At 35.2% G+C, this 60948-nt stretch overlaps 5 protein-coding genes across 6 annotated transcripts; 2 read left to right on the top strand and 3 right to left on the bottom strand.

Moving 5' to 3' along the window:
• Positions 1–11066: 11066 nt before the first annotated feature.
• Positions 11067–11978, bottom strand: LOC120775768. The gene is made up of 2 exons (XM_040106101.1): positions 11420–11978; positions 11067–11357 (listed from the first exon to the last, which is right to left on the bottom strand). Exons 1-2 carry the CDS (start codon positions 11826–11828, stop codon positions 11350–11352), a joined length of 417 nt encoding a protein of 138 aa, XP_039962035.1. The 5' UTR covers positions 11829–11978; the 3' UTR covers positions 11067–11349.
• Positions 11979–19146: 7168 nt separating this feature from the next.
• Positions 19147–19902, top strand: LOC120774617 (tigger transposable element-derived protein 6-like). Its single transcript, XM_040104343.1, has one exon. The coding sequence runs from the start codon at positions 19147–19149 to the stop codon at positions 19900–19902; it is 756 nt and encodes a 251-aa protein (XP_039960277.1).
• Positions 19903–32512: 12610 nt separating this feature from the next.
• Positions 32513–36724, bottom strand: LOC120774724. The gene is made up of 2 exons (XM_040104475.1): positions 34972–36724; positions 32513–34419 (listed from the first exon to the last, which is right to left on the bottom strand). The coding sequence occupies exon 2, from the start codon at positions 33602–33604 to the stop codon at positions 32939–32941; it is 666 nt and encodes a 221-aa protein (XP_039960409.1). The 5' UTR covers positions 33605–34419; positions 34972–36724; the 3' UTR covers positions 32513–32938.
• A 366-nt stretch (positions 36725–37090) lies between these two features.
• LOC120774725 lies at positions 37091–38147 on the bottom strand. The gene has a single exon (XM_040104476.1). It carries the CDS (start codon positions 37991–37993, stop codon positions 37508–37510), a length of 486 nt encoding a protein of 161 aa, XP_039960410.1. The 5' UTR covers positions 37994–38147; the 3' UTR covers positions 37091–37507.
• A 6610-nt stretch (positions 38148–44757) lies between these two features.
• On the top strand, positions 44758–51042 carry LOC120775981. Of its 2 annotated transcripts, XM_040106404.1 has the most exons (4): positions 44758–44918; positions 48579–48666; positions 48726–50386; positions 50538–51042. In XM_040106404.1, exons 3-4 carry the CDS (start codon positions 48970–48972, stop codon positions 50600–50602), a joined length of 1482 nt encoding a protein of 493 aa, XP_039962338.1. In that variant the 5' UTR covers positions 44758–44918; positions 48579–48666; positions 48726–48969; the 3' UTR covers positions 50603–51042. The 2 variants fall into 2 exon arrangements, with proteins under 2 accessions (XP_039962338.1, XP_039962337.1); XM_040106403.1 differs by having other exon boundaries at positions 48579–50386.
• Positions 51043–60948: the final 9906 nt, after the last annotated feature.

The raw sequence follows: 60948 nt of genomic DNA, 5'->3' as shown, positions 1-60948 counted from the left end.
ATGAAAAGGCTTTCTATAAAAAAAAAGTTCAAAGTCCATACTGAAGCTCAAGGCACTTCATTCCAAATGTTCGGTTTGTTTGTCCCGCTGATCATTTATAAATTTTCTTCGGGATGTTGCAAACTTCATGGCAAATTGAATATACCCTGTTCTTCAAGCCAGTGCTACAAGCTTCGAAAAAATTGTTCAGATCGGGTAACTATGGGATATAGCTGTCCTACAAACTGTCCGATTGAACTCAAACCACGAAATTTGGCATAGATTGTTATCTAAGGTTTGAGCATACTGTTCAGATCGGACCACTATGGCATATAGCTGTCAGATCGATCAAACTCAAGATAATGATTCTTTTCTACCCTTTTATGCCATAAAAATAACCCTCAAAGGTATTAAACTTCAGTGCAGCTTACTATTAACGTTTCATCTTGTTTTAATATGATAAATCCAAGGAATTTTCATTGAGGCAACTGAATAGTTTGTTTCGCAGGGTGACATTGTGTATCGTCTTTTTGAAATCGGTGAGTATCAAGATTGTCTGACCAATTCCTGGTAAGTACATATATTAAGCCAAAACCAAGTGAAAACTCATGGACATATATTTTTATCAACTCTTTCGGCCTGTTCGAGAATTATGTTATTGGGGGTATAATCGGACCTGTAACTGCTGTCATAAAAGGTGTTTCAAGGATCTTAAATGGAATTAATTGGTTCGTCAAATCTTCTTCTTTACTGGCGTAGACACCGCTTACGCGGTTATAGCCGAGTTAACAACAGCGCGCCGGTCGTTTTCGCAGTGTGACGCCAATTGGAGATTCCAAGCAAAGCCAGGTCTTCCTCTTCCTTTGCTTCCCCCGCCGAGCACTACTTCGAAAACAATCAGAGCTAGAGTGACTTAGCCAGCGTAACCGCTGTCTTTTAATTCGCTAACATCTTATATAGCTCACCGTTCCATTGAATGCGATTCTCGCCACTGCCAATGCTCCAAAGACTATAAATCTTCCGCAGAACCTTTCTCTGGTAACGTCGACTCATCAGATTTTGTTATAGTCCATGACTTTCGGCAATATTCACCAAAACTTACACACTGTAGCAAGAACTTCAATGTATTGTTAGTCCGTCCGACAGGAAACTTTTCGCCGCAAAACAAAAAACAAAAGAAAACCGAAAGAGTGGAATGTTTGTCAAGCTTCGAACAAAAGCACAAATGGACCAAACTTAAGCGAATGGCACACGGATCACTACAATTGCAACTCCAACACAGAGTCGTAGCCGAAGTAAAACTGCAGCTGTGGTTATAACTGCAACTGTGCGAATTGACGGTTGACTCGAGGTACCGATATATGCGAGTACTGCGATAGCGACTGCAGCAAGAGACCCGTAGCAGCACTTGCGGGTAGCAGCTCTATATTGAAGGTATATGTATTTGTATAGATGTATATATATATATATATATGTAGGGTATATACAATTGCGCTTGTGGGTAGGTGTGTTCAACAAAAAAGTTGTGCATTAACAATTCGCAAAATAAAAGCAAACGAAGCGCTGTGAAACCAACGCGAGAACAACTGAACATTGCATTGGTGGCAAGCTTATGGTACACCAAGCGAAGCCACTTTGCTCCGCGTTGCGGTATATTGACACTGTAAGCTGATTGTGTGGCGGCAGTGTCAGTTGTGTTGGAAGTTCGAAAGTTTTCCACTGACATGCAGTAGCGTTACGACTTCTCGCCGTCGACATACATTGCTATAAATAAGACGCAGTGCGGGTTTGAAAGCTTAATATCTACTGCAACAAAAATACATGCATAGTAGGAGGTATCTTTCAGAAAATCTAAAATTCTACGACAACTTCGATCGAAGAAATTTCTTATCAAATTACGGTGTTTCGGAAGAATGATAATTTCTATTAATCAAATTTATTATACTCTTAGAAGGATGTGTGCGAAATTTCAGATCGATATCTTAAAAACTGAGGGACTAGTTCGATATATCAATAGATGGACAGACAAACAGACAGACAGACAAACAGACGAATATGGTTAGGATGGCATGTGACAGCATAAAAAGCGTCGAGATTTTCGCTAAATAAGGTCCTCCAATGCTGCAGTAACTCCGACTTTCTATGTGGATGAAGCCTAAACTAGAATATATTCTCCGCATAATGACCTGTGATCAGAAAAGTAATCAAAAACTGACAAAATGGAGACGTTTTTGAACAAAACATTTGAATTTCATCGTATTCGGCTTGCCAAGCTTCAAGTTTGGATCAGATAAAAAAACTCATAGGTTATCGTATATGGAATTATATACCGAACAGGCAGAAAAAGTTCATGATGATCAGACCATTTGTTATTTTGTCATTTTTAAAGGTATAAGCTATTGATTTTTCCAGTCTTCGAAGCTCTTTTCATAAGCACTTTTTGGAAATACTTTCAGCTCCTTCAGCTGAATTCAGCAGTTCATGAGCAGCAATTTCAGTTTGGGGAACAAACAAAAATCACACTGAGCCAAATCTGGTGGATAAGATGGTTGATCGATGGAATTCATTGTGCTTTCGGCTTTAAATTCGGTCACGATCGTACTACTTTTGAAAAAAAAAAATCAGCTTTAACGAGACGAGTCGAGCAAGAACGCGTTTCATACCCAAAATATTCACCAAAATCATCAAGCTCTCTTGCCACCTTTCTAGCACATGCCTGATGATTCTCAAACACCATATTCTTCACTTTTTTAATATTTTTTCATCAGTTGAAGAAGTCCAAGGTCGTCCAGAACGAGACATATCTTCAACGATCTCTCGACCGTCTTTGAAGCTTTGTACCAGTTGTAGAATTTTGTTTTTAATCACTGTTAGCCTGTTTTAATATTCGTGGCAATTGTTAGCTCTTCGAGGCTTTAAATTAATTCACACTTCCAACATATTCTAACTTCATACATTTCTTATAATTTTATAAAAGACATTATTTAATTTTTTTCTCAGTGTGTTCACTCTTTATATCCTCAGGCATGCATGTGCACGTCGTTTTGCACCACTCTTCTGCCTGAAAGTATGCAATAACTCAGCAAGTTGACCGCTGTCTCTCTTACATATACATATAAATATATAAACAACTAATTTACATATAATTTATTTAACAAAAATATATAATTTGCTTGTAAATAACCATTAAAATATTATATAAATTATAAAACTAAATTTCTGGTCATCGTTGTCTAATTATACAGTAAATAACTTCTTATATTTTGATAATAAATTGATCACGTCAGTTTAATTTAAGTTAATCGCCCGTATGACGCTACACCCGCATATATTTATTGTATTTTTAAAATAAGGAAATGTATTTCTTAGCAGTTTAATGTGAGACTTTTGTAAATTCAAATCAACGTGGAGAATCTGCACTCCCTGCTAATTTAAGATCGTTTGATCGTCGAATGTTTCTTTCGCACAGTAAAAAAAAACTTCCAGCTATATCAGCTTTCTTGTCAACTATAGTTCTAGTTTCAAGATTATTGTAAAAAAGTGACTGTATTTATTCCATTCATGAACGGTATAAAGTCTATGCAGTGCTTTGTGTCTCTATTTTTTGAAGTAAGTCTTCAACGATCTCTCGACTGCCTTTGCAGGCTTTTTACCACTCGTGTATAAATACAAAATATTAGATAAATTATAGTATGTTTAATATTTTTATCCATTATAAAAATCGCAACGCATTACTGAGGTACCGGGTACCATTTTGTCTCAATGTATAAGAAATTTCGTCCAATATTGATGGAAATCGATCCATATTTTTGCTTAACCGATTATAAAGATTCGAAGTACGAGTGATTACGATTTCCACCGTATACCTCAACAAATATCTGAGACACCTTCATAAAATCATTTGAGCTTACCTAAATTAGCTTATTGATTTGGTACTAAAAATCGGTTGAGAGTTTTCCATAGTCTAACCACCTTATTTCTTTCAATTAGCAAATACTATTCCAGCTATTATTTTAAATATTTTGATTGATTCTAGTGATCAAAATAAAATCTAGTTTACGATAACTGTGTCAAATTCACAGAACCACTAACTTTTTTTCACGTAATTTTCGTCGAAAATTTTTTATATATATATATATGCATATATCTCTATGTATTTGCATATATAATATATGTATGTATATACTTCTATGTTTATATGTACGTGCCAAAGAAAATAACTCAATTAAATTATTTTAGCAGATAGGGGATAATTCGTATGTAAACAAAAATACTTACGTTTATACACTTAAATAAATCCAACTACTTTCTATTATTGGCTGATAGCAATTGGTGCTTTACTTATGCTTATGTACTCGTATATATGGTAAGTGTGTTTGTCTAATCATTGCTCAATTATTTTGTGTTTGGCGATAACCTTTTCGCGTCGCTGACAGTAAATGAGAACAAGTGTCGAGATGTTTCAGTAAATAAAATATTATACAAATTATACATTCTTACAATATGTATATACGACTTAATACACTTATATATGTATTTATGTACGATTTTATATAGGTTTGTTTTTAATATTTTGTAGTTCCTCTTCAACATACAATGTACGTTTTAATTACAAATAATATAAGATAATCGATTTTCAAGCAAAACCCTTAAGAAATAATTAACTTTTTTGCTTACAATAATTTGAGTTTGACAAAAATTTTAATTTCAATCCAATTAAATACCTTCAGAATGTAACGCTAGAATGGGTAAATTAATTGGGAGTTATAGCACAACGGTGTGAAAGTGATAATGAAAATGGCTGTTAATTTTTATACACGGGTGCACTTACTCTCATTGGGTATTATAATATAATTATATGCATATATTGTATGTATATATGTATATATGTCGATATGACAATTACATAAAATGCGTACCAAATACATTGCTTTATTATACCGGGTTTTCGAGTAAGGCCCCTAAGAAGTTGTGATTTAACAGCATTAGATCACTTTTTGTGGGGTTATTAGGAGTCATTGTTCTTTGGCAATAAACCATACTCACTTTATAAAAAACATTTGAAGTTCCTTCACAATTGGTGTGTTGTTTTTCAAAGAAAATCATATTACTCTTATTGGAAAACCATGCATTATTTTATTGTTCCATTTCTATAGTGTTAAGTGTATTTTAACACTCAGCTGAGAAATCATTGTTATACAAGAGTTCGTCGTCTAATTCTAATTCCGATATTTTTACAAAAATTTTGCATATAAGGTTAAAAACAAAAATATCTTGCGAAATTAATATAATTTTCTCTTGTAGCGAAATAATGTTGCTTTCAAATATATAATTTTTTAATAGGAGAACCACCATCAAATATTTGTATTCCGACGAGAGCATTTTTGTAAATATATCATTGCATTAATCAATCGCTATTCTCTTTCCAAATATGATACTCTATTCGGATTATGCTAGTTGTGTCTTCGTTTTGTCAAATGAATGCTGGTTTTTAATATACTACTATATCATGCAAATAAATTTGTAGAGTAAAAAAATAATAATAATAGATAATGTCCGTTCGGCACCGCAGCTGCATGGAGTTTTATGATTTAATTTTGCGAATAAAATCACTTATACATATGTGCAACGCATATGAAATCTATAATAATAATAATAGTAATTTAAAATATCAGATTAATTTTTGTAATAAACAGTATTTGTATTTTGAACTATAATCATTTTGTTCGCAGATGCACAGTTATTTTGTATACCCTGAACAGGCATGAAATTAGTAATTCCCAGAAAAGATAATGTTGTAGACTCTATCAAAAAATGAATAGAATGACGAGCTGACTCGCTTTAGCCATGACCGTCTGTATGTCTGTAATACACGAACTAGTACCTCAGTTCTTCAGATATCAATCGGAAATTGTACACCTTCCTTTTCTCCCAAAGAAGCTGCTTATTTGGCGGAACATAGTCCAGTCACTTAAGCTTAAATTAGGTAAGAATCTCGGAATTCGATATATGGGGTGTCAATATACAAGAATTTACAGACATATAAATAGGTATATCGAATTCCGAGGTGAACTTACTATAATGACTGGACTAACAGCCGATATCTGACCATTACAGGATACATATAGCTGTCATACAAAGCAAGCGATCAAAATTCAGCCCTTGTTTAGATTTTCTTTTATTTTTGGCAAGACACGACATTTAGCTTGGCTTATTGTTCAAAGCAATGGTGCTATCTTCGAAGAAATTGTTGACTTTGCATCACTGCAGCATATAGCTGCCATATAAATTGACCGATCAAATTCAAGTTCTTGTTTGGAATCTTTTGTATTTGTGAAAGGGCTTAACAGCTTCGGTGCAACTGCAGTCAAGGTTTTTTCTAGTTTTTTTATACATTTGTATATGCTTATAAATATGTCTACATTCATGTGTCGTCAATACCAAGCTCCAGCTGCGCGAATTAAACGTCATGACTGACTGATCTTGAAGTGCCAATTGCTATAATAAACACTAATTAATTTTTTCGAGATCATATTTTGCGTGTATGAGCAATTTGCGCTGTAGAATAATGATTACAGCTTATTTTTTACCTTTGTATCAGATCAAAATGTCAAAAGATAGTCATAAATTATACTGGAGCAAAAATACTGCTTGACAGTCTGACTCACAACTTTGTTGGAATTGCTTACCGCGGTCATAAGTAGAGCATATCTAGTTAAGGAACATACAGATGTGGCTACTGCTCATACATACTTAATTAGTAATGACAGTATGCGCTTTCCTAGAAATATTAAATTTGTATATATGCATGAGAGTATATTTATATTTATGTGCAAACGTGTCTAATGCACAAAACACAAATTGTTTATTTATTATTTTCCCGTAAAAAATTGCTGTAGACCACATTAAAAAGAAAGTCGTTTATTTCTGGCAATCGGTCATAATCATCTAGCGAAGATAACTTCCCGATTCGATGTAAAATTAGAAGATATTATTGTTGGAAGAAAACAGCATTAACATATTTACTATCACCGCAAAAAATGGGCTGCTATTAAGCAGGTGAATGAGGAAAACGGTATAATTTATAGTAATCCGACCCCGAAAATGTATGCGGATGCTATAAATTAAAAATGTTTTCTAATGTTTTTCTTTTGCTTTCTGCAGACCTTTACACACTGAAATACTAGACTGTGATGATAATACATTTTATATAAAAAAATCTGCTTTAACAATGTCAAATAAAGAGAATAATGTTATTTAAAGGGTTACATGGGTTTACCGGTTTCGATTTATTATTGTCTTAAGTTGATCTGAGTAATAGTTTCGGAGATACAGCCTAGAGAACTTGTGCACTCGAGGCTAGCTTGGCAAAGAGTGCCGTCTTTAAACGCGTTTACCTCGAAACTGTGTTTTTGAAGTTGGTTGGCAATATTTCTCAGGAACTTCTCAACCGATCTTCATGAAATTTTAGACAGGTCTTTGAGATATAATTCTTAAAGACTTCGACGAAATATTTTTTTTTATTACAACTACATATTTGAAAAAAAAAAATTTGCCGAAATTTTCATTTTTTGTAAAAATTTCAGTTTTTTCCTTCGTCCAAGTTATAAGTTAAGATTTTAACTAAAACACGTATTTTTTCACTTTGGATGATCCTGTAAGGAGTTGTCCAGCAATGGTATAGTTTAAACATTTTTTTCCACAAACATCTCAGAATTTCTTTGTTAATAGGTATTTTTAACCTTAAAAAATTCTAATAAAATATTTAATTTTTTATATGAAAAAAAATTGTTGAAAAAATACTGTTTTTTACCAAAGGAAACCCATGCAACCCCTTAACGCATTCACACCTCTTTCCACTTACTGAAAGTATGTATAATTATAATTTCAACAATTTCCAATTGTGTTACCATCACAATTAGAGAACGATAATAGCCTTTTATGACCTGCAAATTGCGCCAAATTCATTGTTGCACTCAAACAAAGCTGGGAATTATCTCTAAAATATTTGCGCAAAAAATGAGTCGCACAATGAAATTAGAATTAAGATTGTATTTTAAATATCTCAATTAGGGGTTGGTGTGCCTTTTTGTACATTCAATAAATAAAGGTGTCACGTACAATAAAAAAAAAATAATAATATTTCAAGTAAATTTAAATTTAAGGGTACACCTGGTGTGCCCTCCTAAACAGGTGATTGCTGGAGATTTGTTTAGAGAAATCTACTGCATGAACATTCCGGCGATGTATTTATAACTACATAATTAGTATGTACACATCAAAAAATTAAAAAAAAAATAAGTTATAGTTTAAAAAATTCCGTTATTTTTTTAAACACACTTCTTATGTACTAACATAGTGCCTCCGGACAAAAACTTCGAGGTGAACTTACCCTGTTCATCAAAATCGTATCAAAGCATGAAAAAATTACGAAATATCACTCTAGCCTTCACTCTAGCCCCTTCATGAAAATAACTTAAATCCAATTCAAAATACGAATAAAATAATAAGTTTCCCGAAATTTCACACTAGCCTTAACGGACCCTGTTTAATTATAAATAAACTAAAATTGTCAAGAAATGTCAAAGAAACCAACTGGCAAACTGAAGCCTTTCTTCTCAACTATTTTACTTCTTAATTTATAATGTACCTTTACATCGATTCATAACAGTTAAACTTAAAGCGCCATTTGTTGAATTATTGAACTAGAAGGCTTATAAAAAACTATCGTAAACAACAAAACTTGTATTTTTACGGGAGCAATTTTAAGTGACCGCAGATGTTGTTTCACGCGATCAATGTCAGCACTCCCATATGTACATACATTTGTATTACATATACATACATATATACTTGAAAGTGTTCATACAAACATACATTTAAATTTACGAAAGCGCATTTGCAGTCAATTTAGATGCGTGATCTCAGAGTGTATGTAGTAATTACACAGGCAAGAATATGCGAATAAGTCATAAATTATTAATACACACATACTGTAGTATATAATACAATATGTTAATATTTTAATTGTAAGAGTCAAGAAAACTTAAAAACTCTTCATAGCAGTCCACCTCCATTAACAAATATAATTTTTAAATTTCTTCAGAACACTATGTTTCTATCCTCAAAATTGACTTTTCTTCTATCTGTTTCATAAATTATATATGAAAAAGAGATCTAACTATGGGTTAAATAAAGTTTCCCGGTCTTAACTTTATTGAACCCATAGTTAGAGTTCTCTTTCATATATAATATATGTACATACAAAGCCCATAAAAGGTTCCAATACAATTTTTGACGAATTTTAAATATGTTTTTTTCAATTTTAACACTAAAAAGTTTATATTTCAGATGAAATGAACAATATTTCGGGAAAAATTAATAAAATAATCTATTAAGTGTACCAGCGTCATACCGCAACACCGACAATAAAATACGCGACTGAAATATCGGAAATGGTAGTAGAACTAACAGATAGTTTATACGATATTTAATCGACTTTTATCGTGGTATAGCCAGAGAAGAGTAGAATTTCTTTAAACTTTAAAAATAAATATTGTGGACGAAATCCCAGCTATTTGAGGATAACGATTTATTTTGAAACGAGGAAGAATATTATGTTTGCCACGATGTTTATAACAACCAAAAGGAAACGTCCGGGACCCCATAAGGTATACTTGTATATTTAAATGCTCAGCTTGGGGTGCTGAGCCGATTTTGTTATATCCATCTGTCTGGAAGCATATATCTGTTATACTAACTGAGCGATCTAACTGAAGTCCCTGTATGAGAAAATTGTTTATTTGAAAATGTGTTCTCGCGAAATTTGGCTTATATAAAGAGATTACATGGATTTACGGGTTTCAAAAAATCGAATTTTATATTAAGTTATTAAATTCTACAATATAATCCTCTAGAATATTGTCCTAAATTTTCAAGTTGATAAGAGTAATAGTTTCGGAGATACATCTTCGAGAAATTGTGCGCTCGAGGCTAGCTAGGTTAAGTGCGCCGTTTTTCTCGAAACTGTGTTTTTGAAGTCGGTTGGCAAGATTTCTCAAGAACTACTTAGCTGATTTTAATGAAATTTTACACAGGTCTTTAAGTTACAATGCTTACAAATTTGGACTAAAGAGTTTTTTCGATTAAAACTATTTGAAAAAAAAAATGTCGTGAAATTTTCACTGAATTTTTTTTTGAAAGTTTTTTTTTGTCCAAGTTCCAATTAAGGTTTTAACTAAAAGATGTGTTTTTCACTTTAGATGATCCTGTAAGAAAGTGTTCTGCCAACGCGGGCGCATCTTTTTTCTGAGGGGTCACCGGAAAAAGCGTCGGAATTGGCCGAGCTTAACATATTTTTTCCAAAAATTTCAAAATTTTTTTGCTCATAGTGTATGTTTGTAACAATAAAATATTCTAATGAAATAATTAATTGTTTATATGAGAAAAAATTATTGAAAAAGGCTGCTTTTAACCCGAAACCCATTCAACCCCTTAATATCCACGGCATCGCTACAATATCCGTATATATGTAGTGCTTCAATCGGACCACTATAGAATATAGCTGCCATCTTAATTGAGCGATCAAAATCAGATCTCTTTATAGCCTTTAATGCCATGCAAAAAGCACCAGTGAAGGGTATTATAGCTTCTGTGCAGCTGAAGTTAACGTTTTGTTCTTGTTTTTTACTTTGTTTGCAACAGTAAAAAGTCTTTGTAATTTGAATGTTCCCTCGATAGTTATTAGCGTCGATTATATGATCGTACATATTTAAGTAGTTTCCGAATAAGAGGTAACGGGTTGAATTTTAAACATACTCAATGCTAATTTCACCAATAGCGAAGACAACTGATCTAGCCTCTAGCCTAGTGCATTGAATGCGTGACTCCCATCTTAGTTGATTCGATATTTGATTTGTTTTTAACAAAAGTCGTCTCTCAAATACTAGAGTATTTTGTCCTCGAAGATACGACTCTAAACGCGCAGCACACTGAAAATACCATCTAGACAAGTTCAAATTAAAGCTAAAAAATCAATGTAAATCTGTAAACCCACTGACAATGAAACGAATTATTTTGTTAAGTTGTTAAATGTATTATGTATGTGTATGTGTAATTAAATAATTGTGATTTGTTCAAAGGCTTTAAAATTTCACAGATACTTTTAGACGATTACGTTATTAATTAGTTTGCCAATTATTGAATTATTCTTTATGAGTCAACATAAGTTATGCTCTAATTTGAATTTATCAACCTGTGTTACCAAGATCCACCACACTGCAGAGCATTCAGAGACGAGTAAATTTTGTAATACATTAAACATTCGGACGACATTGACGCAGGTGATCAAGTGCTTGACCTCTAGGGCATTCATGAGTCTGAAAGAGGAAACGATCGTCAATACTTAATGGCTTTGTAGGAATAGTGTCGGCCTGTTCACCTTTGCCAGCTGCAGGTACTGGTGCAGCTAAAGCGGGATTGTTAGACGATGCGGCTGCTTCACCACTCAACGGTGCCAAAGGCACCTTCTCAGTTGGCGCATTTGCCACAGGGAAGGGAGTCGATGGGCCGTTTGCATTGTTGTCATCTGTCAATTTGTGCTTCAACTCATCGTACTTTTGCGCCACTGTATTGCCGAACTCCTTAGCTTGAGTACCGATCTTTTCTGCCCATGGTTTGGCGTTCTCCTGCAAGTTTTCGGCACCCTTTTGTATTTTGCAGCCCAAATTCTTGAAGAACTGTTTAACTTCGCCGTCTTCATTGCTCTGTGCAGAATCATCACAGTCTGCATGCACATGGGCGAAGCAGAGCGTGAATGCCAATATTGCGACCAAAGTTACTGACTTCATATTAATGTTGTAATTTGTGTTGTTTTTTTTTGGTTTTATGAAATTGTTTGTATACTTTTTATTTCGTTACGTTTGACAAGTAAAATATTGCTTAGTTTTCTTTAACACGAATCGATGTGAGCGATAGTCGCGGAACAACTGAATCTCGGCTTTGCAAGTAATAACTGTTCATAGCCGAAAGAATTATAGCGTGAGCTTTTGAGCTAAGCTGTTCAGGGAAGGGGCAGTGGAGTGTGAAACAATAAGTTGTCAAACTAGTTTCTTTTATCATTCACAATAATGGGTAGCATATAACGCTTCGAAACACAGCGCCTAAAGTTATGCAATTTTTTTTCTAACACGATTTTTTTTGATGATTTTGTAGTTTTGTTGGAAATTGAGTTAAACATTTTATCTTAAAAATTCAACCTCATTACTCTTCTATTCTTTAGATATCCCGTAAATTATTTTTCCTTTATTTTTTGTGTCTGTTTTTTTACAAGGGACTTTATCTCACTGTGATATTCTACGACCAGCGAAGACGACACGGAAGAGATTGACGACGCCAGCCAATTGCTAGGGATGTGGCAATAACAGTACAGCAAGTCGACAAAAAAACTATCAGAACAACTTAGTTGCGTGCAGATAAATCTGGAGCACTCAAAAAGTGTTACAGCCAATCTGACAACCCTCCTATATGAGAGGGGGAACGACTTCAGTTTGTTCCAAGAGTAAAACCACAACCACCTGCAAATATAACTGACCAATCCAAACTCATAGTAAGTAAGAAAAAGATTATACATATGTATATGTATGATATAACGCGGCGCCCCCGGATGCAATTAGCTAAAAGGAACAAATAGTTGCAAGGATTGAAAAGATATTTAAGGCAAGCATCCAATTTTCTTCCATACCTAGAAGCTGGAAAAGAGTCAAAGTAATGTTCCTCCCAAAAACCTTGTAGAAAAACACAATAACGCAAAAGACTTTAGACCATTGAGCTTCACCTCTTTCGTGCTAAAAGTTTTAGAAAGTCTAATTGATATACACTTAAGAGAAATTCTAGGAGAATGCAATTCTATCAAATGCGCAACATGTTTACATAAAGAGTCGATGAAACGAAACTGTCCTACACGAAGTGATTAATGTAATTGAAAAATCAGTATATCACAAATAATACAAAATTGCTACTTTTCTTGAAATAGAAGGAGCTTTCAACAATATTCAAATAAGCATTATTATCGATTCTTTGTCATCTGGCGGTATAGCTTGCGGATGGATCTTCCATGCTTATGAACAGAATGATTATAGCATCAAAAGGCACAGAAGCTATGTAAGCTGAGGGAGGTGTTCTTTCGCCATTACTAAGGATGATGGCGCTGAATGGAATCGCCTTATGGAGGAAGAGTAAAATGTCGAGTAAAACAATAAAAATCTTTCATTCACTAGTAAAATAATTTCTCTCTCGTCCACGGCTAAATTCCTAGAGGCTGAAATCAATACCAAAATTAAAAGCAAAATTGACATTGAAAAACGAATAAACAAAGCGTATATAGCTTACTACTCTTTGAAAATAAATACTTAGCAGGAACTGGGGCCTTAAGGGGTTATATACCTTTTTTAATTTAAAAAAATCGAATCTTGTTTATTGCTTTATCTTAAAGAACAACTCCTTGAGAACATTTTCTCAAATTTTCATAGAGATTCGAGATGTAGAAAAAAGTTATAGCACTTCTAAACGCGCGCCTCGTCGCGGCCCCAAACCCGAGCGGCCAGCATCACGTGCGAATATCCCGAAATGGTGTTTTTTGAAAAATTACTTTGCGGTGACATGGATTGGTGGAAAACTACTTAACCGATTTTCTTTAAATTTTTTTTATATGTTCATAATGAAATTTTTCTGTGCTTGAACGATCGACTTTTTACGCATAAACTTTTTTTTCGCCGAAATTAATTTTTTAGTTAAATTTCTAGTGGCCATAAAGTTCATTTTTTGCATAAAACGTTCCCGTGTGCACAAAAAAAAAATCATAAAAACGATTGTTCAAACACAAGGAATTACACTAATCTAATGAAATTTGTTTACTTTTATGGTTTCAGTTGACTTGTTCAACTTGGGGAATTTTCACCGCAAGGCTCTGCCAAAAAAGACCTCTAAGGGAAAAAGCCACCCCTTAAAAACTATTTGATATTTTTCCACGCAATTTCGCAAAAACATTGTTAATAAAGTGTACTATCAAAAAATATCGGGTGATTTTTTAAGAGCTTGATAACTTTTTTTTAAAAAAAAACGCATAAAATTTGCAAAATCTCATCGGTTCTTTATTTGAAACGTTAGATTGGTTCATGACATTTACTTTTTGAAGATAATTTCATTTAGATGTTGACCGCGGCTGCGTCTTAGGTGGTCCATTCGGAAAGTCCAATTTTGGGCAACTTTTTCGAGCATTTCGGCCGGAATAGCCCGAATTTCTTCGGAAATGTTGTCTTCCAAAGCTGGAATAGTTGCTGGCTTATTTCTGTGACTTTAGACTTGACGTAGCCCCACAAAAAATAATCTAAAGGCGTTAAATCGCATGATCTTGGTGGCCAACTTGCGGGTCCATTTCTTGAGATGAATTGTTCTCCGAAGTTTTCCCTCAAAATGGCCATAGAATCGCGAGCTGTGTGGCATGTAGCGCCATCTTGTTGAAACCACATGTCAACCAAGTTCAGTTCTTCCATTTTTGGCAACAAAAAGTTTGTTAGATTCAACAAGATGGCGCTACATGCCACACAGCTCGCGATTCTATGGCCATTTTGAGGGAAAACTTCGGAGAACAATTCATCTCAAGAAATGGACCCGTAAGTTGGCCACCAAGATCATGCGATTTAACGCCTTTAGACTATTTTTTGTGGGGCTACGTCAAGTCTAAAGTCTACAGAAATAAGCCAGCAACTATTCCAGCTTTGGAAGACAACATGTCCGAAGAAATTCGGGCTATTCCGGCCGAAATGCTCGAAAAAGTTGCCCAAAATTGGACTTTCCGAATGGACCACCTAAGACGCAGCCGCGGTCAACATCTAAATGAAATTATCTTCAAAAAGTAAATGCCATGAACCAATCTAACGTTTCAAATAAAGAACCGATGAGATTTTGCAAATTTTATGCGTTTTTTTTTTAAAAAAAGTTATCAAGCTCTTAAAAAATCACCCGATAGAAACATTCGTGTAATGAAATAATTGCTACATACCTAAAAAAAAATCCAAACTTTCCTTTTTTTCATCGACAAAGAAGGCATATAACCCTTTAGAACAAATATGGTTCTTTGAATGTATACGGACGTCATTTGACCAATTCTAAGCTTTAGTGCACTGGTTATGGGACCACCATTAAAGAAGCAATATAATACCAGAAAACCAAATAGAATATAAAGAATAGTATATGTAGGGGTTACCGGAGTCATGTCCCACAGAGTCGCTTAATGTATTCCTGCATCAACTAGGTAAATCAGACTATATCCTCCAAAGGTTAGATATCAATAGAGACTGTGAGAATACCTTCTAGATGTGTATGGATAAGAGGGTTAGTAGAGGGAAGATACAGCCTCTATCTATACCGATGGATCCGAAATAGACTGTGGAGTAGGAGCAGGAGTATACTCTAGTGCAGGCCCGTCCAACATAATTTTGCGAAGGGCCAGGTTTAGCATTTTCATAACCGTAGCGGGCCAAAAAAAAAATAAAATGACCTTCAGTTTTGGTATATTTATTTATTTATAAAAAGCAACATCACATAAATCTTAATATATTATTATTAATGTAACTATGGTCTTAGCATATAAAGATATTCTTATTCTTAAAATCTAATTAATGAGGTGTCTGAAATTTTTTCTGTTTGCACAGCGCGTCTATGTGAGCTGGAGTTTTAGAAGTGGCTATGCGCAAAATGCCTTTAAGATGGCTATCTAATAAAGATGATCTGGTTTTTGATTTGTTAAATTTCATGCGAGAAAACAGCTGCTCGCAAACATATGTACTACCAAATAAAGAAATGTGTTGAATAGCCAGCTTAGTAAGGTTTGGGTATTGACTGGGTGTAATATACTTTTTGTAAAATTCAATTAAGTTTGGAAGACAATTATTATATGCTGTTTTTAGATGCGAGCTGCTTTGCAATTCTATTAACTCCAGCTGTAAACTCTGCGCAGCGCTTTCAATTTCAACATCAAATGGATTTTAAAATACTTTTATGCAGGGAGTTTGTGATTTGAAATCTGCGAATCTGTCGTCAAACTCGTTGCTTAATCTTTGTAACATCAACACGTACTTGTCAAAATCCAGGGTATCTTGCTTTTTTGTAGATAAGGTCTCCCAATGAATCAACTGCTTTTGTTCCAGCTGCTTTTCCAACAATAAAAGTTTTTTTGTGAAAGCTAGAACGTGTTCGTATAACTGTGTGCATAGTTGGTCTTTCCCTTGTAGTTTTAAGTTAAGATCAGAAAGATATTTAGTTATATCAACCAGGAAAGCCAGATCAGCCAACCACTCCTCATCAGTAAGGAAAGTAATTTCTTGGTCTTTGTTGCCAAGAAAAATCTTTAAGTCGTCCAGCAGGGAATGGAATCGTTTTAGTGTGGCTGCTCTGCTGAGCCAGCGAACGCGACTGAAGTATACAATGTCTTCGTGATCTGAACCGACATCAGCCAGAAAAGCCTAGAACTGTCTGTGGTTAAGCCCTCTTGCGCGTATAAAATTAACTGTCTGCACTACTTTATCCATCACGTGTTTCAGGCCTATACAACTGGGATGCCCAAAGACTATAAGAGGTGGCGGGCCGGATGGTGGCCCGGGGGCCGTATGTTGGACAGGCCTGCTCTAGTGATCTTGACATCTCTATTTCTATCTGTATACCGAAATCAGCCAGCATTTTCCAAGCGGAAGTACTAGATATAGAGAAGGCCTGTATATTTCTATTGAACAAATGGGCCTTAAATATGACAATATTTGTCGCAGCTGCAAGCAAGAAGGGAAGAAGGAAACGGCTTTCCACTTTCTCTATGAATGCCTAGCACTATCACGAACTCGATATAAAAAACTAGAAACCCATCATGCACCAAACCCTGAATGGTTGCCCACAAAAAGCATAACGGACATACTATATGTAGTTTCATCGAGATAGCAAAAGTATAAGGACCCACGATAGTGCATCAAATATCGACAACATTTTTCTATTCTACAAGGCCAAGAGAACATAATTGCTATTAAATATTAGAAAGATAGAACGTGTTTTTTATCAATATTGCATAAAGCAATTATTATTTTATTTAAACAAATTGTGTTTAAATGAACACCTGTATATATAAGATATTAACGTAAACATAGAAAATGTAATGATTATTATCACATTTGAAAAACCCAAATAATAGTAGAAAATCAATGACAATTTAGACTATAATGACCAAAGCGGTAAGCATCAATATTTTATGTATATAATATAAACTAAGCTGATGATCTGCCTGTAATTCCTCTGTGTAAATTAGATGTTCCGGTAAACATTCAATTGAAAGTAACGTGGTGCCTTGTACTTCTATCTAATCATCATAAGTTTTTATACGCCTAATTATATACCTACATAAATCTATGTACATAGTACTTTAAATATGTATGTGAAATTGTGTTTAAGGCGTACAATTAGCTAAAGCAATCAATTAGTGGCTCATATACTAATTTACTTAAAATAATTTGTATTTGATAGATAAACAAATATTAGCTGACCTATCACTGACTTATTTCTACTATTAAAAACGGGTTTTCAATAGAGGCGCTACAAAAGTGGACTGATGTGGACAGCAACCGACGGCATATTTTTTCCCGTTCTTTTGACAGGGTTGCTATTTATTCCTGTAAAGATATACGATCCAAAAACGATAAGAAATTATAAACTTACTACCGAAATTTGGAGTCAGTGGACTCAACCTAAGGAGCGCTACATCCAATTTATGGTCGTCATAATCGTTTTGTCGGATCAAAAATTAAGCGTCGAGTAAACAAATTTGAATCCACAGGCACAGTACAAAATATTTCCGTGCCAGTGAGACAAAGAAATGCCTGTTGTGTCAAGAATATTGCTGCCGCTAGCAAAATGAATTGAGGAAGAATAGGTCTCACACAGGTCGTTCTCAAGCATTGGGCATCTCTGTCATCTCTGTCATCTCTTTGCGGCGAATTTTACGAAAATATCTTGTAAGGATATACGAGATCAAGTGGACGCAAGAACTGAAGGTGCTTGACGTATGGTGTATACCAACTAGCCAGCGACTGTTGATGAACTTCGTACGAATATCGAACTTAAAGTTGCAGAAGTATCGCCCAATTTATGCTTGAAAACCTACGATAATTGGGTTCAGCGTCTGGATTTTTGTAAGCGTGCCCGCGGTGCAAAAATGTACTTTAACAGGAATAAATAATTGATATCCTAAACTATTTTAGTTTTATTAAACAGAAAATTTTTGTAGTGCTTGTTTTAGTTGTTGAAAATATAGTTAACATCAATTTAGTTTTTCTTTTTATAAGAGCTCAAAAAAAGGTTTAGTCTTGAGAATTTATTCTAGAAGTAGAAAAAGATATCGAGTTTTTTGCTTTAAAAATTTTTAATCAGAGTGGAGAGGACAAAACCTATTACACGAATATTGGAGTAGCCTTTTTCAAGTGGGTCACATCGAAAGTGTGATCTTAAGAACTCCTGTTCCGCGAAACCAAATAAAAGGCCAGGCCTTAATCCATATAAGGATTGCACAGTCTTTTAGCTTTATATTATATATTTCTTCGTGTGTTACTTGTAATACCTATAAACTACATACGAAGTCAAACGTAAGCAAATACAGTATTTTTGTGGTCACATTAAAAACATAGGCGTAAGAGTTATAGTATAATTTCAATGAAATACGTTCTCATTGCCTATTTTTCTCTGAAAAATACTTGTCGGTCAAAGCAGCAGGTGCCCGAAAAACTGTGAAAAACTGAACAAAGGTTACGTACAATCAATTTGTCATGACTGCGTTCCATGTCAAGCTATTTCACCATCAAACGAAAAGTTTACAAAATACACATACAGTCGAACTTCCATAACTCGAACTTCTTTAACTCGAATTTTCTCTAACTCAAACTAAATGGATTGGCAGTAGCATTAAGAGAGTAATTAACATATAAATTTCCTTCCGTAACTCGAACTTCCATAACTCGAAGTTCTCCATAACTCGAACGAAAATACATAATTATGACTTCTATAACTCGAAGTAATGTGCTTTTCTCTCATTTTACAACTCGCAGTATCCTGGCCTACAACTCCAATGCCTGGATGACTGGCCAAATTTTTGAAGAATGGGTTCTAAATTTGGATAAGCGTTTTCAAAGTACTGGCCGAAAAATTTTATTGTTTATTGATAATTGCCCAGCACATCCAAAAGACGTAGAAAGCAAACTGAAAGCCATTGAACTGGCATTTTTTCCACCGAATAAGACCTCTAAATTACAGCCGCTGGATCAGGGAGTAATTCAAAACTTGAAAATTCTTTATCGTACCAGAATAGTAAAAGAAGCACTAAAGCGTATAGAGGCAAACGAAAAACAAGATATTACACTTATGGATTGCATCAATCATGAAACAAAAGCTTGGGATATTGACGTCAAAAATCAAACCATAGCGAATTGCTTCAAAAAAGCTAGATTTGGTCAATACTCTGAATGGGAAGAGGAAGATGACATACCTCTGAGTTTTTTAAGTACTACTGATGAATATCAAAATGTAATTGAAGCTTATTACGAAGCATGGTTAAAAGCAAACAAAATAACTTGCAGTGCTACTCTTCAGGATTATATTTCAGTAGATAATGACCTTTGCACAACTGGCTTTCCAACAGATGCCGATATTGTTGAGAATTACTGCCCTGAATTAGATGATCCAATATTAAGCGGAACGGAGAGTGACGGCGAGGGATCGGTAGAAGAAACTATTCACCAGCCTCCAAATGCTTTCCGAACATTGAGTTTATATTTGCAAACAAATGACACTACAACTGATGAGCACTATACGGCTTTAAACAAATTAGAGTAATTTTTTACTGTAAAAACAAAAAAAAAGAAAATTTTCAGTCACTAATTTCTGAATACTTCACTTCACTGGAACTTATTACAGTTTTCTGTAATGTGTGTTTTAAACAAAAAATACATATTCATCATTTAATATACTCTAAAGTAGCAATTGAGTTTTTTTTTTAACAAAAAATTTATAACTCGAAGTCTCCGTAAGTCGAAGTTTTTTTTGGGAAAATAGTGATTCGAGTAATGGAAGTTCGACTGTATATGTAAAGTCTTCTGCAATTACCAAAGTAATACGGTATAGTAGTAGAACCCTGTGAAATGTTTGCCCTTTTTCGGGTGGTCAATCTAGATAATACATTGTGAATCCCAGTAAACGGTGCGCCTTCCACCTCCGTCCAATAAAACTATATTGGCCTATTATACCCTTTTTCATAAAATTCGACTACCTTCCTTACGCGTTCGAAATAAAATTACGAATCCGATTCAGCTGAAGGAGGGCTTGAGGTGGCCGTCGACGTGAATGTACCAGATGATTTGAAATTATTGACTCTATCTCCCATGCGACTATTGGTCAAGTATTTATTGGCGATGTCTTGGAAGTTGCCCATATATTGTATTGTGGGGATACTGATTTCGCAATGTACTTCTAGTACTAAATTTCTAAGTGTGTACCCACTTGAACTTACTGACTTTAAGGAATTAATTTTATACCATGTACTGTATTGTGTAATAAAATAAAATAATTTATCTAAGTAAAATTAAAGCATTGCGAAATAGCAATAGTAAAAATTGACCCGCTGTGCAACGCGATGTGGTTCTAGCTGCATGAATTTATTGTATGTAAGGTTATTTGAAGCAATGAACAAACCACCTAAGATTCATCGTGGGGTACTTACCCTTGCGATCTCACCTTCATTAACTTCTTTATGAATGTCTGGATCTCAATATGTTGAGATATCTCATTCAATTCCACTGTTTCAATTTAATAGAAATTCTGAAAAAGACAAAAAATGTTTACTAATTTCATAGAATCCACTGACTTGTTGAATAATGCTTAACTAACACTGTACTAGGATTACAATGAGCCTAATGATGGTAAAATCAATTTATGTACGATAAAATTAAAGAAATTGAATATTAATTGAACCATTACTATTTAATTCTAAAGGATTATCCATTATGAGGTTTCCTACTTTTTTAAACAAAAAACACAGAAATTTTAAATTTGATGGGGGATGTTTTTATCATTCGTAAGAACATTGTTTGACACTTTTGAAGACTATCTTTTTCGAATCTTGGTTACGTCTCAGATGGTCCATTCGTTGAGTCCACTTTTCGATGACTCGTTCGAGCATTTCCACTGGTAACTGGCGAATGACATGCGTGATGTTTTGCTTCAAGAACTGAATCGAAGGGGGATTGTGCGCCTATATTTAAGACTTTACATATCTCCACAAACAAGTGTAACAATGTGATATCACACTATCTTGGTGGTCAATCAACAGGCCCAAAACGCGAAATTATCTGCTCACCGAAGAGTTCTCTCAATAAATCTATTAATTGATGCGATGTGTGGTAAGTGGTGCCGTCTTGTGGAAACCAAGTATCGCCGAGATCACAAGCTTCAACTTCAGACATCAAATAGTCGGTTATCAGTCGATGATTCCACAGGACCACAAGCCACATCAAACAGTTTTTTTCTGGATGAAATGGCAACTCTTGAATCGCTGCTCTTCATCCCAGATGTGGCAATTTTACTGAACAAAATTTGGCTCAAAAACGTCAGAACTTCTTGGGACATTTCATATAATAGATTACTTTTCTTAAGTTGAACTTTTTTGTAAACGTTGTTCAAGCATAAGACTTTCCATGATGAAATGCCAAATAATACTGAACAACAATAACATGATAGCTTAAGACGACTCACGCGTTATCTGTTAAAAAAGGCTATTGAAAAGAGTACCTCTACTTGCATCGCCCGTTCTAATTACTAATGTACGTACCAATAAGATCCCCATGACCAATTGGCGATTTCGAGCGCAATTGTTACTCGATGCAATTCGCTGGTTCTTTTCTGAATGTGGTAGTTTTGAAGTTCTGAATACTTTCCTATCAAACTAGGTACGTTGGGTACTAACATGTTTCACCAGGTTATCTAACATTGTGAAACGAAATTATTTCGCTACTATTTTCCTTTTTTGTAAAATAATACGGGTATATGACAATTACACAATTTTAATGATGTCAAAAGGTGACAAATAAATAATAAAATTTAAAAAATAAAAGAAGTTTTTTATCTTTTGGATCAGTCAAACTATAATTTTTATTTTCATGTTAACAATAATACTTATTGCTTAAACAAACATATTAAGTACATAACTTTCAATTAGAATCTTTGTTTTTTTAATTTGCATGTTGTATTGGAAAAGGCAATTCCACACAATAATTACTCACAGATCTGTAAATATTATATTTAATTAAGTATTCCATTAACAAAAAGTTAGCTAATACTAAAATAGTTTATAATACTTCATATAATATTTTTTTGATTTAATATTGTATTAAAATGCCGCGGATTGACGTTTTATCACAAATAACACAAACAAATCACATTTTATAAATATATAGTATATATGTATATAAAAGTAAATATATATGATATTCATATTTTTCTATTATTAACCGGTTATCTATCAGTTTTTCTTCGCTGGTCGTATCGGTATTGCCGGACGCCGTGTATTGTTTTCGCTCGGGATTGGCCTTGTTTCGAAAATTTTCGTCTCGGCAAAACTACTAAATTGCATGATTACAATTAAAACACAGATGGTGAGTAATTTTAAGTGGTGTTTGATGAAACGCATTTTGGAGCTGCGCGCTTTGAGTCGAATTTCGTGTTAAGCGCACGCTTTATGCCAATCTGCGTTAATATTTGTTGTGAAAACTGGATTCGGTTGTTATTGTTTCACGAATGCAAATGAATATTAAAACGATTAGTGGAGGCAGCGACCTGTTGTGAACGTTGTGGCTTTTCAAAGTGTACTGATTGACATTCGCTGCCGACGATTAAGTTTTAGACTGATTGAATTTTTGGTCTTCACCGCAAGATAGCGAGTATGAAACGCGCATTATATTCTCTTAGATTTAAAAGCAAGAATTAACAATTGATTATGCGAATAGCGAACACGAAACAGCTGGGCTGTTAAATGGTAGTCGATAGGCCCTTTATTCAATAGTAAACTCCGGTTAAACTTATAAATCTATGAAGTAAGAACTTGATGCTGTGGTTAAACTTAACTGCATAATTGAAAAGTGCATTAGGCAAATCATTGGCCGCGATAATAAGTATGTCTTCAATATTCATATAATTTTGCAAAGCAATTTTGTAAACATAAATATTGTAGATCTTACAGTTTGCTCATAGAATACTACTACTATGACCAAGAAATTGTAAGGTATTGTTCATCATTTCTAAATTCTTGATTTTTTCTTCAAAATCTATGTCGTACCCCTTGGCCCAAGTACACTTGTGCCAACGTTTTTTCCAACCCTCGAAACAGTTGTTAAAGTCATTTTCCCGGAATAGCGCCTAACGATTCTCATTTAATGCCTTTAATTGACTCAAAACGGGTTCTCCGAAGCCGTCGTTACCGTTTGCTGAATAGCCGGAAGTGACATGGAGCTAAATCAGGCGATTGCTTCACGATATTGGTTGAGAATTTGGCGAAAAGCTCATGAAGAATCAATGCAGTAAGCGATGGTGTATTATCGTGATGCTAAAACCAAGAGTTGTCGGCCCATAATTCCAGCCTATTTTTACTAATAGCTTCGCACAATCTACGCATAAAACTCAAATAGTATTCCTTGTTGATAGTTCGGCCCGGAAGGAATTCGCAGTGCACCACATCTTAAAAATCGAGGAAATCTCTGAACATAATCTTGATTTTTGACCTGCCGCTGACGGGGGTTTTCGGCTTTGGCATCGTAAGCGAAAATCCAAGACGCATCGCCCGTAATAATACGTTTCATGACATCCTGGTAGTCGGAAAGTGTTTTTTCACAGACGTTAGATGTGACGTTGTTTTTCGAAAAAATTTAGTGATTTTGGAATCAATAGTATTTTCGCTGAGCCCAAATAATGTTTCAAAATTGTTTTCTCTCGTTCTTTCGATATTCCAACGGGTGATAACTCTGACTGTTAATCGTCTATTCTCAAGCACCAATTCCTTTATTTTATTGACGTGTTGATCATTGATGTTGAGAAACCTGAGAACTTCAGAAAGACAAGCATATACTAAACACTGATGATTATTTTGATGTGACATTTATCACGGATGTCACTCACAGTCATAGCAAGTATCTGAGAAAAGAAAGGTTATTATTATTTTGTGAAAATATCTCGCCAAACAAAAAAGTTTTCCATACAAGTACTTAAAACCGATCGTTCAGTTAGTATGAAAGCTTTATCTAATAATGTTCTATATCGAGAAACGATCGTGTGCAAAATTTCAGATCGATATCTCAGAACTACTTAGGGACTAGTGCGTTTATAGGAGTATTATATAAACAGATGGACGGACGACGGACATAGCTTAACTGGCTCAGTTCGTCATTATATACTATATACTTATTTATTTTGAAGGTTTTCCAACGGTAGCTTTTGGTTTTTATAATCTCATATCAACATACTATAAAGTAAAACTCTGCTGGAAAGTCGGAAATTACTATATCAGGTATATTAAGGTTAAGAAATTTTCGTATACTCGAGAGCATATTTTCAATAATTTTTGTCAAAAAAAAACTCGCACATTGACCGAAATATTCTGTAACTGTCATTCTATGACTGAATTCGGACCATACTACAGTATGTTAAAGATAATTTTATGTCGTTGAAATGTATTACATTCTGAATCTAGAGTTAACCAGAAGTTCTTATATGAACGGGTCAATTGAAAAGTGCACGGTCCAATAGAGCTAGAACGGTCCAATGACAATAATTTGTTCGAAGATTGTAACGTTTCTTTGAATTAATATTCATATCTCTGCGAAATTTCGTGAAAAAATTGTTCTACAGAAGAACTTGATTTGGATCGGTCAGTTGTGTGGCAGCTATATGCTAAAGTGGTTCGATATCGCCGGTTCAGACAAATGAATAACGTTTTGGTGAGAAATCTCCGGATAAATAAATATCAAAAAATTGTAATATCTTCTTGTTAATATTAAAATAACAAATACTGGAATAACGGAGATCGGCATTCACTCCTTTTACGAACTGAGACGCTGCCTGCGTCACTGCCAAAACCCATAACATAACTATTATATCTACATATGTACATATATCCACAATCTGGTGATTTATTCCACGAACTGGCTGATAAAGAGAATAAAATATCAAAACATTACTAATAAAACTCATTTGCTTCTAAACTCTGTTCTAATGAAGTAAGCAAAAATGAGTTATAATTTCAATAAATTAATTGATTAACTATTCATTTCTGGATGAAATTATTAAAAATTTAAATATTTAATAATAATTTTCTAGGTTAAAAAGAAACTATACCACAAAATTTAAGTTAAAGCATCAAGTTTAAGATATTCAGCTCAATAAGGAAGACAGTCACGGCATTCTGTACTATTCAGTATCTGAATAATTTGTCTTTAATTGGAATGAGTCATAGTAATTGGGTTGAATTGTGAGTTACTAACGAAGTTCGAGCAATAATTGCGGTTAAAAGCGATGCCCCAATGGTGGGATGGATTTATCCCAGCAGTAATTGTTGCGTGTTATATGGACGCAATTGTTATAAATCTCTGTGATTTCCACCTCTCTCCTTCTTCTTCTTCCTGACCGCTGATTACCCATACATTATTTTTCGTTTAATTTCTGATATCTTATCCTTCTTTTCCAATGAGTTTCATTTTCATTCAATTTCTATTATGAATCTCGATAACCAAATAAATAAATACGCTGTATCAGACTTAGAGGAAAAATCGGACAGTGGGTGTGGTACCGACCGACTCGTGAACCACTCGAACAATATCAGTCGTATATCTCAGGGAGAATATATGGCTTTATATCAACATTGTCGGTCAATCTTTGAGTTATAACGGGTAATCCAAATTGAGGCACTGTTTCCCATATCCTTTTTTTTGACAGATCACGCGTGAATCGTGTCAAGCTGTCATGTTGTTTTTGTTCAGTATTGTTTGGCATTTCATTATCATTCATTCTCAAGCAACGTTGCTTCGCTCTATGGGCTCTTGAAAAGTTCCAAGAAGATCGGACGTTTTCGAAACAAAATTTTGTTCAGCGATGAAGCCCATTTCTGGCTCAATGGGCATATAAACAAGCAAAATTTTGGCATTTGGGAGGAAGAACAACCTGAAGAGATTCAAGAACTGCCGTTTGATCCAGAAAAAATAACGATTTGGTGTGGTTTATATGCCGATGGAATCATCGGTCCAAATTTTTCAAAAATGATGCCGATGAGAACGTAACCAACAAAGGCGAGAGTTATTGCGCTATGATATCTGACTATTTGATGTCTGAAATTGAAAGTCGTGATATCGGCGACATTTGATTTCAACAAGATGGCGCCACTTCTCACACATCGCATCAATTAATGGATCGGAGAACACTTCGGTGAGCAGATAATTTCACGTTTTGTGCTGGTCGATTGGCCTGTATGATCTTATGATATCACACCGCTAGACTCTTGCCTGTGGGAATATGTAAAGTCTAAAGTCTATGCAGACAATCTCATTTCGATTCAGGCTTTGGGTCAAAACACACGCGTGGCATTCGCCTGTTAGCAGTCGAAATACTCGAACGAGTCATTGAAAATTGGACTCAACGGTTGAATCATCTGAGACGTAGCCGCGGCCAACATTTGTAAAAGATAATCTTTAAAAAGTAAATGTCAATGAATGTTCATGCGAATGAAAATAAACATTCCCCATTTAATTTGAAGTTTCTGTTGTTTTTCTTTAAAAAAGTAGGGAACCTCGAAATGGGCCACCCTTTATTAATAAAATTCAGAGAGAATCTTTTTCTAACAATAATGTGCCTTTGTGTCCAAAATGGGTATAATCGGGTCAGCAGTTTTCCTAGCCTCCACATCCCTCCCTACTTAATATTATAAATGCGAGTGTAAGTTTGTTTGTTACGCTTTCTCGCAAAAACTGCTTAACCGATCATCATGAAACTTTGTGCATATACTCTTGAAGATATAAGAAATAACATAGGGTACCTTATATTAAAAAAGAAGTTTTAAGAAAAAATCGTCAAATTTAGCTACTTCAACGCCATCTAGCATTACAGTAACGAAGTTTCAACCTTGAATACTGTAATACCGTCCCACTGTATTACCGGCGGTGACGACAATATCTAATTAAATTGAATATAGTTTCAACTGTTTTTTATTTTTTCTATATTTATTGTTATTTTCTTCTGTCGTTACATGCAGTATAAAACTATTCAAATTTTTGAGGTAATCCGTAGTTTTTGTGGCTAGCTGTCATTTTCTTACTTTAGATATTACTTGCAGATGTTAATTCTTACTCTGCTTTTCTTTGAAAATGCCTCGGAAGCGGAAATCTGGTCTATCCGAAAATTCATCGCGGACCCGTGCCGCAAAAGTTGCACGAAATCAAGAAACTTCGGCTCACGCAGAGCTGAGAAGACAACAAGAAGCAGAGCGACAAAGAGTTTTGAGAGCAGCTGAAACACCTCTTCAGGTACGAGTTCGTTTAGAAAGACAAGCTGCACTGCAGACAACTAGAAAAGCGATAGAAACACCAGAACAATCGCAGGCGAGAAGAATTCGTAATGCAGACATGCAGACCACACGCCTCCGAAATTTCATGCGTGGTACTGGGTTTCAATATAATCCTTCAATTGAATATCATAATCATCCATTGATTGTTATTGGCTCAATGAATAAAAAATGCTAGTACTGCGATGCTTTTAAATGGAAAGATGAAACTGCTGGAATGTGCTGTTCCGGTGGTATAGTTTCACTTCCAATACTTGGTGAACCAAAAGAGCCTTTGAAAACTTTATTATTAAATGTTACAGATGAGTCAAAGTAATTTCTAAGCAAAATAAGAAAGTATAACTCTTGCTTTCAAATGACATCCTTTGTAGTTGAAAAAGTGATAAGAATGCCCGGTTTTTCACCAACTTGTACTGTACAAGGACATATATATCATCAAATTGGATCACTATTTCCAGAAGATGATGATGAGCAAAAATTTCTGCAGGTATACTTTATAGGTGATGAACAAAATGAAGTAAATCGTCGTTGCCAATATATTGAAGGAGTAGAAAGAGAAACGGTATTGAAAAATCAACGAATATTACAGTCACAATGTCTTGGTAAAAATCTTTAAAAGTGCGATAGACAACTGGCCTTCAGACAACTACAAAGTTATCATTCATGCTGATCGAACTCCACGTGGCGAACATGAAAGGCGTTATAATGCGCCGATGGTCAATGAAGTTGCTGTTTTGGTTACTGGTGACCCGAGACCCCGTCCACGAGACATAGAACTACGGGCACATGACAATACCGTAAAGCGTGTGGCCGATAATCATAGATTCTATGATGCTTTGCAGTACCCATTAATTTTCAGTAAAGGAGAATCTGGATATCATTTTAATATTCCAGTCATTAATCCAACAACGGGACAACCAATTCTAAATAAAAAGTTTCCTGCTTGGACTTTTATGCGTATTCCATGATGCTTTGAGAGCATGACTTCAACCTTCTTCTGCATACAAGTCAACTTTTTCATCAATTCTTGATAGATATGTATATTAAAGTAGAGAGCGAACGTCTTCGTTACATTTCTCTAAACCAGAAAAAATTACGAGCTGAAAATTACATAAATTTACAAGATGCGATTAGCGCAGACAATAATATCAGACCTAACGACATTGGCAAAATGGTTATTTTGCCGTCCACTTTTGTGAACAGTCCCCGTTATCTCCATGAGTACACGCAAGACGCATTTTCTTATGTACGAACTTACGGAAGGCCTGATCTTTTCGTAACTTTTACCTGTAACCCTTCGTGGCAGGATATAACTCAAGAGCATATGTCTGGGCAAAATGCTACTGATCGACATGACATAGTTGCCCGCATGATTCGATTAAAGGTCTAAAAGTTAATGAACGTTGTAACAAAAGGAAAAATATTTGGAGACGTCCAGTGCCATATGTACTCTATTGAATGGCTGAAACGAGTAGACCTCGTTCTACTTCCTAATCAAATTGACAACACAATTTGCGCTGAAATTCCAGATCCAGAAGAAGATAAAAATCTGTATGACACGGTTATTAAAAATATGATACACTGTCTCTGTGGAGCTCGCAATCCAGCATCACCTTGCATGCAAAATGGCAAGTGTACAAAAAAGTATCTTCTAGAAATGATTAAAGAAACAGTTCACAGTGATAAGGGTTGCCCGTTATACAGTCGTAGGGCGCCTGCTGATGGTGGTAAATAAGTTAACATTCGTACTCGCAGTGGGGAAATAAAGAGCTTTGATAATAGCTGGGTAGTGCCCTATTCCCCGATTTTGTGTAAATTACTCAACGCCCACATTAATGTTGAAGCTTCTAATTCTGTGTGTGCAATTAAATATATTTGCAAGTATATCAGTAAAGGAAGCGATCAGGCGATCTTCAATCTGCGTAATGAAGGTGCTGTACAGGCCCTCAATGAAATACAAACTTATCAAGCAGGAAGATATGTCAGTAGCAATGAAGCAGCATGGTGGCTTCTTGGCTTTCCATTACATGAAAGATATCACACTGTTACACATCTTGCAGTACACTTAGAAAACGGACAGCGTGTATTTTTTGATGAAAATACCTTTCAAGACAGGATTTTATCTCCTCCTAAGACCACGCTGACTGCCTTTTTTCACCTTTGTCAGAATGATACTTTTGCAAAGACATTATTGTAGTCTGAGGTTCCCCGTTATTATACATGGAACAGTTCAAAAAAAGAATGGCGTCGTCGTATTCATGGTACACCTGTTCAAAACCAACCTGGGGTTAAAGCATCGGATGCTCTTGGTCGTGTCTATACCGTACATGTTACGAATTTTGAAAAGCATTCAACATTCTGCGCATGTTGTTGCATCATGTTAGAGGTCCAATTAGCTTTACAGAACTTAAAATTGTCAATGGTCAGGAATGTCAAACATACCGAGGAGCATGTGAAGCTCGGCGAATGTTAGAAAATGACAATCATTTTGACGAAACTATGGAGGAAGCTGTACAATGCCGATCGCCAGATAAAATCAGGGAACTTTACGCTACGCAGTCTTCCTAACCCTCAAACTCTTTGGAATAAGGACAAAGAATACATGGCTGAAGATATTTTACATAAACTGCAGCAAGTACACACAGATATTACTTTCAATGAACAGGTCTACAATAAAACGCTAATTATAATCAAAAACAAGAAAACCCGTTAACTTCGGCTGCACGGAAGCTAATATACCCTTCACAGATTACATTGGTGCCTTAGAAAATAATTTATACCAAATTTCGTAAATATATCTTGTCAAATGCAAAAGTTTTCCATACCACCATTTGATTCCGATCATTCAGTTTGTATGGCAGCTATATGCTATAGTTAACCGATCTGACCAATTTCTTCGGAGATTACATTGTTGCCTTAGAAAATAATCTATACCAAATTTGGTGAAGATACATTGGCAAATGTGAATGTTTTCCATACAAGAACTTGATTCCGATAGTTCAGTTTATATGGCAGCTATATGTTATAGTGGTCAGATATCGGCCGTTCCGACAAATGAGCAGCTTCTTGAAGAGAAAATGATGTTTGCAAAATTCAAAAGGGTATCTTAAAAACTGAGCGACTAGTTCGTATATATACAGGCAGACGGACGGACAGACGGACAGACAGACAGACGGACATGGTATGGCATAAATCGACTCAGCTCAACATACTGATCATTTATATACATATATACTTTATAGGGACTCCGACGCTTCCTTCTGGGTGTTACAAACTTGTTGACAAACTTAATATACCCTGTTCAGGGTATAACAAGGTTTTTACGATGGTTGGAAAAAAATTAGATGATTTTGGAATGTCGAGCCCTCGACGAGACAATATGGATGATTTTTATAATGAAATTGCACGAGAGCTAGATTATGATTTCATAGCACTGCAACATCAAGTGACAGAATTAATCCCTCAATTACTTGCAGAGCAAAATCATGTTTTCCATTAAATTTTACGTAAAATAGACTCCGGAAGTGGTGGACTCTTTTATCTCGACGCACCAGGAGGAACTGGAAAAAAATTTTTGCTTAACTTATTATTAATGTCCGTCAGAAAAGACCCAAAAATAGCAGTTGCTGTAGCTTCGTCAGGTATTGCCGCGATGCTATTAAACGGCGGTCGTACGGCACATTCCGTTTTAAAATTACCATTGAATTTGGCACAGGAAAATTCGCCCATTTGCAATTTTAGTAAAAATAGTTCACGAGGTAGGATGCTGCGAGAATGCAAGCTTTTAGTGTGGGATGAAAGTTCAATGTCTCACAAGAAGGCTATAGAAGCTTTAAACCGGACTCTCCAGGACTTGCTAGATAGTAAAGATATAATGGGAGGCATGGTAGTTTTCTTGGCTGGTGATTTCCGTCAAACCCTCCCAGTGATTCAGAGGGGGCTTATGGTCGACAGTTGAAAAACTCCACCTGAAAACGAATATGAGAGTGCATCTTCATAATGACGTGGATTCAGGACTTTACGCAGAAATGTTGTTGAAAATTGGTGATGTTTGTTTAGATGTTGACGCTGTAGGCTACATATTACTGTCAAGAGAATTTTGTTATTTAGTAGGAAGTGATGTGGATCTCATTACTAATGTTTTTCCGGAATTGCAACAAAATTTGTGTAGTGATCAGTGGTTGTGTGCAAGAGCAATATTAGCACCAAGAAATGAAATTGTTAATGGGATCAACACTGACATTTTAAACGAGGTTCAAGGAGAAATGAAGGAATATTAGTTAATGGATACAAGTACTTCATATCCTGGGGAGTTTTTAAATTCACTTGAACCATCGGGTGTACCGTCACATAAATTTCAATTGAAACTAAATGTACCAGTAATGCTTATGCGGAATCTAGGTGCTCCTCGGGTATGTAATGGAACAAAGCTTCAAATAAAAAAACTGAGACAGAACATACTTGGTGCTGCTATTTTAACAGGTGTCGGTAAGGGAAATAGTGTTATAATACCTCGAATACCAATTATTATTAACCTTAATCAAGGCACAAGGACAAACATTACAGGTAGCAGAAGTGCATTTAGAAAACCCATGCTTCCCTCATGGTCAACTTTATGTAGCCTGTTCACGTGTATCTAATGCCCGGAATTTACACTTATTTGCACCCGACGGGAAAACTTATAACATTGTCTACAAAAATATCCTAGATTAATAATACCTTGTATTTTATTTTTTCAAATTGTTAGAATTCAGAATTATTTATTTTTGTCATTCATTGTCTGTAGTAATTTTAAAAATTGTTGATCTCAGCCAAGCAATAAAATTTAGTTATCATATTGACTCATTTCTATTATTATACCCTTACCCTTTATCTCTCATACTTATTTAATGGCTCCACTGCGGGCGAAACCGCGGGTAAAAAGCTAGTATCTAATAAATAATTTTTTTTGCACATCCGACTAACTTTTTACTGCATGGCAAATAGTATATATTGTATAAGTTAAATGAATGCACACATTTTTTTTTTTTTTGAGTCGCACATTATTCTGGCTTATTAGCCAATCTGCTGTTTTATTTATTATATTTATTACTTCATATTAATTGCCTATGTATCTAAATGACACGATCTCCTATGCTAAATCATTATATGTATATTAGTTACTTATGCTTCGAATGTTTTTTGTATAAATGTTGCGAGTGATTATCTTATTCCTCTTATATATGTATGTATATGAGTATGTATTCTCTCCAGTTAATAAGCGATTAGCTTGTCAACTCAATTATGATTGCGCAGACAGATTCCATTTACATCCGCCACGAAGCCGTCGGGGCAAAGAGCATTATCGTGCTCAGAAATTTCATTCTCTGCGTCATCAACTGCACTCACAGCAGCCAAAGTTTCGGTCACAACTTCAGCAACAACAGTTTTCGCGGTTGTGGTCGGTAAATCTGGCGTTTTATCGTCTGCCGTAGAGGTGAGTAGAGGGTTTGTTGTTGATGACTGTTCATGACGCGTCGGCTTTAGACCACCGCTGCCGTTACCTACACCAATCAAACGATCAACAAAACTGCCCAGACCGCGTATGACTCCTTCGCCAAACCGTTTGGCGGTCTCTTCCAGTCGCTTGGCTTCCTTTTCCAATTCGACAACCCAAGGCTTAGCCTTCTCCAGTGTATCCTGTACAGTCTGCAAAAATTGTGTGACCTGACTTTGGCCGTGGTGACTGCCATTAGTGGAATCGTTGCTGGAATCAGTTAAGTTTAGCACAGCGGCGTCCACCTCCGTGCCATCACCTGCTTTACGCTGCAGTTCGTTGACATTTCCGCCTTGTGTATTGTTTAATGATGATTCATCGATACAAATTACAGCGGCAGTTGTCAGTGCGACAACGCAACCGAATAGTGTAAGAGCGCGCAATACGGAAGTTTCAAGAAATCTCATTTCTTCTGGAACACGAAAACCACCACGTTAATATTGCAAAAGATGGTTGTGTTGATAACTACTGTATATATATATATTAGTATGAAGGTAGATGCGTTTAAGCGTTACCGTAGCGCGATACCCGTAGCGTTTGAAGTACAAATCTTTACTAAAACTTGTTTTGAAGCCAATGCAATTGGTTGCCCAAGTTTTCTTAAGATACGCGATCAACGTGTGTGCCTAGTTGAATTATGTATATATGTATATAATTAGTGCATAGGTAATGCGCCACACGACTTGCTCAGTGGGTTGCACGCTTTCTGTTCGCCGCAGACACTGCCTCTACTCTTTTGACAGAGTGACTTTTGTCGGGTGACAATTTATTTTGTTTATTTTTTATTTACCTTTGGTAAAAGCTGCACTACTTCTTTCGGTTCTTTCGTTTCTTTCGTTTCTTGCGTTTCTTTCGTTTTCTAGCGCATTTCTTACAAGTCGTCACCTCTTCGTTTACACGTACAACTATGTTTCACTGGGAAGGGCATCGCTAGAGCACACCTTTGGCATTTGGTCTTATAATTGCTTCGAATCTGGCCTTTGTATATAAGTAAAGCTAATAAGGAAACCTGTTCGTCAAATAAGCGGTCGTTTTTTTTCATTAAAGTGTGTCTTGTTTATATATATTTGCTTAAGCCCTAAGTTGTTATGTGAGTTTTTGTTTTGTCTTTCTTCTTCTTAAGACTTTTTGTGCTTTCATTTTAATGTTCTTGACACATATTCGTTGCAGTTCTATTTCAGCTCTTACAATTTATGAAAATGTTGGGACAGCTACCAACCAGCTAACAGCGTGGAATAAGTATTCAATATTTTTATAATCTCGAAAAATGATAAGAAATTTCACCGATTCTTACTTTAACTTTAGTCGCATATTTTGTGGAAAAGAATTTCGAAATAAATTTGAATGAATATATCAGCACCTAAAATGCAAAGCAGCGTATCATAAAAAAAAAATCGAAAATCGCGGACAGATATGTATAATAACCAATATATAACCATTTTGTAACGAAAACTCAATTGTTGATTCAATATGGGTGTTTGATAACCACTATATAACTATTTTGTAACTAAAACTCAAATTTCGGTTCAATATAACTGGTTTCCTTCGCCTGTAATCTTATGAAAAGTGATGTTACGTTGTTTTGCATTTTAGGTGACGATATGTAAGTATATACATTTCAACTGAATCCAATAGTTCAAAGCAAAATAATGTATGAAAATGAATAATTTATTATATATTTATATAAATATTCATTTGGTATCTTCATCAATAAATAAAACATTATTGATATAAGAAAAATGGTTTGATGATTTATGTCAAATTTCATACATACCCGTATAAGCACTGAAAACGATGAACCCAGTGGAACGCAAAAATGAAATTTATCAAGACAGGTGAAATTCCAATGATATGAAAAGAAAGTTATGGGACATATCGTCCAGGATATTTGGAAATGCAAAAGCTTTGAAGCAAGTGTTGCCCGACGCATTCTCACTGTCACATATCAAAAACGATAGCAAAATTGCATGTACTGGAATTAAAAATATATTAAATAATTTTATAATTTCCTTGATTTTTTATTTTTTTGATCTGGACACCAAGAACTTTGATATGTCAGCTTGTGATCTGTGGCATGCTCGAAGTATAACGCTTATGAAGATATAATCACTTAGGCTGAGTCCAATTCCTTATGAAATACCTCATACAAAGAATTATATGTGCATCATGTATTTTCTGTATTAAAAAAGTACAAAAGCTGATATCGAAATTTTGGGTACGTAGTTTTATTTGCAGATAAAGTTTACGAAATAAAAACATGAAGTGGTAGGTAACAAATTTCAAATATATGAAATAAGGAGCCTAAATGAAAAATAATCTTCTTACTAAATGTTTATAAGTGCATATTTGATATTTCTTTTTTTTATTATTATTAATGATTATGTATATAGGGTATCAATAGACAATATTGCTACCATAACTCAGTATTACGGAATTAAGTTGGGATGGCATGGAATCCACTAAGGACTTAAGGTGGGCTAGATCATTCTTGGCCTTTTGCCTTTTTAAGCTTCCTTGCTGTCTCAAACTGTTCTTAATCAGATACAGGTCCGGACCTATGGCTTACCAGTCCAATACTGATATTTTTCGCACTATACAGAAGCATCTGGTGACCTGACCAGCATGTATTGATGCATTGTCCTGCTGAAAAGTTCACTCGTCGCCATACAAATTGCCATCAAACTCTATTAACTTACTTCCCAAGAGACCCACATACAAACAGTTGAGCATTCATTCATTTGGGTAGAGATATAGCATATAGGTTTCCCCTATAGCAAAACGCAGCTCATACCATCACATTGCTGCCGCCAACCCTCGCTTTAAAGACGATCGCCGATCCTAGCGCATATATCTCTAATATCTTTTGAACCACAGGACCACCTAGATTGAATTTCTTCTATTTTTCTTCGCACCAAATACAGTACTTATTTGAAAACTCAATCTGAGCCAACAGTGTCACTGCGAAAGCTAGGGTTAAGGCACCATGGAGGTATACTATAGTAACGGATTTTATCGGTTATTTGCACTATTCGACTGTTGGTTATTTGGAGAGCTTTAATTTGTCCGCTACTTATTAAAGCAACCACAGCAAGTCGTTGTATTTGCTGTTTGCATCGCAAATCGATGTTGGTATTTCGCCCAGTTATATTTACCCCAATTTTTTAGGTAATCCGTTCCGGTTCCGGTGCCGGTTTACTCGCACCGCTATCATGCATTTCTTCTTCATGGTCTGTCAAACTTGTTCCATGAGGCACATTTTGAAAGGAACGATGCAATAAATGAAATTTTGGTCAAATCACAACAACAACATATCACCAAATAATTGCTCGATTTCAGAAGCGGTTTAAGTTTTTATATATGGCGAAGAAACAACAAAACTAATTATGCACATACAATTCTTTATATGAGGTAGTATCGAAAAGTTGGATACAACTTTGTAGCTCATCCGTTATTTGCGCTTAACACTTCATTGCTGGCAGAATAACTGAAACCTTACATGTGAAATATAGATGTACACATTTGAAGAACTGAAGGATAACAACTTTTGAGCTTGATAATTTTGTAAGAAACCCTGAATAGGGGATATTAAGTTACCATGATATTTGTAACATCCAAAATGTAAAGTCGGACACTCTATAAAGTATATATTGAAATGATCGGCGTGATTATATTAAAACTGAATGATCGGAAACAAGTAAAGAAAGCTTTTTCATTTGACGAGATATCTTCAACAAATTTGGAATGGACTAATAACTAAGGCAATGCTATAATCTCCGAAGAAATTATTTAGATCGGATCACAATAGTAGATTTCTACAAGCATAACTTAACGTTTTCTGTTTTTTTTTTTATTATTACACTTGCCACATTTAGCTCTTTAAAATAATTTTGCCGTTTTAATGCTCTCTGATTTTTTTTTCTTTATTTGGTTTGAGTATGTTATACACGTTGTTTACGCTGATAACATTGCCTGTTCTCAGTATACCAAAATGAAATACATACTAAACATACAGATCTTACACTAGACATATGTATATACAAACATATATTTTTAAGCAATATTAACTTCACTAACAATAATCTAACATCTGATACTAAAAATCTCCAGCATTATAGGCAAATGTTGGCAAATATTTCTGTGACTCAGAATACTTATTAAACATATGTATTTGTTGCAGTTTTATGGAACTTCTTTAAACTACATATATTTTAAACTACAAACATGTATTTTGGTAATGCTCTAAATTTTATAATTCTTTGGGATTAATCATCACTGCCTTAGAGTCAATAATATGCTTATGTTCTCACTTCTCACTTTCTCAATTTACTGCAGTTGCCCAAAGCGTCCAAAATATGCCCATGGCCGCATTGTTGCTCAGCTTTGAGTATATCCGGATTAATCAGTTCCACATTAAGTAGCTTATGGGCTGTAAGTTCCTCCGAAGAATCCTTTGAGAATTTATCCTTAATATCGCCAAGTTTATCTTTTATATCTGAACCCAGATCCTTGGCCTTCTCGCCAAACTTTTTGGCGCCCTCCTTTAGCTCGGTACCAATTTTCTTTGCCTGCTCAGAAACCTTTTCGGCGCCCTTTTTAATTTGGCAACCGACATTTTTGAAGAAATCGCGCACCTGATGCTCAGAGCTTTCCTCAGCGCTGCTCACTTTCGGTCCAATAATCGGTAAATCCGATAGCGAGGGTATGATTTTCTCATTGCAATCGAGTAAATCGCCCTGTACCGAGGTAGCGCAGAGGCATAACAATGCTGCTGCAAACACGTAAATTAGATTTCTCATTTCAGTTTTGTTTAATGTTTTGTTCTTTCAATTTTCAATTATGCACACTTTCACTATCTTTCGATTCTTTCGTGTTTTGCCCAACAATAGAAGGCGTTGCGCTCGCTTTTACGATCCACCAGCGGGTACGCAATAACTGTGACTGATTCTGCCTTCAGGCGACTACTACGGTTTTTATTTAATTGACAATTTTCGAAAGAATTTATTTAATCAAACAATTACGCGAAAACAGCGCTGCGTCATGAGTAGATCGTATGAATGTAGCTGCTTACACACACACATCTACTTACATATTTACGAACGCTTAAGTAGACACCCGTTTTTGCGGTAATTTTATATCTCTCGTCTCAGTTTATGTGCTCTTATGCTGATTATTGTTTGATTTATGTGTGTATTTCGCATGAACGCTATCAAGAAAAACAAGTAATGAGGGTATCCACAAACGGTAGAAGACGAAGGCGCGTATGTGTGTATAGATATGTATGTATGCCCTTATTTGAGATATTTATACTCCTTGTTTAGAACACAGAGCTTGACATTTGCGGAATGCGATTTGTTGCTGCTAATCAATTGGGCGCAAGTTCAGCCGTAATAGTTAATGAATGCTGTAACTTGTTTTATATTAAGTAATGGAGCTTAAACCTAGCCATTTGCACATATTTATATATGTATGTATGTATGTGGGTATGTAATTTCGTATTAAGGCTTTCATCAATTAAATTGGAGTGAGTAATGTTATTATGCGGAACATCTTATTAATAAACGTTCTGATAGTTTTGTAGATATATATGTACATATGTATGTATGTACATACAAGCATACATATATATGATAATCGTATGTATATGACATATGTACATATATGTGTACAAGTAAATATATGAGGATGGGTTGTTGATATAATGGTACTTTCGTTAGGTCTGCCTTGAATTGGAATAGCTGAAGATGTTGATGTTATAGTATACTAATAAGGGCATTATAATTTTCTTTGACTCTACAGCAAACGTGTAAAACTCCATTCAGCGAATTTTGTCTTCAAAATACACCAACTCGACGAAACATATGTACATAAATGCACGCTCTATAATAGCATCTACGAGGATCTATTGAAAGCCCCTTTATTAATGAAACAACTAACTTGGGAAATGTTAGTTTGAGTGCACATTCCATACATACTAACACAGGCAATTAAAATAACAATAATATTTATGTATGTTTTTTTTATACTCTCGCAATGTGTCGAATAGAGCGTAGTAATGACTTATGTTAACGGTTGTTTCGTACACTTTAAAATAGCAAGCATATCAAATGAATTCGAATGAATTTGGAAGAACTTGGCGAATATTTCCCCTTGGCCATAAAAATACACTTTATGTACTTAAGAATAAATATGAAAATCAACACTTTTCCGGTTGAATATCTATTGCATATAAGTTTCCTCAAGAAAATGGAGTAATTCTTAATATATTATAGCATTCGACGAATAATGGATGAACTTGGTATAAAGCTTCTACTAAATACCACCGGAGACACACATACATATGTATGTATATGGACCGATTAATCATTTTAATAGAAATGATTAATCTTAAAAAAAATCGATGAGAATTTTTTGAATTAGATTGTTTGAACATTTTGGCTTAACAATAAAACTGACTGATAAAAGTCAATATACTTTCTTAGAGCCCGTACTCGCTATACATTGTGACAAAAAAGTACCCGGAAATTATAAATAAGAGGCAAAATATTTAATTATTCATCACTATTCAATATGCCGCCTTCAAAGTAATCCCCACCTGATGTAATTCAATGCGTTTTTACGACGGATATTCTCATGCAAACGCCTCAATACGACCAATAATTTCTTAAAGACCGTCTGTCTGAATATCAAACAAAATCAATTTGAGAGGTTTTTGCGTGGTTTTTTGGTTTCGGCTGGTTTTTTCCTTTCATTGCGGTGATTGTTGATTTGCATTTCAAACTCATTAACCCATGTTCCCTACGAAGTTACAATGCTCTCCATGAATGTGGGATCGGAATTCGCACGCTCAAGTATGTCCAAAGATACCTGTTAACGGTACTATTCGAAAAAAAATTAGCTTTATCGGGAAGAGTTGAACAAGAACCCGTTTAATATCCAAAATATTCACCAAAATCATTCGAACGAACTCGTGAGAGATGTCGAGCTCTCTTGTCACCATTCTAACACTTGCCTGACGATTTTCAAGCACCACATACTTCACTTGTTTAATATTTTCATCAGTTGAAGAGATCGAAGCAGTGGCGCAGCTACAACTTCGGGCGCCAGGGGCCAAGGATGTTCTGCCGCCCCCCTTTATCTACCTACCTACAAGCTTCATGAGGTGGTTCGAACAAAAGTGAATTTTTACAAAATATCTTCGATATTAAGTACATATATAAAATTTAAGAACTAGAAGCCATGCAAATTCTGAAGTTCCGAAATTCTCACAATACGGTTTTTGAGGAAATTGATAGTAAATTTACAAGACATCTTATTAAAAGACAAAGAAAAAACCCATTTTCGCCCTATATCTTGTACACTTTTGACACAATTTTCAGAAATTTTTGCCCGAATTGGAGTTTTTAAATATCATTTTTGAAAATTTGGAGAAATAAAAGTATTTGTTACATTCAAAGCATAGGGTAACTGTGAAAGTGACACGTCGCTAGACAAAGCTAGAAAAGTGCATCTTTAAATTCTATCACTACTTTTAAGAAAGATATAAACCAAAAGATATAAGGCAAATTCAAAAACTGAATAGTATTCGAGTAAAAATTAATATTTTTCATTGTTATTCAGATTATTTCATTGTGAGTGTACAACTCTTTATCTTTTATAATAAATTTTGTAAAAAAAATTGTTGAAGTTTTTTTCTGGACATTAAAAAACAGCGAAGATCGTTTTGCGACGGCCCCCCTCGCACCCCCTAGCTACGCCACTGGGTCGAAGGTCGTCCAGAATGAATCAAATCTTCAACGATCTCTCGACCATCCTTGAAAGCTTTTTACCTCTTGTAGGCTTATGTTTTTGATAAAACTGAATCACCGTAAGCTTTTTCCAGTATTCACAACGCTTCCGCACACGAAATTTGGTTAGAAATACAAAATCGCAACTCTCTACTGAGGTGTACCGACTTAAGCAGCGGCTGTAAAAAAACTGGTAGACAGATCGCGCTCAGACTTGACATAGTAATTAAGAACATCCTGCCAACTTAGCAAAATAAATTTTTTTGAAATATCATTTACCCGGGAAATTTAATTACAATTTCTGGGTGCTTTTCAGTTACAATGTGTAACATATCAATTTTAATACCAAATATATCAGTCGTAACTGATTTCTGTTAATATGAATGTCGGTCAGTAAGTAAATATTTTAACAAAATTTGATATGGTAAATTTTCTTCTTTTTCAAAATAGGTTTTCGTTTTGACAAATTAGTCTTCAGTCTCCTTGTCGAAGTCTATAGTAACATATGCACGTATGTACATCTGTATATTGGACACCTTAGTTTACCTTACATACTCTTGAACACACAGAAGTAATTATTTGCTTACTATATATGTATATAGGAATTTTTAATACCAACAAAGGTTGAGCGAACAATATACATATATAATGAGGCAAGACTCCCATTGTAAGTGAGAGATGGAAACGGAGACGGATATAGTATGCAGTTGCAAGAACTCGGTGAATAGTACAATTCGTTTTTGTGTTGGATGAGTAAATTGCTGAGGTAATAAACGAATTATTAGTGATTGACATCGAGTTGGTTAAAGGGTTACATGGATCCACGGGTTTCAAAAAATCGAGTTTTTTATTGCCTTATTAAATTCTACAACACCCCTAGAATTTGTCCTACATTTCCTATCCTGGTAATAGTTTCGGAGATGAAGCCTTAAGAACTTGTACGCTCGAGGCTAAGTGTGCTGTCTTTCAATGCGTTTTTCTCGAAACTGTGTTTTTGAAGTCGGTTGGCAAGATTATTTTTCTCCAAAAATTTCACAATTTCTTTGTTAATAGTGTATGTTTGTAACAATAAAAAAAAAAAAAATATTTCGAAATCGAAAATCGAATAAAATATTTAATTTTTTTAATGAGAAAAAAATTGTTGATACATGCTGTTTTTTGCCTGAGGAAACCCGGGTTACAATTGTACAATCAAAGAAAAATCTTTACTTTTATGTAACAGTCCGGCGTTCAAAGAAGAAATATTTGGTATTACATGATTTAATTTATTGAGAAAATTGAGAAAAATATAAAAGAGCATATAAACCTTTCATATACATTTTGTTTTCATTTTAGTCAGCATAGAATATATGGAGAAATAATTTATACCTTTCCTACAGGGATGCTTCGGCACAGTGCAGGCTAAAATTAGGCAACCATTCGCATTATTCTACAACAGTAAATGAAACATAGTCTACTTTTAGGATGAATTTTTGCAAATTTTATCTGTACATCAATGCTGATTTTAACTAAAATATACGAGTATAATGCAATCAAAGAAAACGAATGGTAATAAATTTTCATTTGTAAATCGATGGAGCTTTCGAATATTCGAGCCTAGGTAACTATTTTTGCTAAGAAAGCGATGATGCCACCATCAAAACAATTCACTATCGTGTATTATTAAAACATTATATAAAGTTAATGTTATATAAATAGTTTACGTAAGGGCAAGAAATTAACTTTATTATAAAAATGAGTCAGGGTCGTAAGTCAGCAATCGCGCAGCGAATATAATCTTCCAGGCGTTAACCGTTTCGGGCTTTGTTTGTTAACGTACTTATTTAACCAAAAGTGAACTCCATTGCTGAACCAATTTTTCTTTTGAAAATCTGTATATTGGACGTTTTGCTAGCATTGTTCCGGAATGAGCCAGTTCATTATATTATAAAATGGAGAACCGAACTGAATTATAAATCAAGTAACATCTGTCAAAAAGACCATTTCTTTTGAATGTTTACGCTAAGTTAATGGTAATCAAAAATACATAACAACAACTTGTTATAATTCTGTAAACAATATGCTGAACAACTATTTCTGACATTTAAGGATTAATGGAGGAAAGCAGTATATGACTATAAAATTTTGAAAGCACCATAATTTTTGAGTTTTAGATAAGAAAAATCCATATATTATTACGACTATCTCTAACACATCATTTTTGAACTACTAGATGTTCATACATTTCTTAACCGTTGCCCTACTGATTTCGGTTTTTGTTTAGCAAAATGAATATACTCCTAGGAGCAAAAATAGTAAGACTTTTTTAATAATTGCAAAATTCTGAATTTATTCTTCAAAATCTATGTCGTCCCCTCAAAGAAAACCTCTTGGTCGCAATACATTTATGCCGACCTTTTTTCTAATTCTCGAAACAGTCGCTAAAGTCAATTTCCGGAATGGCCTTCAATGCGCCAATCGTATTTTCACTATTCTTAGTCCCAAATGATCTTTCAAAATCGTTTTTACTGATCCTTCCGATATTCCAATGATGACAGTAAGATCTCTGACCGTTAATCGTCGATTCTCAAGCACCAATTCCTCTGTATTATTGACGTGTTGATCATCAGTTGATGTTGATGGCGGTCCTGGACGTGATTCGTCGTCAATGAGATCTCGACCCTCTTTAAATAATTTGTACCAATCAAAAGCACTTGCTCGTGACCAACAATTATCACCGAAGACATTTTCCAACATTCTGAACGTTTCGGCACCAGCAATTTGATTCTGCATTCAAACATTAATGGAACTTCTTTTTTGATTAATTGCCAATAAACTTTAAATACTTTAGAAAGACAAAGGTATATTAAAGAGCAATGATTATTTTGATGTGACATTTGGCACAGATATTGCCACTGATACTGAAAATTTATTTGACGAATCGATTTTCGCGCGAAATTTAAATTAATAAGTTTTTTATTTTTTGTCAACAATAGTAAATGAATCAGTAATACCTTTTAAAATAATAGGTAACTTAGATTAAGAGTGGGTCATAATATAAATTGGTGCAAATAGTTGGAGAATTGGTCCACAAATTGCCGCAGCTAGCAAATGTTTAAATAGAACAAATAAAGTACATAAACGTAAGGCTCTCGAGCTTCGCAATTTAACTTTTTCAATTCGAGTCGGATATCGTAAATTTCTATCGTATAAGTCAAAATGTATGAATGATTTTTGCTAAAACACCTCTATATGTATAAGAAATCGTAGAAGTGAACATATGTATGTATGTATCCCACGTAAATTTATGTTATATAAATACAAATTTATTGTTTTAGATATAGAGATAAATCAATTCCAATTTGTGGAAAAGCATCAAAATATCAATTTTAACTGAAAAGCAAATTCAAATAAATTATGTTTCGAATAATTGTTTTTATGAGTTAACTCAAAAACAAAGCAGAAACTATAATATGTACAAATAAACATTTATTTGTATTAAATGCCGCCCACCACAAAAATTCGCCGCTCGCAGAAACATGCGCCAGCAAAAAGGCGTTGTGACTTTCTGAAATCTGAATGAGTGAAAGCGGTTTTGCAGAAATCGAGAACTTGTTTTCGAAATTTGAGCGTGACGGTGCGTTAAGTTTTGCGTCCGAGTGTGTATTTACTAATTTAATATTTTGTGTTTGACTTTGTTTTTGCAAATGGAAAATTGGCAGGAAAATCGCTCACGTTAGCCGTATTCGCAGACGCTCGTGGCAGTGTGAAATTCTCCGCTGGGCACAGCTGTTCGGTAAATTTGAGTTGAAAATTGCGGAAATTCGATTATTGAAAAACGTCACATAGACCATCACGACAGCGACGGGACGTTCAATTGAATTTTGTGTTTGCTATTGTGATTGTTGGCAGACGTCAGCCTGTTGCTGTGCTTATAAAAAATATACATATTTTTTAAGTATGTGGTATATGTTAATTTGTAGAGATGTACATAATATAAAATGTAGTATACTATATATGCTTTTTGTTGACATGCATACATATATATATACTGATTGCATACGTTCTTGTATATCAAGCAGCGTCAAATTTTTTTTATTAATTTATAGCTGGTGGAGTGTATGGTAAATAGCCTGCAAATAATGTATGCGTATATTATTAAAATACTACTTTAATCACATAAAATTTGTATTTATAATGTTATACATATACATATATGGCTATATAAAAGTTCTGAAGAATCTGACTAAGCAGTAAAGTGTATATTTAAGTAAATAAAAACAAATAAATTTCAGCCGCAAAATAATATTTTAAAATGTGATCTAAATACTAAAATATTTAAATGTTTTATGAAGAGAACAAACCTGCGAACTAATTGTGCGAAAAGGCACAAACAAAAATCTATTTAAATACCTGTTCTTAGAATCACTGAAAACAAAGTGGTTCTATGCCTACAAAGTCAATTGAAACAATATAAATGCAATTAATATAATGACAATAACCACAACAAGTGATTCTGACCCACTTATGAGACGTTGTTATATACATAGTATATACGTTCATACATACATATGCTCAGAATATGCACATCAATAGTGCAATCGTGCGGGCAACATTTCAATTGATTGTCGTTGATATGTTAGTATTTGTCGATGCTGATATCGCACAGTGGGCGCTAAAAGAAATACACGAATACTAAGAAACAAACGTCAACGTCGGCTGCTCCGAAGCTATAATACTCTAGCTTAAAAGGGTATACAAATTTTTTACCTTGATTTCAGTTTATGTGACAGCTAAATATATTATAAAGCGCTTCAATCTAACAATATATTATAAGATTGGACAATAATATGTGCCAAACTTCGTTAAGATATCTTGTCAAATGAGAAAGTTGTCCATACAATTCCATAGAGGGACTTGAATTTGATCAAGCACTTTGTATGGTTGCTATATTTTATAGTGTTCGATATCGAGATTCCATCAAATGCGCAATTATTGGTGAGGAAAGGCCGGGTATAGTATATAATTCCAGATCGATATTTTAAAAACTAATGAACTAGTTCGCTTATATACATTACATATATTTGATAAATGATATAGTTGATCATTTATATATGTACATATGTATATATACTGATCAAATTGAAAGGTGAATTTTGTCCATTACGTCTCCTTCAAAGTAATCCCCTCCCGCTGCGACACACTTATGCTAAAGAATTTTCCAGTCTTAATACCACTTGGAAAAATCCTACATCGTGATGGCCATCAGGGCCTTCTTCGATTCAGCTTTTATATCTTCAATTGAGTCAAAATGGTGTCCTGGGAGTGGTCATGTGAATTTGCTGAATAGCCAGAAGTTAGCCGAAGGTAAATCAGGTGAATGCGGTGGTTGCGGAACGATGATGCATTATCGCACTTATTTGTTCAATAAATTCAGACATAGTAAAAATCGAAGAATTCACTTTAAGAGCCTCACAAAACGAAGCGAATTTCAAATACCAATTAATATTTGACGTGAAATATAGCATACATGTCACTAATAGTACTAAAACTTACAGAAAAACAAGAAGAAACGATAACCTCGGCTGCACCGAAGCTAATATACCCTTCACAGGTGCATTTCTTTTAGTAACAATGTGTTCAGTTTGTATGGAAGCTATATGCTTTAGGAATCCGATGTGAACAATTTCTTCGGAAATTATATTATTACCTTAAGTTTAGCGGGAGAGTTTAGCGGGGAATTAGGTTTAGTTTTAGTGTGAATGGTATGTGTATGTGATGCGTGTATGGAATCCAACAACTGGTCACTAGTCCAAAGCATTATGGATGCTCAACTCGAAGTAGCTCCGACTATTAAGTCTGACCGGGGACTTAAAGAAAAGAACACTTTGTCAGTTGAAGGTGGAGTTGTATTGCAACCGAATGCTGACCCCAAAGTATTGCAGAGGTTTTAGATGAGCCTCGAACCCTACCAAGGCGGTTAGAGTGTCCATTTCATACTGTCAATTGGTACTGAATTGAATGCCAGACATTAGCATTTTCAGGGCGCTGATCAATATGTTGATTTCATCCGCTGTGTTTTTGAGCGCCGTGTGGTAAGGCTGTCGTCAGCAGGTTCCTACGTTAAACTCACCGGAAGTTGTATGTTTGTTTGAATTAAATAGACTCCGAAACTACTAAACGGATTTGAGAAATTATTTTATGTACATAAACCAAAAGCGTCCTCGTTAATACGACCCGTTGTATCTAATTACAGTTTTATATCTTAAATTGCGATTCAGTTTTCAATTAAAAGCGATTTGTGGGCATGGCAGTGATTGCATTACGTCCATCAAAAGTTCTCATAATTCCAAAAAAAAAGAAAACAGAAACAAAAAATTATAGCATTTAATAAAACTGTTTAATGCCAGGCACTGATTTCAACTCGACAACCTTGTCGTCGTTTGTTTTTTACAAGGTCGTAACGCCTAAAGATAACGAGCAAAGAAATGGCGAATCGATGATGGCTAATATTTCTTACCGCACAGTCAACAAGAAAGTGTGGGGTGTGAATTCCACTAGGAAGGTTTTAAATTTTACAAGAGGAAAAGTGTAAAATTAGGCGAATTTAATCCTGATAAAGATTAATGTTTCAGATATGTAACCTGATAACTTGTGCGCTCGAGCCTAGCTAACTAAGTGCGCCGTCTTTAAGCGCGTTTTTATCGAAATTGTGTTTTTGAAGTCGGTTGACTTTCAATTTTTTCGATTGATTACCGGAAATGGTTTTCATATTTCAACGATTTTTTGAGCGACTAAATTTTTAATTTAATAACCACGTAACATGTCCCACAGTGTGCCACTGGCGTCGCAGTCGATTGAAAATAATTTCGAGAACGGCGCACGCATTCTATAAATATACACTAAGTAATGCGGGGCATTGTGCGGGTGAAGTCTACGTTTGGTGCGACAAGAGCCAAAGCTTTGCCGTTAAGATAAATAATATTTGAGAATAAAACGTGAGTGTAGCTGGCGGTCACAAGAAATACATACATATGTGTTTGCATTTATACTCATGCATAAATATTGAAGAGGTTAAGCGATTTTTTCTGATTATCACATTAGTTACGGTGAACATAATGAGCGATTACACTCTATATGCAAGACTTTATTACAAATCAATGCAAAATACTATTGATATTATACAACAACAACATTTCATTAAAGTACAACAAGCTGAATTATATACAACAACAGCAACCACAAGAGCAGCTGATCAAGTGCAAACGCACAAAATATTCAGTGCAAAAACAGAAATATTTCACAAATGAGGTGTATACTTTCGAAATTCCGTATATAAATACTTTGATACGAATATTTCTCATAAGCATATATGTTTGCATGTTGTGTTATATACAAATGCATGTACAAGTATTAAACAATTCGTTTGTTTGTACATTTTTTATTTGGCACTTAGCCAGCGGCTAAATGGTGATCTTCATCTTCATCGCCAGCTTTATCTGCAAAAATATATTTAAATAAATGAAAAATTTTCATGTTGGCGATATTATCGATGTTTTTTTGTATTTTATTTATTTTTTTTTTATATTTTTTGTGTGTTTTTATTTTTTCGCGGCAGTTGGTGTACATAGCATTGGATGCTTCAACGTTAAGGCTGCTGCTGTCACATAAGGAAGAAGCATTGCAAGTGGTGAATAGCGTTAAAGGTAACTAAGCGCATCAGAAAGAAGTATAAATTAAATAAGAAAGAAACATAAATAAATAGAACAGGTGTGTTGCTAGTGCGCCGAATGTCATAGTCTGACAAAGAAATGTATGAAGGCGGTGAGCGACGTGCGCACACGAACAAACGAATATATGAGCACACCTGTCAGCATATATAAATATCATTTGATGAGCGGTGTCGACGAACAGCTGAAAAATTGTGATTTGCTTTGCTCTCCCCACCCGCCAGACCAGAAAGCGCTCCCAGCTTAGGTCACTCATACGTCTCAGCACATGCGAACATAATGTCCGATTTGTTTGTAGATATGCACCAGCTGCGGACCGCTGCAGCATTGCAAAGTACAAATCAACGAAAAAATAGACAGTACAATGACAATAACAGCCACGGCAACGCTTCATATGGCCGGAACAATGAATACACTCGAACACCTGAGTCACAACATTCGACAACGACCACCAATGCCAACACTAATGACGATTATGGTGATGCAGATGTTGACGAGGAGATCGCCAATGTTTTGAGCTTGAAACTGCGCAAACCGAAGCATTGGCGCTGGGAGCTGAGTACATCACGTTCATGTTCCAACATCGCACTGCCACGTATACTGCTCTACGATCATAAAGGTCAATTGTTGGTGGATGTGGACAGCCAAGAGGAGCAGTGCTATAGTCAGCCACAAACGACTACATCTCCGAAGCCGGCTAAAGGCGGAAATAATGCGCAGCCAGCACGCAAACGGGTCAGCAAGGCTGCATCTACCAACTTGGCACAATCGATAAAACAAGCTTTGGATCGACAATTCAGTGGCTTGCATATACAAGAGGCGACACCCTCGCCAGTACCTTCTAACAAGAACAGTGTCGAGACCACGCCATCCACCGAACATACCCCTACATTATCTTCAACTATTGACTATTTCACCAATGAGCTGCCTGATTACAAAATACAGCGACGCGCCAATTCCTTGAAAGGTGTACGTTTCAAAGTTAATGAAATCTCGGATGCAAACTCCGATGTAAATGGCAACGTTAAGAGCGCACAAAAGTCATTCAATCTAGCCGATTTGCCTACGCCGCCTTCTACAACAACCACCCCAACCACACCGAGTAATTCTTCATCGTCTGGTCCACGCGAGAAGCGTCGCTACAGACGTTCGCATAGTTCTGGCCGTTCACCGGCAACGTCTGAGTCGATACTGGAACGTTTTAGTTTCAATAAGGGACGCTTCTCTTCACCTGAATATGCCGAGGAACACGAAGTCTATCACGCACCGCGCTATTTTCTGCGCACAAGCAAGGCAGGCACTCTGGTAGTGCAAGAGGAGAGCTTCAGCCGCTATCGTCGGCGACGTAAGCTGCGCAACTCATCCACGGAAAATATACAGAGCGGTCAAGGAAGTGGCTCGAAGAGCTCACTCAAAATGTCGGACAGCGGCGCTCATGAGCATCTGAACGTAAACGCTGCAGCGCGTATATGCGGTAGCCTGTTGAATGTGACGGAGCTAGGGCCACAGGTGGCACAAAGAAAGGTATTCCCAGTACGTCGGTATCGTAGCGACGGTAATGTGTTGCTACAAAAGCAGCCAATCAGCTCGGATGAGCACGAAGAGCGTGAGCGAGCACATGCGAAAGCGAAAGACTCTGTGATACCGTGGCAGCAGCAACGCAAATATCGCACTGATCGAAGACCGATCAGAAAAGGTGAGCGTGTGTCTCTTTGCGTACACAGCATATTTTATTTTCTACTTGTAAATAATTTAATTTTATTACTGTTGTACATTTTGATTTTGTTTATGTTGTGAAAGAAAACTAATTAAATATTTTACATGCTTAAATACTTTACCATTCACAGAATTGATTATTATTGATCCGGAAAATGTTGTACAGCCTGGCGCTGTTACCACAGGTTCAAGGTGATGGCTGCTATTTGAACGGGGCCAGTTGAGATCGTCTACCTCAACACTCTATACATACATACAAATAGTACATACGAACTGTAGCTTTAAATTGTGAATGTTTATGAATGTTTGAGATTTTTTATTTATTTAAGTAAGAGCAAGCTAAAAATGTAAACATCATTATCTGTTTGTATGTATAAAGAGTAAGCTTTTAAATTGTGATTGAATTAAATGTGAAGAAATCATAAACCAAGTTGTATAGCATTGTGCATAGGAAATATCTGTCTAGCCGTTCATCTCTTCATCTGAGTAAAATAGATACCTGAACACTACTTTAAATTTAATTTAAATAAAAGGTTCGGTTGCAACCGAACTTGGCCCTTCTTTACTTGTTATATTTAGTCTTCTTCTGTTGAAGTACTCATGTGGTTTCACCCCTAGGAAGAACTTTGTGTACCCTCTCATGGTCAATATAAATAAAAATAATATAATTATCATGTCTCCTATACTTCCCCAAAAGCTGTAGAGCAATTTGATATTATCCAAATACAAACTTTCCTTAACTGATTAACAGACTTTTTTCGATCTGCTCCGTTATTCAGTACTTTCCCCTTTTGTGATCATTTAAATATTTGATATTAAGTAGACTTTAGTATTCTTGAGTAATACCAAAAGTGAACGCAATCAGTTCAGACCTTCTCTAGCTCTAATATGCCGTGTATGGTAATTTCGGCTTTTTCACCAGACTTAACACCATTTCTGTTGGTATGAATGAGTGACGCTTCAATGAAATTAAGTAGGTTCCTAAATCACAATATGGCTTTGCACCTAATATGGAAGTAACTTATGAATTTTTAATTTAAACCGCAAATCCCTAATAAAATGGTTTCCGATATTACCACTTCCCAAGTTTGGTAATAAAAATTAACGGCATGAATCATGTTGATCGATTGTTTTTGTCTGATTTTATGTATGAACTTAATAATAACTATATCTAGTGTATCATATTTCCTGGAAATATTAAGGTTTCTGAGTTGACTAATGTATTTGAGGTTAAGCGGATTCATTCGTTACGAAGAGTATTTGTGACGTTATAAATAGTGTTCAAATTAGTAATAATAGTAAAAAGCAAGGAGACTCTGTTATTTTCTACATTATATCGAGTTTCTCATGAAATAAAATATGTTTTTTTAAAAGATTTTTAATTCGCCATACTCTATCATTCATTGCAATTATGACGCATATTTTTGGGGTTTATCAACTTTGTAGTTTTTCTCATATCATATAATTTATTGTTAGATGTTAAATATGTATTGGACAACACTATGTTATTACATGGGCTTACAAAAAGCGGTTTGAAATGTTAACTTACATGCAGATCTCGCAGTTACTAAATATAATAGGTTACAACACCTCTGGAATATTGTACTAAATTTTCAAGTTGACCAGAGTAATAGTTTCGGAGATACAGTTTTGAGAACTTGTGCGCTCGAGGCTAGCTAGGCTAAGTGCGCCGTCTTTAAATCCGTTTTCACGAAACTATGTTTTTGAAGTCGGTTGGCAAGATATCTCGAGAACTACTCCACGGATCGTCATGAAATGCCATACAGGTCTTTGAGATACAATTCTTAAAGACTAGGACGAAGGATACTTTTTTGGTTACAACTATTTGAAAAAAATGTCTCGAAATTTTCGCTACAAATTTTATTTTTTTTTTTTGTTAAAATGTCTGCCAAAAATCCAGTTTTGAGTTTTTTTCGCCCAAGTTCTAAGTGGAGGGTTTAAGGAGTTATCCTGCCAACGAGGGCGCGTATTTTTTCCAAGGGGTCACCGGAAATGGCGTCGCAATGGCCGAGTTAAAAAATTTGTTTGCCAAAAATTTTAGAATTTCTTTGTTATTAGTGTATGTTCGTAGCAATAAAAAATTTGAATAAAACATTTAATTTTTTTTATCAGAAAAAAATTGTTGAAAAAATGCTGTGTTTACCTTAGGAAATCCATGTAACCCCTTAAGTGCGAACAACGGAAGAAAACTTTAGTTAAAGATTAGCTGCTATTTGGAAAGTTGTCTGAGAGTATCAAACTTGATTTAAGTTTTCTAATTGGATGAACTTAGCACAAAATGAAATTCTTCCAATAGTAATTTCCGCTGGTAATAATCCTGATATTGTTACAGCACGAGCAATGCTTGTCTTTGGCAAAGGAGGATTTATTGCAACAAGTGATAGCGGGTCCAATCGAACATTCAGAAAAAGGCGAAACACTGAATATTGTAGTACGGGAACAAGACCTAGTTAACATAAGGCTCGTCTGAAAACTGCTAACAGTTAGTCAACAGAAATTTTTAGTTATAGGATGTATTATAAAAAGCAGAGAAAATTTTTTGGAGCGTGATACGTGCTCCGTGGCATTCTGATTATGTTGACACTATAGTTGGACGAATTTGGTACTGAGGGACATTTCAACATACGTTTTGAAAATGCTTGACATAGGATAATTCTTTACTGGCGTAGAACAGCGCGCCAGACGTTTCTTCTTTTTGCAATGCGCCGCCAATTCGAGATTCTATGCAAAGCCAGGTCCTTCTCCGCCAGCTCTTTTCAACGAAATAAAGGTCTTTCCCTTCCTCTGCTTCCCCCGGTGCAGCGTCGAATACTCTCAGAGCTGGAGTGTTTTTATCTATTGGGATGACATGACCTAGCCAGCGTAGCCGCTGTTTTTTAATTCGCTGAACTATGTCAATGTCGTCGTATATCTCGTACAGCTCATCGTTCCAACGAATGCGATAACGTCGACTCATCCACCATATAGCACGACGGGAATATTGAGTGACTTATAGAGTTTTGTTTTTGTTCGTCCAGAGATGACTTTACTTCTCAATTGGCTACTGAGTCCGAAGTAGTACTTGTTGGCAAGTTGGATTTCGCGGCTGACATTGTTACTAATGTTAATACTGGTTCCAAGATAGACGAAACTATCTACGACTTCGAAGTTATAACTGTCAACAGTTACGTGGTCGCCAAGTTGCGATTGCGGCGACTGTTTATTTGATGACAGGAGATATTTCGTCTTGACTTCGTTCACCACCAGACCCATTTGCTTTGCTTCCTTATCCATTCTGGAGAAAGCAGAACTGACAAAGCGGCGCGGTTGTTGAGACCAAGGATATCAATATTATCACCGTACATCAGCAGCTGTACACTTTTATAGAAGATAGTATCCTCACTATTTAGTTCGGTAGCTCGAATTATTTTCTCCAAGTGTAGAAAATATGCCTTAATTTCCATTGAGATAACTCAATTATTGGCCGATGTACATATACAGCATGAAGTCACGTGGAAAATCGGTCACAAGTCAACTATAGAGACTGGGGTTCACATTTTCGCGGATTGAACAGTTTTGTTCGATTTGGGCATTTTTTGTCATGAGGTGGCATACTTTAACATAATTATTAACGAAATATTGTATCCCGTTATATTAATTTCTTCTTGACTTGTTTACTGGAAAGTGAAAGGAATTTAAAAGTGTTAAAAATGTAGGAACGATTTCGCTATTTTTCGTACTGTGACCTAAGAATAAGCGAATAATGTCACGTACTGAACTTAGTCGATATCGGTCGGTTCATCAAAAAGTGAGCGGTGCTACTCCCATGGTCCAAGTTTGCCTTAGCATCTCGAGAATAAAATTTAAGTCGTTGCATATTTAGTTATTGATTTATCACGTTTTAACTAGTTTTTAACAGTGCAGTTTGGTTATTGTAGTTTTATTGGTTTAGGTGGTATGTAAAATAAACTTATTAGAGGCCGGGGCCACTCCTACTTTTTCACACATTTTTGCCAACAGGTGCCCCTTGCTACTGCAATTCTTTGTGACAAATAAGACTAGTATATCTTAATTTAGTTTTTAGTTATGGCGCTTTATCAGTTTTCCTTTAATAGCGTTTTGTGGGCGTGGGAGGGCAGTGGTCTGATTACGACCATCTACAAACTCCGCCTTACTTTTTTGCCAGGGTACATGCGCACCAAGTTTCACTAAGATATCTCACTTCTTACTCAAGTTATAATTTGCGCGGACTGACGAACGGAAGACATTCATCCGGGATTTCTTCCTCATCCTGATCTCCGTTAGGTGAACAAAACTTTTATACACAGTAGCAACATGTTGCAACAGTATAATAACGAATTATTAGGGTCACAGTACAAAGGTCAGTTTTAGAAGAATCCTAGAAATCGGTACCTATCACCTTTACCGCCGATTGGACAGTCTACGCTTTCTTCGTGCAGCTTCATCGAGCGATGTGCTATATGTTGCCGAAGTCTTTACTCTTTTTAAACAGAAAAATTTTGCATACAAATATTGAATTTTAATCGTTCATTTCTTAAACGGCTACTTGCTATAGTAGTCCGATATTCCAAATGAACAGTGTCTTGGTGAGAAATGAACGTGTACAAAATTTCAGATTGATATCTTAAAAAACTGTTGGACTAGTTCGCGTTTATACAGACGGACAGGCGTTCATGATTAAATCGTCTGAGTTCATCATGTTGATCAATTACGTATATATTTTATGAAGTTCCGACGTTTCCTTCTTAGTGTTACAAACTTCGTTGCAAATTTTATAAACCTTGTTCAGGGCATAAAAAGGTATGACAAAGGTCGACAATATCACGTCCGAATCCCACACTTATTTTATATCAGAAAAAATAGAGCTTACAAGCCAAATGTTTTCATACAGATGCTGATTTATATATTCATATTCAAACCGTTTTATACTTACTTATAATAATTTCCTAATAGTAGAATTATATATTTATATATTATAAAAAATTTCAACAAAATACTTTGACTTTATCTTTTTTTATTAGAATTAAATAAATGTAGCAAGCATACAATCAAAATCTGCATTATATAAGTAATAATTTTTTAAATTTGACTAAAAACTATTAAGATATTTTATGCAACTTAGCCATTAATGGCATTCAGTTTTCTTTTCAATATATAAACAGGATCTAAGTTTGTCAAAACGATCGCTCGTTTCGAGCCTTCGATTGGAGATGATAATAGTTTCTGTACGAGATATTTTCCAGCCACAGGTGAACTCCGCACGAATACGCAGGATATCATGCAGATTATTAAGATGATTTCAAAAATTTTCATTTTGACGAAGGAAGAACAAATGAAGTAACACGTCTTAGATATAGCACGATTTCAAGCAGTTCATGTACAGTCTTATATACCAAATTATCCCTTAGCAATGATTCGCTAAGGGTGCCTCTACTCCATATTAAAGCGCAAGTTAAAATCTGTTGGAAATTTTAACAGAAAACTTTTTCGCAACTAAATTTCCCAACCGTTGTGATTGGATTATGACGCAAATCTTCAACAATGTAAAAAAAAAACAAAACGATTGAAGTTTGAGTGGTTTACTGGTTAATTGTGAATGAAATATATAAACAAACAATATCTGTTATAGGGCGACAGTTTCTACTGATCCAAATTTGTAAAATCAAGTCTTTTAGTGATCAATGAAAATACGTCAAGCAATTTCAGTTAAGCATTTAGCATATTAGAAAAGATATATCGAACATATGGTAGATATGATTTTGAAGAGTTTATCATTATTGTACAGATCACAGGTACAGATCGACCTCACGGTGTGTATATGAAGAATCTCACAATGTCGGCATAACAATACAACATACATTGATAACCGTTTTATCAGTTTCCAAATCCAAAGATGCAGAGCAATATAAAAAGAGCACACTAACAACATGGGGAGGTGAACTTCTTAATCAAGAACAATTAATTTATAAGTATTGTTCGCAATTGGAACATTCCTGCTATATTAGCTGATATATACATTTTTGAATAAAGTTAATTTTATTTAATAATGCGTATATTAGATGAACGACTTGCAAAATTTTATTCAAAATGTTTCGGTCATTAATTGACTTTGCTGTTCGAACTAAAATGTTTTTCAAACACTTCCAATTTCTGTGGCGTATTCGATTGGCCACGTTCTCTAACTCCAAGCACAAACTGAGTCCCAATTGATTCTAATCTGGACTTAAAGACGACTAATCATATGCCGATATGAAACCAGTAACATTGCTTTTATGTCACTACTGTTTTGTCTTGTGTGTATAGTATATGCAACTGAAATTGTGGAGGGCAGACTTCTCCAACCTGGTAATGCAGTGAAAGCATAGCACCAGGGAATGGTGAGCCCGAGTCCTCAATTGATGACGTTCGAGCGGACGTTCCATTGTCCGATCATGAGGAAGTTCGAATAGCAATTACCCGTCTGTAGAACAACAACGCAGCGGGGGCCAATGAATTGCGAACTATTGAAATACGGCAGCGAAGAACTGATAAGGAGCATGCATCAGCTTCTTTGTAGAATATGGTCCATCAATATGGTCACTGTTGACAGTCATAACTTCGAAGTTGTAGATATTTTTGACAATCTTGTAACCTATATTAATTCTATTCGGCGCCGTTCGCAGCACCTCGAACTAACATATGGAATAACTTGACGCATTTTACTTCGAAATCTTTAATTGAAAGTATATAAAATACAGTCCGTGTAAGAACTGAAACCGCCCGAGCTTCCCAGCCGACAACGCTTCGCTCTTAGGACTCTTGAAAAGTTCCAAGATGATCCGATGTTTTCCAGCCAACTTTTGATCAACAATGAGACCTTATTCTGGCTCAATGGGTTGTAAAGAAGCAAAATTGTCACATTTGGGACGTAGAGCAACCTAAATAGATTCAAGACCTGCTATTTTATACAGAAAAAACAAATGTTTGTTTCCACAAGACGGCGACACTTTCCGCACATCCCATCAATCAATGGATTTATTGAGAGAACACTTCGGTGAGTAGATAATTTTACGTTTTGGGCTGATAGATTGACCACCAAAATCATGTGATATCGCTCCATTACACTTTTCCCTGCAGATCCTTTTCCTGTGTAGATATGTAAATTCGAATGCGGACAATTCCGCATCGATCCAGCCTTGGAGCAACACATCACACGTGCCATTCGACAGATACCAGTCTCAAAAACTTGAGCGAGTCATTTAAAATTGAACTCAACGGATGGGTCGTCTGAGACGTAGCCGCGGCCAACAAAAATATTCAGAAAATAAATTGAAAAAAAAGTGTTTTTTCGAATGATAATAAATATTCTCCATTAAGTTTGAAGTTTTGTTATGTGTTTTAATTTCGGCTTTTTCACCTGACTTAACACCGTTTCTGTTGATACGAATGAGTGACGCTCCAATGAAATTAAGTAGGTTCCTAAACCACAATATGGCTTAGCACCTATTATGGAAGTAAATGGTCAATTATTAATTTAAACTGAATATTCCGATAAAAATGGTTTCCGGTATTACCACCTCCCAAGTTTGGTAATAAAAATTAACAGCATGAATCATGTTGATCGAAGCTTTTTTGTCTGATTTTATGTATGAACTCCTGCAATTGGTAATACTAATACTTAGTGTATCATATTTCTTAGAAACATTTGTGCCGCTATAAAGAGTGTTTAAATAAGGAATAACAGTAGAAAGCAAAAAAAACCCTGGTATTTTCTACGTTATTTCGAGTTTCTTATTAAATAAAGATTAATTATATGGTTTTTCAAAATTTTAATTCGTCAGACTCTATCATTCATTGCAATTATGACCCATATTTGTAGTTTTACGTCACAGTATATTTTCTAATATCATATAATTTATTGTTAATGTTAAACATTTATTGTACAATACTATGTTATTACATGGGCTTACAAAATGTGGTTTAAAATGTTAACTTACATGCAGATCTCGCAGTTACTAAATATAAAAGAATTTTAAATTTTAGTATATAATGGGTTAAAATACCTCTAGAATACTGTCCTAAATATTCAAGTTGATCACAGTATTAGTTTTGGAGATACAATATTGAGAACTTGTGCGCTCGAGGCTAGATAGGCTAAGTGCGCCGTGTTTTTTAAGTCGGTTGGCAAGATGTCTCGAGAACTACTCAACCGATCTTCATGAAATGCTATACAGGTCTTTGAGATACAATTCTTAAGGACTTGGACTAAGGATTTGTTTTGATTGCAACTATTTATAAATATGAATAAATGAAAAAAATTTCGCGAAATTTTAATTTTTTTGTAAAAATGTTTGCCAAAAATCCTATTTTCAGTGTTTTCCTTCATCCAAGTTCTTAGTTAAGGTTTTAACTAAAACACGTATTTTTCACTTTAGATGATCCTGTAAGGAGTTGTCCTGCCAACGCGAACACATCTTTTTTTCCGAGGGGTCACCGGAAGTGGCATCGCAATTGCCAAATTTAAAATATACTTCCCAAAAATATCAGAACTTTTTTGTTAATAGTGTATGTTTGTAGCAATAAAAAATTCGAATAAAATATTTCATTTTCTTATCAGAAAATATTTTTTGAAAAAATACTGTTTTTACCCGAGGAAAACCATGTAACCCCATAAGTCCAAACAACGGGAGAAAACTTTAGTTAAAGATTATCTGCTATTTGGAAAGTTGTCTGAGAGTATCAAACTTAACCTTAGTTTCTCAATTGGAGATAATTAACATTTCTACCAAATAAATTTTTTCCAAAAATGATATACGTAATTTCCGCTGGTAATAATCCTGATATTGTTTGAGCACGTGTTCGACATTTTGACAAAGACAGATATATTGCAACAAGTGCTAACGGATCTCATGGAACATTCAGAAAGAGAAGAAGTACTGAACATTGGAAACAAGATTTTGTTAACATAATTAAGGCTCGTTTGAAGACTGCCAACACTTAGTCAACAGAAATATTTAGTTATAGTATGTATTATAGGAAGTATTAAGTATGTATGTATTCTGATAATAAGTATTATAAATAAACCTCGGCGGGTATAGCGTCAAATACTTCAGAGCAGCAATGTTTTCGTCCATTCGGACGTCAAGACCTTCCCAGCGTAGCCGCTGTCCTTTAATTCGCTGAACTATGTCGTATAACTCGTACACCGATCGTTCCATCGATTTTCCCCAGAACCTTTCTCTCGAAAACTCGTAAGATCGACTCATCAGATGTTGTTATCGTACATGCCACTGCACCATATAGCAGGCCGCGAAAAATGAGTGACATAAAGAGTTTGGTCTTTGTTCGTCGAAAGAGAACTTTACTTTTTAATTGCCTACTTTGTCTGAAGTAGCACTGTTGGCAAGAATAATTTCGATTTGAATTTTGAGACGCCGCGAGTGCGACAACTTTTTGACGGCAGGAGATATTTCGCCTTACCCTACTTTACTCACAGACCCATTTGCTTCGCTTCCTTATTCTTTCCAGAGAATCCAGCACTAACGGCGCGGTTATTGAGGCCAAGGATATCAATATTATCGACGTACATCAGGAGCTGTAAACTCTTATAGAATATGGTATCGTTACTATTTAGTTCTGTAGCTCGAAATATTTTATCCAAGAATACATATGTCTCAATTTTTGAAGATAACTCAAATACTGGTCGATATACACAGTATAAAGTCACCCGGAAGTTTGGTCAAAAGTCAACTATAGTTTCTGAGGTCCACACATTCGGTACCAAGGGGCTTGAATAGTCTTTAGTAGATTTGAGCAATTTTTGTTCATAAGGTCGCATACTTTTAAGTGAGCGGTGCCACGCTCAACCATTAAAGTACTCCCAACCATCTCAAGGGTAAAATTTAATGCCTCTGGCATATTTAGTTATTGATTTACCGTTATATAGGGTGTAAGCGTGATTTTCATTCGATTTCAACCACTATTTTATACAAATGAACAGGCGGCCATGTTCAGTTGCGTATATATTTTATAGGGCCTCTGACGTTTCCTTCTGAGTGCTACAAACGTTATGGCAAATTTAATAAACCAGGACATAAAAAGGTATGACAAAGGTTGACAATATCACATCCGAATCCCACACTTATTTTATATCAGAAAGAATGGAGCTTACAAGCTAAATGTTTTCATACAGCTGCTTATTTATACATATCGTCACCTGAAATGCAAAATAACGTATCATCAAAAAAATCGAAATTGAGTGACTTATTGATAACGCTTCACTACTTCAAATTACATACATAATATTACATATCTTCAACATTTTCAGGTTCTACGGTCAGATATAAACCAGTTTTAACCAATATGAAAATTTGTTTCACTCATGCTCCATGTTATTTCGTGTTTCATTCTTGCCACTATAAATTTCCGAAAATGTTGTTACGTTATTTTGCATTTCAGGTGACGATATACACCTGTAACAAAAGGTCTTGACAGCCGATGAGTCAGCAGGCCATATTCAAACCGTTTTATACTTACTAATAA

Source organism: Bactrocera tryoni, chromosome 4, assembly GCF_016617805.1.
Source record: "Bactrocera tryoni isolate S06 chromosome 4, CSIRO_BtryS06_freeze2, whole genome shotgun sequence".
NCBI lineage: Eukaryota > Metazoa > Arthropoda > Insecta > Diptera > Tephritidae > Bactrocera > Bactrocera tryoni.
This window is presented reverse-complemented; position numbering and strand designations above follow the sequence as displayed.

Excerpts from the sequence above, each read along its gene's own strand:
- LOC120775768 (XM_040106101.1), bottom strand. The coding sequence starts at position 11,828 with ATGAAGTCAGTAACTTTGGTCGCAATATTGGCATTCACGCTCTGCTTC.
- LOC120774724 (XM_040104475.1), bottom strand. The coding sequence starts at position 33,604 with ATGAGATTTCTTGAAACTTCCGTATTGCGCGCTCTTACACTATTCGGT.
- LOC120775981 (XM_040106404.1), top strand. The coding sequence starts at position 48,970 with ATGTCCGATTTGTTTGTAGATATGCACCAGCTGCGGACCGCTGCAGCA. Across the intron at positions 50,387-50,537 it reads TCGAAGACCGATCAGAAAAG|AATTGATTATTATTGATCCG; the intron begins GTGAGCGTGTGT and ends TACCATTCACAG.
- LOC120774725 (XM_040104476.1), bottom strand. The coding sequence starts at position 37,993 with ATGAGAAATCTAATTTACGTGTTTGCAGCAGCATTGTTATGCCTCTGC.
- LOC120774617 (XM_040104343.1), top strand. The coding sequence starts at position 19,147 with ATGACTGGCCAAATTTTTGAAGAATGGGTTCTAAATTTGGATAAGCGT.